Source organism: Dioscorea cayenensis, chromosome 7 (genome assembly GCF_009730915.1).
Source record: "Dioscorea cayenensis subsp. rotundata cultivar TDr96_F1 chromosome 7, TDr96_F1_v2_PseudoChromosome.rev07_lg8_w22 25.fasta, whole genome shotgun sequence".
NCBI classification, from domain to species: domain Eukaryota; kingdom Viridiplantae; phylum Streptophyta; class Magnoliopsida; order Dioscoreales; family Dioscoreaceae; genus Dioscorea; species Dioscorea cayenensis.
In genome coordinates this window covers 24,306,451-24,357,795 of record NC_052477.1, presented here as the reverse complement: position 1 = coordinate 24,357,795, position 51,345 = coordinate 24,306,451, and the positions used below count along the sequence as shown (strand labels likewise).

General features: G+C 34.9%; 3 protein-coding genes and 1 long non-coding RNA gene across 6 annotated transcripts; 2 read left to right on the top strand and 2 right to left on the bottom strand.

Moving 5' to 3' along the window:
• Positions 1-12,815: 12,815 nt before the first annotated feature.
• LOC120265194 (uncharacterized mitochondrial protein AtMg00820-like) lies at positions 12,816-13,538 on the bottom strand. Its single transcript, XM_039273083.1, has 2 exons — positions 13,295-13,538; positions 12,816-12,967 (listed from the first exon to the last, which is right to left on the bottom strand). The coding sequence occupies exons 1-2, from the start codon at positions 13,536-13,538 to the stop codon at positions 12,816-12,818; spliced, it is 396 nt and encodes a 131-aa protein (XP_039129017.1).
• Positions 13,539-23,037: 9,499 nt separating this feature from the next.
• Positions 23,038-26,975, top strand: LOC120265480 (Holliday junction resolvase MOC1, chloroplastic-like). 2 transcript variants are annotated; one of them, XM_039273409.1, is made up of 7 exons: positions 23,038-23,566; positions 24,145-24,250; positions 24,825-25,031; positions 25,149-25,201; positions 25,572-25,703; positions 26,350-26,422; positions 26,524-26,975. In XM_039273409.1, the coding sequence occupies exons 1-7, from the start codon at positions 23,276-23,278 to the stop codon at positions 26,655-26,657; spliced, it is 996 nt and encodes a 331-aa protein (XP_039129343.1). In that variant the 5' UTR covers positions 23,038-23,275; the 3' UTR covers positions 26,658-26,975. The 2 variants fall into 2 exon arrangements, with proteins under 2 accessions (XP_039129343.1, XP_039129344.1); XM_039273410.1 differs by lacking the exon at positions 24,825-25,031.
• Positions 26,976-30,030: 3,055 nt separating this feature from the next.
• On the top strand, positions 30,031-34,292 carry LOC120265686. 2 transcript variants are annotated; one of them, XR_005537717.1, is made up of 6 exons: positions 30,031-30,786; positions 30,851-31,215; positions 31,756-31,865; positions 32,226-33,240; positions 33,780-33,911; positions 34,000-34,292. It is a non-coding gene; the product is annotated as an uncharacterized LOC120265686 (long non-coding RNA). The 2 variants fall into 2 exon arrangements; XR_005537716.1 differs by having other exon boundaries at positions 30,035-31,215.
• A 9,946-nt stretch (positions 34,293-44,238) lies between these two features.
• LOC120264375 (probable auxin efflux carrier component 1d) lies at positions 44,239-46,619 on the bottom strand. Its single transcript, XM_039272192.1, has 6 exons — positions 45,438-46,619; positions 45,095-45,347; positions 44,935-45,020; positions 44,684-44,841; positions 44,519-44,595; positions 44,239-44,436 (listed from the first exon to the last, which is right to left on the bottom strand). Exons 1-6 carry the CDS (start codon positions 46,378-46,380, stop codon positions 44,370-44,372), a joined length of 1,584 nt encoding a protein of 527 aa, XP_039128126.1. The 5' UTR covers positions 46,381-46,619; the 3' UTR covers positions 44,239-44,369.
• Positions 46,620-51,345: the final 4,726 nt, after the last annotated feature.

Here is a 51,345-nt window from a genome sequence, read left to right as displayed (position 1 = left end):
TCCAATGACCCTCCCCCCCCCAACCGCACCTAGCTCGGCCGACCAAGACGATAGCATAACCTTGCAAGGTCCACCCTTTGTCATCACCGTGAAATTCCCTAGCTTATAAAGGTCCTTCACCTCATCACGACTCTTCAGAGGAAGAAGGAAGTTGCATTTATTAACTGGCATAATGTGACCGGCTAACTCCTTGTTGATGACCGAGGGTATGACGGCTAACAAATTTGATTCGTTAACGAATCCCTCTTCGAGTGACAAAACTGCCACCTTCGCCAGATCTTCACGCAGCTCCGCAGCCTCAGGATATAAAGGGATCGAGAGTGACGCTCGACTAAGTTGTTGGGCCCGCAAGATCACTCGAGACGCTCATGATCCTTCAATCACTGGCAATTCCTGCGACTCCACTTGCACCCCGAATCGCTTAGACCTAACGTGCACCTTCTTCCGATGTGGGCTTCTCCTCGGCTCCACCGGGCATCAAGCAGCCATATGGCCAACACAAGAACACCGCAAACAGATAATCTGATGATGACACTCCGCCGTTTTGTGGGTGGTCCTGAAGCAACGCCCACAGGGGGTCTCCACCGGAGACCTGGGCCTTTTCGCACCGGCGAGCGGAGGTTGAATGAGAGACCCACCGCCCCGGGCCTCCAAGCGCTTAGAAGGAAGATCCTCATCCGACGACGAAGAGGTGGCCACCTGAGCATACGACATCCCCGTCTTCATGCATTGAGCGTCCCCCACCGAGGCCGGCTCAGGAAAACCTGACGATACTACTGCTGCCTTGCCTCCACCGCCGCCATCACCACCGGCGTTCCCCCAGAGGTTCTTTAGGAGACTCATGACCTCCGGCTCATCGTATAAGTACGTAGTTGCCTCTCTTTCCATTTGTTTTTCTTTCACTTTGTTTTCTTTAATTTTAATAAATAAATATGATTTATCCATTTTTTTAGAAAAAAAATCCTAAAAGTAAATATTACTACTTATCTAATCAATCACAAATATTTATCCTTTTGTGATTGTGAGGTTTAATAAGAGCCATGTTCTCATCTTTTATCTCCCGCATGAATTGTTTGGCCTTCTGATACATGTGTAGTTTTAGTGATGCTTGTGTTATATATATATATATATATATCTTATCATTTGAATCTATCTTAGTTCATATGAACACAAACAATTGTGTTCTATGAGAATCAAAACACTTGGTGAAAATTATCAAACTACTTAACAGTTCCTGCTTTAGCAATTATTAATAATTATATTGATTTAAAAAATCCACTTCACATGGTTTAGTTTTGTTCAATGTCTTGACAAATTTTATTTTGATCAATTATTCTGATTACGCCATTGTCCATAGTCTGTGGGAGACCTGTGGACCACTTGAATGTTCCCTTAGGCCTTCCATCAAAGAGACCGGGATCTCCTAGCACATGCTATTACTTGGAATATCTTGTTAGTTTGAATTCTATGCTAAATTAATTTCGTGATGATATTAATTCAATCTGAATTAAAACTGAATAAAGTGGTCTATAACATCATGAAAGCATAAATAGTAAGCCATGTTCCTAGTTAAAGTAGTAGTACTCTCATGTCAAGTTATGAACAAATGCATTGCAACAAATTCTGTCCTTTTGGTGTCAAATTTCATCAATTGTTTTGCTTGCTTGCTTGATACATTTTATATCTTTTGATGCCACCTTCTAACTATTATTATTTAAATTTCTCTTTTATTTCTTCGTTCGTCGAAAATATAATGAACAAAACATTTCTTTTATTAAATACCCATTGTCTTTGTCAAAGAATTTTACCTGAGACTTAAAGTTTATATGCATTCTTTTATTTTTTTTATTTTTTTTATTTTTGACAAAGTGGATAAACTACATGTATTAAAAAGGGGGGAAACGGATATGGATCATCCACTAGATGTGGACCAAAACAACAAAACCTCCAAAGGAGACAACATAAAACTAACAAGGACAAGGATGATGACGCAAGACAGATCCCATCGAATGGATCAAAAGGAGAGACAAGGCTAGCCTTTCACTTGATTCATCTCCTCTCCGTTGATCGAACTCCCACTGGTAATATCTACCAAACGCTAGAGATTGGATTCTCTAACTTCCTTTAGCTTTAGGGGCTGCGGAGAACCAAGACAGAAGCACGTGATTAATCTTCAGGATAAGGATACGCGGAGAAGAAGTAGAGGCATTAAAAATATGAGCCATTCGTTCAAGCCAAATAATCCAAACACCAGCTTTAAACACTAGATCCACAATATCACTTTTAGAGGGAGATATCCTAGACCTCCATGAACACTAAACCTCATCAAGTGAGTTTGGTAAAACCGGTAGCTGGAAAAGATGCAGAAAAATAATCCAGATCTGACGCACAAAGGAGCAGTGAATAAACAAGTGATTCACTGACTCGCACTCCGCATGACATAAAACACAAGTGGTAGTAGGGAGCTTGTTGCAGGTAGTGGTGGTAGTGGTAGTAGGGAGCTAGTTGTAGGTAGTGGTGGTAGTGGTAGTAGGGAGCTTATGCATTCTTTTAGCAGAAGGATTTATTTATTTATTCACCTTTTTTTTCTTTTTTTTTTCTTTTTTTTTCTTTGAGGATGAATTCATGTAAAAGAAACGAAACAAACAATATAAGGAACATAAATGGCATCTCTTGCAGTATGTCATTAGTACTGTCTTTTCCCTTGTGTGTTTGTGATTAGAACAGTTGCTTTATTTTTATTTTTTTCAATAATTTCCCAGTATCTTATTTTCTCAATGGTTTATTAACAATCTATTTTGATGAATGAGCAAGAGTTTTATGGGAGAAGAGACCCATGGTTATTAGATCATGCACGTGACACTAACAAAAAGGCTCCTGAAGTTTGGAATAAGAATGAATGAAAAGACTTTCACTATTGAAAGTTAATTAGTTCAGTTTAGCAAGTGTGAATATGTTCTTTATTATTATTGTCTCAATATCACAATCAAAATTGTTAGGTATTCTTAATTAATAACATCTAGTTCAATTTGTCCTTCTTTCAAGCTTGATGTGTGCTTTTGTTTTATCTATGCGTGTTCATTGTGCTTCCTGTGGTTAATTAACACTTGTTGTTGTTATCATTTCTTGGCACAGGAAAACAGAGGAAAAAATGCATCTTTCCCAGTAATCTCATGTCTTTCAATGTACATAACTCTCGAGGTGTACTCTTGCTAGTTCTCATTTATTCAGCTTTCTTGAATTGATCTCATTTTCCAAACTTGCTTTCAGTCATTTTATCAGTTATTACATTGCACCAAGTGGTAATGTATTAACTCCAATAGTTCATGTGACTCGGTTATGGATTCAGGAGGTGGAGGAAATTTTGATATTAGTGAATTGTTCTGTGCAGGGACCGCAGTTCATAGTCAAGAGGATGAGATGCCCAGCTGATTCATGTCTTGTTTTACACAAGAATTTCAGGCTTTTCTCTTCAAAGAATTGGACTTGTCTTAGCTTGAATCTACAATATGCTTGTGGCATAGTTGATGCTATATGTGACTAATCAAATCTCGAAATGATAAAGACTCAACATGTAAAGATAAAATCCCCCAGGAGAAATCAACAAATTGGCTTGTTTTTCCTGATCGAACTTCTTAGGAAGGATTTGGAGTTGTTGGTGGTTATTTCTTGGCAACAAGCAGAAAGTTCATTTCATTGTAGATGGATCCTCAGGTGCTGTTATTTGTCATTAGTGATCAGCAGAAGCTCATTGCTTGGAGAATCAAAGCCATTGTTGCATGTTTTACCAATACAATGAGTTTGGGAATGACAAGAATTCCTCTTCTAAATTCAGAATCGATTGCAAAAATTGTGTATTGTTGATTCTGCAAGACTTATTTTCATTCATTTAATGAAAATTTGATTCCAGCTCCTATATGAGAAATATAGACAATAAATCAATAATGCCAATAATGAATATGCCTATCCAAATGAAGGGTTGATGTTCTCACCATTTTCTTAGAGCCCATTGTCCACTTTCTTTGGTACTGTGCAAATTCAGTTATCTTTTATTTATTAATTGTTTTCTGTTTATCATCTTATGTTTGTCTGTTTGTCCTTATAATTTGTTTGGGTCAGTTTGGTTAGGTTATTTTTTTGTTGTGTTTTGCCTTTTTCCCCCATAATTAGTATGGTCACATGTTGTTAGTAATTTTTCCATAATTACTACATTTGTTTATCTACTTTAACGGGTAAATTTTTTAGTAGGCCACTAAACTTTGGCTCATTTTCACTTTGATTACCGAACTTCAATTTATATCAATTTAGTCACTCAACTTTAATTTGATTTCAACTAGCAATAAATCAAGGATTTCAATCTCCAATTGATAACCCAAAAAAAATAAAGGATTATCTTATAATCATAAACATCTTATATTAGTTACAATAGAGAAAGAATGTTAAACAAGTTTATTTGGATCATTAACCTCAGTTGCAGGCCTAATCTTAGAGTAAATGAGATCATAGTCAAAGTTATACAAAAAAATTTAAATAATTTTTAATAAATTATATAATAAAATAAAAATATAGATTATATGATAAATCAAAGTTTTATATTATGAGAATGATGAACGGGTTGACCCAAGGTCGAATCTCTTGTCGAAAATTAAATAATACTGTTTTAGTATAGATTATATTCATGGGTTTCCTATGGGAAGATGTCTTTTCTCTTCCCTTCGGAGTTGCATGGCAGAGGATATATGAACTCGCTTTGATTTTGTAAATATTTTTTAGGCGTGTACATGGTAAGACTTTAATCGCTCCCATGTAACATTTGACCTAATTAATAAATCACTATGGGGTCATTAAGCTATCATACCTGACTATCACCACTTTGCTGGTGGTGTTTGTCTCTTTTGTCAAAAAAAAAAACAATTTTATATTTATGATAATAATAATAATAATAATAATAATAATAATAAATAAATAAATAAATAAACATTTTAAATATAATTTTTTTAAAAAAAAATCATGAATTACGAGGCAAAAAAATAAAAAAATCAGGGCCCTTGATATAATTTATCTTATCATAAATTATATTTGAAAAAAATAATTAAGATTTTTAAAAATACGGTTGTGCAAATATAATAATAATAATAATAATAATAATAATAATAATAATAATAATTCCTCTACATCTTCCCTGCTGGTTTCTACTTTTCTACTTTTAGATCTATATAAAGTAGGAAAAACAATAACCATTAATTACAAGTATTATGAAAAGTTTCTTCTACTTATCTGCCAAAAAATTATCTATGCCTTTTATATGTTTTACATGAACTCTAAAACCATTTCCTATACTACCATATGCTCATCGAATGCTATTGTAGGTCCTGTTTCTGTTAGAGTATTTACCTCATTTCCTCCAAAAATACTACATATATCACTATTGTTTTCACTATCATTATTATCCACAATAACTTTTTTTTTTCTTTTTTTTTATGAAAAGGTGGATAAACCACATTCATTGAAAGCAAATAACACCAAAAGGAGCCAAGGCTCTACAAAAGCAACCACCAGGAGTGGTAAGAGAAGAAAAATAGACGGACCAAAAGAAAAAGACAAAAAAAGAGAAACCTAAAGGAGGGGAAGTTCCTTTAGAGATACATGACAACTAAGAACTAGACCTCGCCTGGGGAAGGAGGTCTCGATAGCAGGGCAACCTGCACCGAATCTCTGGGGCTTAAGAACTCCAGGCTCCTCTTCAGATTCAGGAGCTGCATTGAACTAAGAAATTAACATGCAGTCAATCCTCAAGATAATGGAAATAGACGAGAGACAATTGGAATTGAAAATACGTGCATTTCTTTCATGCCAGATATTCCAATTAATAGCTCTCACAAGCATATCCCAAAACAGGATTAAGGATTTGGACATCTTGCTCCTCCAATCCCCCCAAAGGTCCTTGAGAAACGTAGGTTATTGACAAACCCCGAAGAGTTGTCCAAAGTAGATCTAGATGTGCAAGCCAAATGGGCAATGGAGGAGGAGATAATCAGTAGTTTCGACCGCCGCATGACACAACACACAAGCAGTTGGTTGAAAGAGGTTACATCTACGCAGAGCTAAATTCTCAAGGATCAAGATTTTGTTACTCCTAACCAAGCTCTCAACAGGTTGTATTTCATAACACAATGGCTTGGTAAGAATATCGGCCTGCTGCTCATCTGTGCTGCAGTGCTTCAATGTAACGATTCCCTCACTGATCTAGCTACGGATGAAGTAAAACTTGATGTCAATATGTTAAGTTCTCCCATGGTGCATAGGGCTCTTAGCTATGGCAATAGCAGAATTATTGTCAACCCAAATTTCAGTTTCTTTCTTGCATCCTATGCCACAATCATCCATCAATTTTCTGAGCCATAAATATTGGCATGCTGCAGCTAAAACAACAATGTACTCTACTTCAGTTGTTAAAAGTGCAATTACTTCTTGTTTCTTCGACATCCATGATATGGCAGCTGATCTAAGATTGAAAACTACTCCTATAGTGCTCCTTCTATCTGGCAAACTCCCGGCCCAGTCACTATCAGAGAACCCCTCCAATTTACACTCATTTTCATGAGCAAACCACAATAAACATATTCCTCTAGGTCACGCCGAAAAATCAAGAAGATGATTTTCAATGATAAGCACGACGAGATGATATCAAGAACCACGAGGAGAAATTCCAAGAGAATGCGGTCACTAGTCTGGCTAGAGATAATATCAAGAACCACGATTTTAGCCAGCTCTTTACAAAGCTTAGAAGTCTCTTGAGTTAGCGAAATAGAGAGGTGTGAGCATTACCATCTGGGTTTCGAAGAGGAATCTTCATTCGTTTTTGTGTTATCATGCATTGTGTCCAAAATAGAGGAGGAGCTCTCCTTAGCCTTGGAATGAACACGGTGATGCTGCGGCGGTAAGGAAAGTTTCACCGTACAGTTCACTGCCAAATGACCCGCACCTCTGCAACATTTACAGGAGAGACGATGCCGGCATTCTAAAGTTTTATGGGTGGAGTGAAGGCAGTGATTACAGCTCGGTGGTGATCGAGGTTGTTTAGAATCAATCACCGAGAGGGAACCTTCCAGAGGAGAACGAACAACACTCGGCCTATCGGAGGTAGGACTGTGCCTGTGTTTGCGTGAGCTAACAGTTTCCTAGCCAATTTGGGGATCCGCCGAATCTTTCTCCAAAGTCTTCTGAGCCCCTTCAGTCGACACTTACTCGCTAGTAGGGCTTACCATTGCGGCAAAGGAGGTGCCCTCCCTAATCAAGCTACTCCGAGGAGGGCACCGTCCACTTCTTAAAGGCCGGTAGGAGCCCGGTTGCCAGATGCGGGTATAGTTCTTGCGGGACCACCCTCCTCTGCCTCCTTCAGCTTCGATGTGCTAGCCGCCGTCGCAAGTTCCACCAAGGAGATTGTTGTGGAGCGAGTCGCCCATCGCCTTTCTTCTTTTCCCTTCTTTCATTTTCATCCACAATAACTATATCAATTTTTTTTTGGCTGATTTTAATTCTTATTACAAATTTAATCTTTCCATTTTAACCTTATCACTGTACATTCTTCAACATAATGACATTCTGCTCCACATATATAACATTTACATTTTCCTAGTGGTTTATGTTATATTATTATTATTAAAATTTTAAATATATATTTTTTTTAAATCATGAATTATAGGGCCCTATTAGATCAGGGAGCCTGAGATGCACCTTAGTAGCCTATGCCTAATTTTTGGAAAGACCCTTAGATTTTTTATATTCCTCTTGCTTTTAAGCCCCTTCATAAACATAGATTTTCCTTTGGATGACTTGGGTGTTTTGGATTTTTTGTACAATAATTGTATTGATCATAATTTCTTGATGGTATTTCTAAGACCTCATTGGATTGGGAAAGATTAAGATTTATGGTACTTATTAATTCCACTCCTAACCAATGGGTCTGGCTTCCTATGGTTGTTTCAAATAAAATCTCCATGGTTGTCTACAATCATGTTAATCAGAATCGTTTGGATGAAGGTGAGATTTGGAAAGGATGGCATAATTTGTGGAGGTTTCCTGTAGCTCCTAGAGTTAAAGTGTTTATTTGGAGGATGCTACATGGTCTTATTCCAACTTATAAATTTTTATATAGCCTCAATATTGACCCTCAGCTTCCTTGCTCGTTGTGTGGAATAGGAAGGGAATGGGTGCAACATCTTTTTTGGCAATGCAGGACAAGTTGGCAATGCCTGCTCTTGGTTGAGCACATAACTGGAATGTATCTTCGAAGCATCAGGGACTTTCATAAAGGAACATGGCTCAAGTATAATCAGGATGTTGGTGGGGCAAATAGGCCCATGGCTGCTTTGCTTGCCACCATGGCTTGGGAAATTTGGAAAGCAAGATGTGATCAAATCTTTAGAAAGAGGAGTTTTAATACTCAGCAAACTGTTGCATATGTTGTGAAAGTAGTCACCAAATATGCCAGGAATTCAAGAGCCAATGTCAGGGAAGTTTCCTCTAGCTCTATATTTCTTTGGTCCACTATTTTGTTTTGTGATGCATCTTGGAGTCACTTTGTTGGGCCTTGTGGCCTTAGTTTTGTAGTTACAGCTTATAACAACACTATTCTGTTGGCAAGCGCTCTGACTTTGAATCTGAATACCAATTTTTGAGCGAAGTTGGTAGCCCTTGAGCATGGTTTAAATGGCTGCAAGGATATAAATGTGAAGATAGACCGTGTTGTTTGCAATTGTCTTGGAATTGTGGAGACGGTGAACCAAGATGGCAGCTGCACTAGCTAGAGATATGAGGAGGAACTTCGCAGAATTCAGCATATATTGGACAATAACAACAATTTTACTCTGGAGTATATCCCTAGAGATCTCAATGGAGTTGTCAATGTTCTTGCTAATCAAGCTCGCCTTAACTCGGGTGTTTCCTTGTTCCATCAAGGATGCGATCTTCCGCGGTGGTTGCTGAGGGCAGCCACTGCTTATGGGCTTAGCTTCTAAGCAGTGTCTTGTGTGTTTGGTTTTTCTTTTTATTTCCTTTTTAGCTGTCTAGCTCTCTTTCAAAAAAAAAAATCTTTATGTTCAGATATGAGACACCTCACTTCATTATCCTGATTAGTGTTATTTGAATGTCCCGTGCTGGAGTCTCTGCCCAGAAGAAATGCAAGGCCTCACTTCGCTTCAATATCTATACATTAAAGGTTGTCCAGTATTGAAGTCATTTCTAGAAGGCCTCCAACAGTGACTTCCTACTCTTAAATGGCTTAACATTAATAAATGCCCTAAGCTAGAGAGGCAATGAAGCACAAGAGGAGACGATTTCCACCTTGTCTCTAACATCTCAGAAAGAGATATAAAAAGCGTCCCCAGGAGGACATGATTAGCACCTTGTCTTTAACATCATAAAAACATAAATAGTAAGTAAGTACTATTACTGCTTAAAGTAGCACTATTCCCGTGTAAGTTATGAACAACTATATTACCACACATTCTTTACTTTTGGTAGCAATTTTCATTAGTGGTATTGCTTGCTTCATACAATTTTTTTTAATAATATGGACAAGGTACACCACACTCTCTTTTATTATTAGATCTCAAACATTCATTAAAAGAGACTCAAACTTTTGACCTCCTGTTAACAAATCAAGTTTCTTATTGTTTAGCTATTGCGGTAGTGACACTTCATATATTAATATTTCAACAAACATGTTTTATAAGGTGCCTCATTTTTTTAGTTTATTTTTATGTTCAAATTTCTCTTCTACTTCACTTAGTTTATTTATAATTATTGTCACTTTCCTATTTTTGCTTTACTTTCTCTCCATTGTGGAGTACACGAACAATATTTTCCGCTTCCTTAACTAATTTTGAAACTAGAAATATTAGCACCACATTTATCACCTAGGAGATATCATTGTGATTTTGAGTCCTCTAGATGTAAAGAATATGGTTAGCACAAAAATGTAAACAAGATAATATTCTATATATTATTTCTTTTCTGTTTTTGTTTTTGTTTTGTTTTTTTTACTTTACTATTTTTTTTCTTCAAATTGTAAACGCTCTAAAAATTTTTAATGAAAAAACACACTAATTTCATTTTTTTTAATTAAAAAACACTCTAATTTAAAAAAAAAGTAACAAAGCATTTCTTTTATTAAATGCCCATTGTCTTTGTCAAACAAGTTTACCTTGGAAGTTTATTTGCATTCCTCACCATTGTTTTCTTTGGATGGGAAAATTAAGAGCTTTTCTTTTCTTTCAATCTGCTATCTATACTTGTATCATGATGAGTTGAATTGTATAAACATACTACTAGTGTAAAAAACCATAATTGGAATGTCTTGGAGTATGTCATTACTACTGCCTTCCCTTCTGTGTTCATAATTACTACACTAGCTGTATTTTTTTTTAATAATTTCCCAATGTCTTATATTCTCAGTGATTTATTTATTAACAGTTTTGAAGAATGAGCAAGTGTTTTGAAGGAGAAGAGAAGCATATGGTTATTAGATCATGCACCTAGCATTACCAAAAAGGCCAGGAGGTCTACAATCAGAACGCATCAAAATAGTTTCACTACCAAATATTAATTAGTTCAATAAGAAAGTGTGATGTTCGGTGGCATACATGTGAATATGTTCTTTATTATTATTGCCTCAAGATCACAATCACACAATTACAAGGTACTCTTAATAAATCGACTTCTATTTGTCCTTCTTTCAAGCTTGATGTGTGCCTTTTTCTGTCCATGCTTATTATGCTTCCTATGGTTAATAAACACTTGCTCTTGTTATCATAACTTGGCATAGGAAAATAGAGGAAAAGATGCATCTATCCCAGTGATCTCGTATCTTTCAATGCACATAATTCTTGAGGTATACTCTTTCTAGTTCTCAATTATGCTACTTCCCTGGATTGATCTCATTGGCCAAACCAGCTTCCAGTCATTTATCAGTAATTACACTGCAAAAAGAGGTGATGTATTAATCGTAATAGTTCACATGACTAGGTTATGGATTCAGCAGATGGAGGAGCTTTTGATATTATTGAGTCTTTCTGTGCAGGGACCAAAGTTCAATCTCAAGAGGGTGACGCTCAGCAAATTCATGTATTGTTTTCCACAAGAATTAGGAGTTTTTTTCCTTATAAGATTTGGACTTGTATTTGCTTGAATTTATTATATGCTTGTCTCATAGTTGACACTATTTATTACTAAGCAAATATCCAAAGGATGCATACTCAACATGTTGAAGATAAAATCCCCTTGGAGAAATCAATCAATTGGCTTGTTTTCCTGATTGAACTTTTTAGGAAGGATTTGGAGTTACGTGTTTATTTCTTGGCAACAAGAAGAAAGATCATTTCATTATAGATGAATCCTTAGCTGCTATTATGTATCATCAGCAAACATCAGAATCTCATTCAATGGAGAATGTAAGCCATTGTTACATGTTTCTGTTAAGGACTAGACAACAACTAGACATCAAGAGGAACAAGTTTTCTATTCAACTCCAACTGTAAAAACTCTTCTACAAGTCTTGAAAATTCATACAAGAGAGAAGACTTCAAAGAAAAAACAAAAAAAAAATTAAGAACAACAACTCTCTGAACTAATACATCAGTTATATATACAAACAAAAAGTTTGGTCACCAAAATGAAACTAACTAGTTGACTAAGCTAGCCACATGCAGCAACCTGGTGCATCAAACCGCTTATCAACCTTGCCTCGAACTTGACCGCGCCTCTTTGATTGATCAATTCTGGACCACACGATCATAATCCAACCCCAATGCTAGACTTTCTCTTCTACCTCGAACTTACTCCTTTTTTCTAATCAAATGCATCACAGCCATTGATTAATTCCCAGCCAAAGACCAACAAACTTACCTACTATTCAAACACATGAAAAGACTCTACTACCCTTCCAATCCAAACTAATGACACCAGGACATTCACAGCAACAGCACACTTGCTTCTTTACTCCAATTCATCTTCAATTCTCATCTGCTTCAATCACAACTAACAAAATCCCCCCTTGATTCAAGCTGACACACTCCCATCTCTCCTGTGAACTGCTCATGCTTCTGAATACTCAAGTATTTTGTAAATATATCAGCCACCTGCACATTTGTACTGCAAAAATTTAACTGAATCTTCTTCTTTGCTATCAACTCTCTTATATGATGAAATTTGACATCCATGTGTTTTGTTCTGCCATGGAGAGTAGGATTTCTTGCAATTGCAATGCATGATTTGTTGTCACACCACATTTGAATTGCTACAACATAATCTACTTCACAATCTCCTAATATCTTTTCCATCCACATACTATGGCAGCACGCTACACTTAAAGCCACATACTTAGCTTCTATAGATGATAAGGCTACAATTTCTTGTTTTTTTGAAGCCCAACATATAGAACCAGAACTCATATTAAACACAAAACCAGTTGTGCTCTTTCTATCTTGAGTATCACTACTCCAATCACTATCAGAATATCCTTCAAGTATACATGGAACATTTCTATTGTATTGAATTCCAAAGTTATAGGTTCTAGCAACATACCCTAACACATGTTTTACAGCTCCCAGATGAATTTTAGTGGGCTGAGCCATATGCCTAGAAAACATATTCACAGCATAAACTAGATCAGGTCTTGTGTGTGTCAAATACAAGAGCTTACCAACCAAGCTTCTATAACAGGTTGAATTAGCACTCTCAGCTTCATCATTTAACTGCAATTTGGTACACTGACTCGTAGGAACACCAACTGCTTTACATCCTTGCATGTTGAACTACTTCAATAAGTCTTTTGCATATTTTTTCTGAGACACATGCACACCCTTTTCACTTTGATTCACTTCCAAACCCAAAAAATACTTCATCAGACCTAAGTCTGTCATATCAAATTCCTTCTTAATAGCTGATTTGAACTTCTCAATCATTTCTGTTGATGAACTCAAACAAAGCAAATCATCAACATAAACACAAACCAATAACACTTCAGCATGATTCCCCAATTTCTTGTATAAAGTGTGTTCTGTCAAACTTTTATAAAATCCTTGTGAAACAAACCAAGCATCTAGCCTTTCATACCATGCTCTTGGGGCTTGCCTCAAACCATACATGGCTTTAAACAATCTATACACCTGACCTTCCTTACCTTGAACTTCAAAACCTTTGGGTTGAGAGACTTACACTTCCTCTTCAATTCTACTACTTAAGAATGCAGATTTTCTATCCACCTGATAGTTTGGCCAATTCCTCTAAGCACCTAGTACCAAAATAATCCTGACTGTGTCTATTCTAGCCACTGGAGCAAACACATCCTCGTAATCAACTCCATACTCTTGAGAAACCCCTTTAGCTACAAGTCTTGCATTATGCCTCTCAATTTCTCCATTTGGCTTCAATTTTGTTTTATATACCAACTTGACACCTATTTCCTTCTTTCCTTCTGGTAATTCATACAATTTCCAAGTTTCATTCTTCTGAATTGAGTCAATTTCCTCTGCCATAGCTCTCCTCCAATGCTCAAATTTTTTAGCCTCCTCAAAGCTACTAGGATCGGAAACATTAAGAGCATAAGAACAGCTTTCATATAATTCCTTTTAAAGTCCTCACCTTTGGTGTTGGAGAATCATCATCACTAGAATCACTTGCTTGTTCAGTTTGAGTTTGTGAAGAATTGCTGTCACTGCTACTGGCTGCTGCTGCATCTGAACCATTCTGATCACTTGTTCTAGAATTCCCTGCAATGATCATTCTCCTCTCCTGTAAAGTAATTATACCATATGTGTCTTCCTTCATTTTAGACCACTGCCAAAACTCAGTTTCAATAAATTTTACGTCTCTGCTCACCAAAATTTTCACAGTATCAGGCACAAAAATTTTATATGCCTTAGCATCGATACAGCAACCAAGAAAAAGTCCTTTTACTGTTCTATTGTCCAATTTCTGTAAATTTTGAGTAGGAATATGGACAAAACCTATACACCTAAATATCCTCAAGTGTGACACAATTGGTTTCACCCCAAACCATGCTTCATGTGGAGTTTTTCCTTGAACTGCATAGGTTAGTGAAATGTTAGATATATATACAACAGTAGCAATTGCCTTAGCCCAAAATCTTTTTGGCATATCAGCAGCCTTTAACATGCTTCTTGCTTTCTCCACCAAAGTTCTATTCTTTCTTTCTACTACCCCATTTTGTTGGGGAGTGTAGGGGGTTGTTAATTCATCCTTAATGCCTTTCTGTACACAGAAATCCTGAATTTCTCTTGACATAAACTCACATCCTCTATCTATTCTGAGTATCCATAATTTCTGTCCTGATTGCCTCTCAACAAAAGCCATAAACTTCTGGAAATAATTGAAGACCTAATGCTTAAATTTTAACACATAGATCCAGCACATTCTTAAGAAGTCATCAACAAAGAGCAAGAAATATTTACCTCCTTCAATTGACTCAGATTGCATTGGCCCACACACATTAGCATGAACTAACTGAAGTTTATGCCTTGCTCTCTAGGATTTTCTAGAATTAAATGGGAATCTTGCCAATTTTCCATAGACACATTTTTCACAATAATTCACTTTCTTAACTTCAGGCAAAGCATTTACTAAATTCTGCTGTGATAACACCTGCAGCCCTTGAAAGTTTAAGTGCCCTTATCTCCTGTGCCATAACATCCCCAATTCTTCATCCTTTATTACCACATTCATCTGAATTTCATTAGAAAATTCAATTGGATAGAGATTGTTGCCACTTCTATGAATATGAAATAAAATCTTTCCAGAATCAGCTGCCTGAATTACACACCCAGTCTTGCTAAACACCACATCATAACCTCCTTCAACTAATTGGCCAACCTTTAATAAATTGTGAGCCAAAGAAGGAAAAAACTAAACTCCATGAATTAACTTAGTTTCACCACCACATACCTGAATTGCCACTGATCCTTTGCTAAGAACATCAACTTCTTTGTCATCACCCAATCTCACTTTATGTCTCAATTTCTCATCAAGACTGTGAAATAACTTTCTCCTACCAGTCATGTGACAAGAAGTCCCACTACCCAGTAACCAAATAGAAGAATTATGCAATTCCTCTCCATTATGCACCGTGAATAAGTTTCCATAATCACTGGAACTAATATTGATAGATGAACTTGAACCTTCATATAAATTTCTGTTTTGAGTAGACCAACAATAAGATTGGTAATGGCCATAGTTCTTGTACTTAAAACATTGTATATTTTGTAAACCTCCTCTTGCACCTCTCTGACCATATTGTCTTTGAACTCTATTGAATCTTCCAAAAGGTCTTGGACCTCCTCTTCCACCTTCATTTATATATTATTGTCCTTGTTGTTGTATAACCTGTCTTTGATCACCTCCTCTAGGATTAATTTCAGCTCTTTCTCTACCTCTGAAATTCCTACCTCTTCCTCTCATTCTTCCACCTCTGAAATTCCCTTGCATAACAAAAGCTTCATGCCTCTCAGAAAATTGATTGAATATTGCCTCATGAGCCTATAAAAATCCACTCAATTCATTTAGAGACAATGTAGACATGTCCCTTGCCTCTTCTATTAAAGTTATAGCATGTACAAACCTGGAAGATAAACTCCTCAACACCTTCAAAACTACCTCGACATCCTTCAATTCACCTTCCATACCTCTAATTTGATTCACCACTGCTAGAACCCTTGTAATATAGTGTTGTATGGTTTCATCTTCTCTCATTTGAAATAAATCAAACCTCTGCCTCAATGTCTGTTGTCTTACTGACACCATCCTTGAAGTTCCTTGATTCTCTTTCTTCAAATGATCCCAGGCTTCCTTTGCTATATCAAACCTGACAATTCTATGAAGAATTGTCTCATCCACAGCTTGTTGAAGCAGAAATAAGCCCTTGGCATCATCTTCCAAGTCCTTCTCTGATGGCTTCTCCTTGCTAATCCCTTCTTCAATAATTTCCCACAACCTCTGGGATCTAAAGAAAATCCTCATCCTAAAACTCCAATGTTCATACTCATCTCCTTTAAAAATTGGCAACAGAGAACGAGAAATTTCTGGTGTTGGTGCAAATGCTGATGTAGATGCTGGTGTAGATGCAGATGAAGAACTAGAAGCCATTACTATTTATCTTGACACTACCTTCACACAATTAACACTCCACACACCTTAAAAAAACCTCACAATTCTAGGCAAGACTTACCAGAATAAATTCACCACAAACCCTCAACAATCACTCCCAAAAACTTCACAACCCAACAACTCACAATAGAAACAACTCACCTGCAAACTAACACCAACAACACTCACCTCATAGATCTGATACCACTGTTAAGGACTAGACAACAACTAGACATCAAGAGGAACAAGTTTTTTATTCAACTCCAACTGTAAAAACTCTTCTACAAGTCTTGAAAATTCATACAAGAGAGAAGACTTCAAAGGAAAACAAAAAAAAAAAAAACATTAAGAACAACAACTCACTGAACTAATACATCAGTTATATATATAAACAGAAAGTTTGGTCACCAAAATAAAACTAACTAGGTGACTAAGCTAGCCACGTGCAGCAACCCAGTGCATCAAACAGCTTATCAACCTTGCCTCGAACTTAAGCACACCTCTTTGATTGATCAATTTTGGACCACACGATCATAATCCAACCCCGATGCTTGACTTTAACCCTGATGCTAGACTTTCTCTTCTGCCTCGAACTTACTCCTTTTCTCTGATCAAATGGACCATAACCATTGACTAATTCCAAGCCAAAGAACAACGAACTTACCTACTATTTAAACACATGAAAAGACTCTACTGCTCTTCCAATCTAAACTAATGACACTAGGACATTCACAGCAACAACAGACTTGCTTCTCTACTCTAATTCTTCTTCAATTCTCATTTGCTTCAATCACAACTAACAGTTTCCACCTATAGAATGAGTTTGAGAATATGAAAATTAACCCTTTTTTATTGCTCTTCTGATTTCAGAATCAGTTATAAATATAATAATAGGACTCTTATAATAATGAATGTGATTTATCTATTTTTTTCACATTAAAAAAAACTACAATGAAGGGTTTATTGCTCTCACCATACCCTTAGAGCTGAGTGTCCACTTTCTTTGTTTTTTTTTGTTTTTTAGCACAAATACCTTGAAAATTTTAAGCATAGAAACAAACATAAGCAAGTATTGTTTATTCTTCGCACATAAACAAAATACAAAAACTAAAAACAAAGTTTAAAAATCAAAACCTACTTTCTCATCCCAAACAAAGTCGCTAGCGGTTCAAGCAAGACAAGATTGATCCCAAATGAAGCCGCAAATTATAATCAGTTATCTAGAACTCCAGTAGAGTAACCCTTGAAATAGAAGAAGCGTGTGATGACATAGAGCAACCCAAGCCCAGCGGCGATAAGAGGATGCTAGATCCCTCCCAACACCGTCATCAAGAAGAAGACCTGTTAGAGAAAACAGAGATTGAAGAAGAATTTAGTGGATTTTGAGGCGTGTAGAACACTGTCTTTTAGGAATTTATCGCCCTCAGGTCTGCACCAGGTTTTGCAACAATTCCCTCAGGATATAACAAAATCCCAAGATCAAACTTTGCAGAAAAGTAATGATCTTCTTTGAGAACTTTTCTATATTTAAAGAAGGTGAAGAGGTGTGAACAACGGTTGAATTTTTTTTTTCTGTTAGAGAAAACAACTGGCATCTCTTCGTTAAAAAAAAATAATAATAAGTCATAATTCAACCCAAGATGCCCCAAGTGCCAAGTGCCCATTCATAGATTAAATAAATAAATATATAATTATAATAATAAATATATATAAATATATGTATATATTGGAGGGCCTACTTGCACTTTTCTCAAATTCAATTATTTAATTTCTTTATTATCTTGTATTATATAAATATATGCCCGTTCTTCTTTTTAACCGATGTGGGACTAAACTATTCACACATACTATATTAACAAGACCAACATTAATTCCAGTGAGTTGATCTGGTGTCTCCTCTGGACACAGTTAAAGAAAACTTTGTACTTACTGCAGGACTTGACGAGCTGGAATCCCATCTAGAAATTGAGAATGGCATAGAGAACTACTACGAGAACCACATACCCAATATTCCTTTTGGATCTTCAGAAAAACAGCCATGACTACCGATCAACAGCTTCAAGCTCTCACTTTCTTTGGTTTTGGGCAAACTCAACTATCTTTAATTTTAATCTTCTTATGTTCGTCTTTACAATGTTTTAGTGTTAGCTTTATTAAATTCTGTTTCCATTCTATTTTAGTTTTATTTGTCACCTCTTTTTTCATCAATATGATCATGTTTTGTTTGTTCTTGACAAAAATGAAGACTCGTCTTGTAATAAAATACCTTATGTAAAGTAATAAAACACGAGAAACCAAAGGAGGTGGCCAAGTAGCCCCAGAATGATGAGTAATAGCACATGCCCAGTCTGATAAGAGATCTCAATTTGACAGAGCCCTCCTAGAGGATCCTTTCCCTCTAGGAGTTGTTTGGTTACTTTTTTTAAAGTTTAGTTGTTGTTCAATCTTTTGCTTTCGCTCCATGATCCTTTTATTAGGGTTGACTGTTCACTCCATGTTTAGTGGATCTCTATATTTTTCTGTATTTTGTTTTTAGTCTTATATTTCTGATTTTTTTGTGCTTTCTCATTCATAATAAATGTGGTTTATTTTAAAAAAATTACAATTTTATTTCAACCTTAATTAGGTTTATTCGTACCATAATTTGGTAGGTGACAACCAAAATTTGTTAATTTGTGTGAAGAGAGTTTTCAAATAAGTTCATAGAGTGTAAACCTCCATTCATGTTACCAAATTGCGAAGTAGAATTATTATTAAAACTAAAAGAAGATCATGTGTTCTACAAAATTCTAAACATAGGTTTCACTACCTATGCGAACATTGGACTAGCTTAATGATTAAAGCACTTCATTTGGTCACGGGTTCAGATTTCACCACTCATTTGGTGAGCAAAGGTCCCTTGTGTATCAGTGTATGTGTGGTGGGTGTCCTTCCATGCACATGGTGCCAAAAAGGATCTTTGCAATGGGAACAAGTTTGTTTGTAGTGTGGGTAATGACGCATGGCAGGACAATCAACTCTCAGCTTTGCGCATGCCCTTGACTTTTGTGCTTCTAGTATTTGTGCAAAAAAAGAAAATAACATTACCTATTCCTAATTCATATGTAATTTTAGTGTTGCACGTGATGTAGACAGTTCTTTTAAAAAATAATACTAATTCCTTTTGGATCCATCCTAGTTAGATGAACATAGAAGGCAAACAATTGTTATTATTATTATTAACCTGAGAATTATTATAGTGAGAATTATTTCAAATTATTTTATTAACATTTTGATTTTTATTAGAGTGGAAATTATTTAAGTATGAATTATTTAAATTATTATTATTACTATTAAAATATTATTATAATAGTGGGAATTTGTTTAGATTGGGCACTGTGATTGACTTTTAGTCTGAATGGGTTTATGGGTGGGAGCAATGTAAAAGTTATTTCGGGCATTTGGACCATCTATCGTTGATTTAACTTTTGTAATCCTATTCTTTAAGTAGATGGGACATTTTAAATAGTAATATTTTAATGATAATGATAACAATAATAATAATTTTAAATAATCATTACTTCAATAATTTTCACTCTAATAAAAATCAAAATATTAATAAAATAAGTTAAAATAATTCTTGCTTTAATAACTCCCAGGTTAATAATAATAATTTTAATTTTAAATAATATTTTCTATTTTAATAACAACTTTTTAAAAAAATAATTGGGTTAAAAAATGTCGCAAATAAGCTATTTCAATAAGTATAAAAGAAAGAAATGATTAAAATGTAAAAAAGGTGTGATTTCACTTTTAAAATACTAGTTAGTAATCTAGTCAGCACCCATATGCTGATTGGGCATTGATGTAATGGCATTAGGGTCATTTCGGCAATAAAAAAATATTTCTAGGGTCAATAGGGCAAAAGACCCTATTAATTCCAAAAGGAAAGTTCAATTTCATATAATTGAGTTTTCTTCAAAACCCGAAATATTTTTTCATAAATACATAATTTTTTTAAGAAATTGTAGGTTAGATAAATATTTCATTTCCATGTACATGTAGAAAACATCATAATTTGCATATATACCCTAGGGCTGAATAGCATAACATATCTTTAATAAATAAAACACTGAAATGCCTTTATTTTCAACTTTTTCAAAACATTCCACAAAGTCTTTACTCATGAATTAAAAGAAACGATGGAGACAAAAAAGATAGAGAGGGGAAGAGGGATAAAAAAAAAAAAAGACAGATAGCAATGGAAAGCCTGATAGGTTAGCCCGAACTTATGAAGAAATGCCTTCAATATTCAAGAGAAACAATGACAATCACAGTGTGTTTAGTTGAAGGATAAAGGTGGAATTTTTTAAGTTTCAATTTGGAGGGAAAAATTTATGGGTAAACTACATGTTTAGTCACTAAATTATTCATGTTTTCCTAATCTGATCACTGAACTAAAAAAAAAAATTCAATTGGGTCACTAACGTTAGTATTTCCTTCTAATTAAGTCACTCACCTCAACTTCGTCACCTTGATGCTAAGCTGGCGTGCCACCTCACCTGACACATGTCGGACTTTCTCTTGGGTTGTTGACGTTGCTTTAATGGCCTGGTTCGTCAGAAGAGCTAAATTGGTTTCGGATCCATTAGCCAAGAAAGTCCACGCCCGAATCCAAGGAGATGAAGGCATGCAACAACATGAAGCCGCACCCCACCCCTCCTACTTCTCCAGCTCATCCATGCATTCATAGACATCGATGATGCCCAGCCAAAGGAAAATTCCTTCTCCGGTGGTGATGACAACTCCGGTAAGGTAGTCATGCACGACGCAAGTGGTGGGGATTCCGGTGAACTCATCTGATAGCCGGCAGAGGGTGTTCTTTAACGTGTGCGATGTCACAAAGGTGTTTGATGGAATGCCTCTTGCGTTGTATAGGAGAGCGGTGGTGGGGAGGTTGAGGGAGTGGGGGTACAATGCCGGGGTTTGCATGACAAGGTGGGAGAGCTCCGGTGGGCTAGCTCATGGGCGGGAGCTATGAATATGTAGATGTGGTGGGGGAGAAGCTAAGGTACATAGTGGATATGGATTTTAAGCCAGAATTTGAGATTGTGAGGGCGATGGTGGAGTATGAGAAGGTGGTGAGGGAATTGCATGTGCCGTTGGACGATAAAGTACTTTAGGTCAAGTAGATTGGGGCGTATAGCTGGACGGTGAACGCTGGCGGTGGGCCGGTGCGCTGCAAGGGTGGAATGGATTGCTGAAGTGGAATGCCACATCAACAAGCCAAGAGAAAGTCCAACATGTGTCAGGTGAGGTGGTGCGCCAACTCAGCATCAGGAAAACAGAGTTGAGGCGAGTGACTTAATTGGAAGGAAATGCTAATGCTAGTGACCCATTGAAAATTTTTTTAGTTTAATAACCAGATTAGAAAAAACGCAAATAGTTTAGTGACTAAACATGTAGTTTACCCAAAATTTATTATATAAGGCGACTAAAGACTTAATTAATATAAATAAAAATTGAAAATTTTAAATTAGAATTTTGCTTTTTAAAATAATAATTAATATTGATTAATAGTAATAATTTTGAAAATTAATTATAAAACATATACATTTTAAAAATAAAAGATAAAAAATATTTTTTATACAAAAGCTAATGCTAAGATTTAGCGCACTTTTGTGCATTGATAATAATAATAATAATAATCTTACTTTCTCAAACATGTCTAACATGTCTAATCTTTTTCTTCCATTAGTCTATTATGTGAAATGACCTTGCAAAGCTCTATGAGGACTTTTACAATGATGGTGCCAATTTAGAAGGAATTAACTAAACAAGCGCCACCATTATTCCTAAGGTGAAAACTCTTGAGCTTACTTCTGATTACATTAGAGAAACTAATATTCAATATTTAGAAGCCTTTGATAAGGTAGATTGAGATTTCGTAATTGAGCAATTTTCTTATGAGGAATCAAAATGCGATAGGTTGGCTAGATCAAAACCATCTTATCCTCCACTAAAGCTTCTATCCTTATCAATGGTTCATAAAGTGGATATGTTTGGTACCTCCATGGTCTACTGGAGGTAACATTGAGATAGTGAATCTTTATTTTGTACTTCTTAATTTACGTCAAATGTTGAACATGTCTCCTTCTTTTATAGCCTTCTCTCCTCTTTACTCATACAGTTTTCAAAGCCTTGCCCTCCCCGGCTAATGAGTAGTCTCCCCTTCACTAGAATGAAAAAAACTCATTTGTTCCTCTCTCTCTCCATTTGCCTTTTTCATTCCCTGTAATGAAGAAGAAGATGATGGCTCTCTCAAGAAAATGGGGGTAAATTGACACATGTGTGTTGACTTGGACAACTACAGGTGATGTGGCATCTATGGTGACGTGGATGAGCCAATTGGGCTCATGACTTGTTATGGAGGTGCTAATAAACTTTTTTTGGAGTCCACATCATCAAATAAAGCCCAGAATCCTTTGGGTGACCTCCCTTTGAAACAAAATTAAAAATAATGTATCCATTTTGATACAAATTAAAGTTTAAATACCAAAATAAAAAATCCGTATATTTTAGTGTCGTATCAAAAAATTTACCCTACTAAGTTCCTATCCGTTCCACATCTTTTTTATTAATACATGCTTATGGTCTATCTACTTTATTAATAAACACTTTAAATTCAAAATAAAGATAAACAAATAATGAGTTCAACCATGTCTATCATCTTTGAATGCAACTTGATAAACCAAATAATGTTGGATAATGTATTAACGTTTAGCACATAGCATTGTTGGATAATTGGTAATCAAATTTTTTTATATTTATAAATAATTTATAAATTATAAACCCCAAATCCTAATAAATAATAAACTGCAAATCAATTTACAATTTTTAGGGCTCGGCACTAGTATCCCATCCAAAACCTAGTCACTGGCTAGGTATCCGTCTTGCTCCCGCCGCGCCGACGCGCTCCGCCACACTACGCCATGCTCCGTCGCGGCACATCGCTCTTGATTTCTTCTCATGAGGAGCCTTTTACGGGCGGAGACAAGCCGAACTCCAGCACTGCTCGTTTGGCTTGCTCGCCTTGTTTAAACCCCTACTCACAGTTCAAGTGCCAAACTCTCCAATGAATTCCATCTCTTCCAAACTCTTCCACTCCCATCTCCACCTCCACCTCCTCTGCACCGCAAAATCGGCACCTTTATCGACATCTAAGTTTAGGGTTTCGCCTAAGGCTACAAAGATTTCCAATTTGCAGCTCAAGGAGAAGTGGTTGGATTCCCTCTCCGTGAGCCCACTGGGAGGAGACGAGGGAGTGATTTGTGCTTCGGAGCCTCAATGGGTTCTTGGAGTGGATCCCGATGTCTCTGGCGCCGTTGCACTCTTGAAACCCGATGGTTCTGTCTCTTCGGCTCAGGTGGAACACTGTTCTTTGGTTTACCTTTTGAATCGCAATGTTCTTTTAACTAATCGTGATTGAGGTAACAATGTAACTCAATAACATCCAGTTTTACAATCAATCATCACTTCTTAATAAAGAAAATAAATTTGTTTTTATCTGCGATTCAATGTAGAAATGTCTGGTAATAATTTTAGAAAATTTTTAATCTGAGCAGTAATTTAATTTTTACACGCTTAAACTTTCAAGTTTCTCATATTCAATTTTATTGTTGATTTTTTTTAACAACTTGTTGATGTGAAGTTGTTAGTGAATGCATTTACTTTGAATCACAATGAAATTGACACACCACATCTTCAATGGTCTTGTTGTTTGGTGACAATAGTTACTTATCCTATTTATACTTGCATTTCCTGGTTGAATTGAATTGCATCTTTATTTTCAGCTTTAACTTCTGACTTGGAAGTATTACTAATGCTGAGAATGTGATTCAAAGTTTCCTGCTTATTACTTTCTTGGGTAGCTAAGGGCCATTATTATTTCTATTTCTCTTTGGCAAGCTCTTGTAACAATCATGTACGGATCCCATACTGTAGGTCTTTGATACCCCAAATGTAAAAGTACTGGTTGGGAAAAGAGTTCGAAATCGTTTGGATGCGAGGTCTATTGTTCAGTTGCTTCAGACCTTTGATGCACCACATGGTATGAAGTTCGAATCTGTGTAATTGTTAGTGTGGTCCTATCATTCTCTATTTTTCTTGACTTGTATATGTGTTTAAGGTTTCTAGAATCTGTGTAAATGTTAGTTGTGGTCCTATCATTCTCCGTTTTCCTTGACTTGTATATGTGTTTTTAAGGTTTGTAACATGCTTGATGTTCATAACCATGGTTTATCTGCTGGTAGGTAGTTGCTATTGGTTCTACAATTATTTAAAGCATCCATATTTTTCATTCTGGATTTCCTAAAGTCACTAATCTCAGAATATTTTCTTGATTAATCTTCCCTTCCAAATAGTCTTGATAGAATTCGTTTAGGAAACAAAAAGGAAGCAGAAGGAATCCTTATAATGGCCCCTTTCTGAATCATAAATGGACTGAAATTTAATGTTTGTGATCTAACCCTTGCCTTAGTTTGATGCCCTTTCAACACCTTGAATGACTTGGGGTCTTAAGTTTTGTATTTTCTGATTCTATTGATCAGGAACTGCAAGATGCTTATTTTTCATGGTTCAAAATGCTTACTGTGTTAACTAAATCAATTTATCTGTGGTAACAGAAGGGTGCCAGATGCACAGTGGAAATTCCTGGGATCCTGTCCATGTGCAGACTATTGCGCATTATGTTTTGTTAGACTTTGGAAAACAGTTGCAAGGAAATTGTAAATTTGAAAACAGTCGCAAAGCAATTGCTTACATTGTATGCCGTTTGGTCTTTAACTTTTTGATAAGAAAAAGTACCCATGACATTTCACTTCGTTATCGTGGTATGCTTAATGTTGTCTTTTTTTAGATTAACCTGTATTTCATGTGTAAGGGGAACATATGTAAGTATTTTTCTGAACTTAGAGGTTTAATTGTTCTAATTAACTAATCTATCTCAGGGACAAGAGCATATATCGAACAGTCAAATCCCTTCCCGCAAGATGGAAAACAGGTTTTTGCTAAACCTTTTATCTGACAGAACACAACTTGCACTTGTTGGTCTTTACAGAGATCTCTATTATTCAAGTCAAATAGATGTTAAATTTTGTTTGTAAGGTTAAGAAAAAGTAATCATGTGATGTTTTTGAAACTAGTTTTAAGAAAGCTATCATGGATGTGCATGACATGATTTTATTATGATCTTCATTGAGATGTATCTTTTAGAAACTTAGCCCATTGGTGGATCTGTAGCTTACATCAAGTAACGTTGCCCTTGTTAGCCTTATTTAGCTGGATGTCATTAATCTATAATGGGATCTCTCTTTGCAAATGCTCTCTCTTGCAGCTGTGTTTATTGCGGTCTTTTTCACTGTTTTATGCAGGGATGGTGGAGTGGAGGATATACATACGGATTGTGGATTGGTGTTCTAGTTGCATCAGGATTTTCAGTTGTGCCAGTGACATCACATGAATGGAAAAATCATTATGAACTCTCTCGAAGCTCTTCTAGTAAGGTTTGTGCGAGTGCAACTGTTTTATCACATTTATGTACAATGATGTATTGTTGAATCATGGTTTTGCGGTAGCTAATGTCTCATAGTTATGTCTATATCAGATTATGCTGGCTATCTTCTGGCTATCTTCTGTGACTGGTAGTTCTTGAAATGATGAACCATGATCGATCCATTCTGTTTATGGAGAAATCATTTTAGAATTATGGCATCTGCCCATCTTTAGAAGATGTTGCCAATTGCTTCCATTGTAGTGTTGAAGTTTACCATAATCCATTGCTTTGGTGTTGAAGTCATTCAAGTATGCTCGCTTTTCTGGATTTTGCCGGAGTATTTGCCATGAAAATGCCATTCACCGGTGTATGTATAAAAAAATGAATGCTGATAAGAGCTGTTGTTCTTTTTATTTGGAGGCATAGTTCAAGAAGTTCATATTTTCTTTTTATTTGGAGGCATAGCTGAAGAAGTTCATTTTGTCTTTTCATTTGGAGGTGTTGTTTCTTGTATTTAGTTGATTATGATCATAATCTTTAGTCTGTTATCTCTGACTTATTAATCCGTTCCTTACTTCTGCTTTACTTCAAGAGTTAACTTACTAACCCTAGATGATAGCTGGAGATTTCTTTTAATTGTAAAGAACTTTTGGCAGGATGATAGCAGGGAAGTTGCTTCTGCTCTATTCCCATCTTTGAGCCATCAATTAAAGAGGAAGAAAGATCATGGTATGTATTGTCAACAAATTCCCCCAAAACTGGTTTACATTGTATACATTGTAACAAACATGCTTCTTCATGGAGTATTACCTGCATCTTTGCTTCCATAGGTCGAGCTGAAGCTCTTCTTATTGCGGCATATGGAAGAGGCCTTATAGAACAAATGGACCAAGTTGATTCTAATGGTTCTCATGTATCTTCTGATCTGTTCAATTCACTGATCACAGAAAAGAAGGCAGTTTAAAACTTCTGAGAAAGCATTTACTAGTTTGGCAAAAGTTTTTCTCGTTTTTCACTTCAACCAGTTCATTTGATTTGCTTTTTCTGCCACTTGGCTGGAAACCAAAGAGGACTGCCTGAAGATTCTCAAGATTAGATTTACAACAGGCCTCTTGTAAATGTCATTTGAAGATACATTATCCCTGTAATTGCAGCCATAGAAATTTCAGGTCTCCAGATTATTGTCTATATAACTTGCATTCAGCACAGATATCATTTCTTTTCATTGTGTTGTTTTGCCTCTAAAATTATTGCTGAAAGCCAATTTGCTGTGGAATATGAATCAATTCTCTCAATTTATGAGAAATGGCTGATTTGGTGTGCGTTATCATGATCTTTCCCATAAGCTTGGTTCATTTGGGTGTTTCCACGCATGTGAGGATTCCTTCGCAATGGCAAATGAAAGCAAAGGAGATGAAGTGCCTTAGTGGTATGCATCAGTCAACTCTGCTTAAAGTTGCTAATGATACTCTAACCATAAAGAATGTATTTTTAATAATAAATTAGCCAATATATTTGAGTAATTTGAGATGTAATTTGCCTTCTGTTTCACTCTACAGTCCCATGGAGACAGGCAAAGCATTTGTCTCAAGGTCAGCCTGTCTGGTGGAAGTCTGTGTGCTGATTATTTTGAATGTTAAGGAGTACTGAAGCTTTGTTTAAAGCAGAGAACCAGATCTCAGAGCTTCCAGTTCAGGCTCTCGGAAAACACAATGGCCATGGGAGCAGATCTTTCTTCTACCTTGTACTGATTGTCAAGTTGTTAGCACCTTGTGTTCCTGTGATGTCTTGGCTCTATTTACTGTGATGCAGAGAACATATTGGGCAAGGCCAACACATGTTATAGTGGTCCAATGTAAGTTAGAGCTCTGGGTTCGCCACTTCTGCAAGGTGTGCAGCTTCTCTCTTTTTAACCTACTCTTCTTTCTACTGATGCTTGAGAACAAGCTTGAGATGCACAAGTTTGATCTCAAGGTCCGTAATCTCCCTCGGGCTCAGAAAACCGGACCACAGAATCACTCGTATGGAGTCAAACCAGATGTGATTGGCAAAGGTGAAGATAAATTGAAAATAGTGGAATGCTCTTTAGTCATCATTTTGCTGAATTAATGATGATGTTTTTAAATTGTTGATATTGCGGCTTAGCAACGCTACCCTCTCCCCAGCTATTCTTCAAGCTTTTTCTTTTTCCTTATTGTGTAACTTCTGAGCATCCTTTTTCCTGAGGCCTGCTTAGTTTGGAGGCTGAGCTCAGGTTTGTTTGTATCCTAACAATCGTAGTGATGCTGAAACTCATTATATAGAGTGCAAATTCAATTATAAAGAATTGGTTAAAACGCCCTAAACCCAGGCTTGACAAATTCTCTTTGTTGATCTTAATTATTGTTTGATTTATGTTAATTACATGTTTTGAGGCTCACTAGCATATTTAGTTTCAAACAAAAGTATTAAGAAACTTAGGAAACTTTTTACAGAGTCAGAGATACGTAAATGAAAGGACATGGGTATCTGTTTACAAGTGTAAAGTCAGCTTTGCTAGTTCTATGACTGGAAATGATTCCATATGTTATTTTGCAATATTGGCTTAATATCAATGAGGGGAATGAAAGTGCCATATAGATCACAATGAGTGAATGGGATATGTTTTTGATGACCATAGTACTTACCCATATTCAGTTTCATCATTGCTATTATTTGAAGCACTTGATGATGTTAAGTTGTTGACACACATTTATTTTAATGCACTGATATGAAAAAATTGTAATCTATTTCCAGTACCCTTCTTGCTTGGTGATAGGTTGATTATTAGTGGAGTAATTATCATATTTTTATCTTCTGTCTTCTAGCTTGAGTTAAAGTTTTAGTTATTTCTTTTCATCTTTAACTTCTAAATTGGCAATTTTACTAATATCAAGAATGTGATGCAAACTTTTGATTACTTACTATTTTTTTTGGGAAGAGTTTTATTGTGGTTGTCTTATTTCTCGTTGTTAAGCTCGTGTAACCATCTCATGGACATTTTAGGCCTTTTGATTCTTCTACCGTAAAATATTGCATAGTGATTTCTTTGTTTCATGCCACATTAAAAATTATAAATGGATTGATTGTTAATGTTTGTGATCCATTGTTTGTTTTCCCCTGTTTGATGCCACCTCACTTCCTTGGTTGGGCTTGGCTTGACCCTTATTTGAATTTTCTTGAGTTGTTGATAAGAAATAGAGCTATTGTCATTGTTCCCTTTTCAAAATAACTAGATGTTTTTTTTCAAATGTGATAACATTGCTCATTTTTGACAAAAAACCATATATCATATGCATAAGCCCTAATTCCTTCCCAATTGCAAATTATTTAAGGTGTTGAGTGTTGATAAGAGCTGCTGTGTTAGCTTTTAGAGAAGCAGAGAGTCACCAATATTTTCCTTGGACTCACTTGATTGCGATCATATATTTGAGTTGTTGTCTTTGGAATAGTAATCTATTCCTTACCTGAGTGATAGCTGGAGGGCTGTTTCTCATTCCAACGAATTTTTTGGCAGGATGATAGCAGGGAAGCTACCTTTTGTTATTCCCACCGTTGTATTTTCAACTTAAGAGGAAGGAAGTCATGGTATCTGTCTTCAACTTCTTAGCCTGTATTTAGTTCTTGTCCACCCAATTACCATTTCAGTGTTACATTGTATACTTTGACTAGTACCTGCATTAGATGCTACAAATTGATCTAAGCTTCTCCTTACTGTGCACACTGAAGTGGTCTTCCAAAACATTTTTTGAAAGTGTCTGACCTGTTTAGTTCACTGAGCAAAGAAGGCAGTTCAAAGCTTTCCAGAAGGCAAGTAATCAGCTGACGATTATTAGATTTACAATAGGCCTCTTGTAAATGCTATTTGAAGATCCATTGTTCAATGAATTTTACTGTCCTTAATGATTTCAGGTCTTTCATATTTATGTCTATAATATTTGCATTCAATACTAATCACATAATTTTTCCCTTGATTGTATTGGTTTTGCTTCCTTTCCTCAAATTCATAGTGGGTTTAGGACATGAATATATATATATATATATATATATGTAATTCATGAGAATTGTGTACTTCGGGACAGAGACATACTTTCATGGCTGAGATTTAACTTCTGTTACCAAATCCTCGGTCTTGATAAGCTTTGTTAATTTTTTGAAATTAAAGAGTTATTTTTCAAGTTTCTAATTCAAGTGTTATATTTTGGGACAGAGACATGCTTTCATGGCTGAGATTTAACTTCTGTTTCCAAATCCTCAGTCTTGATAAGCTTGGTTAATTATTGAAATTTAAGAGTTATGTTTCAACTTTCAGATTCAAGAGTTATGGCCAGTATGCGCAGAAGAAATTTAGCTGCTAATGTTATTCTATCGCAAGTTAGAAACACACTAAAACTAACTTTTAAGAAATGGTTGAGATGAAATTGGTCTAGCAGTTTCACTTGGTCCACTTGATAGTAACAGGTAAGAACTGTTGTATCTCTAAGTTCAGCTGTAGTTTTCTGTGGAAACTTCAACCTTCTATCATGATTGGTGTTGACAAATATCTATCAATCGGAAAGAAGAGTCTACTACTGTGTCCTTCAAAATACACAACCAGTTTTGAGGCTTTTAGCTTCAGGTTCAGGGGAGAATCAACCATGGCCGTGGTAGCAATTCTTTCTTCCACCTTGTCACGGATTATCAAGTTATCAGCGTTGCATGTCCTTGAATGTCAAAGCCCTGTATGGGGTGGTATTGATGAGGAACTTCAGAAGCTCCGCAGAGCCTTGCTTGGTGTCCACGCTATTATGGGAGATGCAGAAGAGAGGCAGCTCAAGGACAAGGCTGTCCAGGAATGGTTGAATGAGCTCAAACATGTTATGTATGATGCGGAGGACCTATTGGACGAGGCCAATTCACATGTCATACTTATCCAGCTTAAGTCAGAACGTCAAGGTCACAGGATGAGCAAGGTGCGCAACTTCTTCTCTCTTGATAACCCATCCTTTTTTCTGCTGAAGCTTGGGAACAAGCTTAAAAGCATCACCCGGCGAATAGATGGTATCATGGAGGAGATGCACAAGTTCAATTTCAAGGTTGATGCTCTGCCTTTGGCTCAAAGGACCAGACCATAGACTCACTCTTTTGTAATTGAATCAGAGGTGATTGGCAGACATGAAGATAAGGAGAAAATAGTAGAGATGCTCATTAGTCACCATTTTGATGAGAAAGTGGCAGTGTTTGCTATCACCACATCTTTTCATTCCTGCTGCGGCTGATTTTCATTTGTACAACAATTGCATTATCTCTCTGCTTCTCTGTTTCCAATGCAAACCAGTACCACTCTGCTCTACTATCTCTGTTTTTAACATTCTTTCTGCTTTCTTACTCAATTGCAAGTTTCTTACGATCCTTCATCCATAAATAGTTTTGTTATATTTAGGCTTGATGTCTTGAAGGAGAATTTCATTTTCAGACCAAAGAATTCTACAACAGACGTGTAATGGGAAGGAAGCTCCTACCATGTATGAAAATAGAATGATTATGTTATATATCCAACTAGGGTTGGTGCAAATTTGGAAGGAACAAAGATGAATAACAAAAGATGTGTTTAAATTTCATATTGTAGACACTAATCAAAATCTTTTTATGAAGCAAATGCTTTAAATATGAGTGATTGCAAGACAACTTATTATTAAAATTTTCTCTTTCATGATTTGTTTATTTTATTTGAAACACATGCATAAACATCACAACATTCAGATTATGTTTTCAATTAATATAATTTCAAAAGTTATTACCAATTGGGAAGTATTTTTTGCAATCAAGTTCATTCTATGCAGAGATCATTACTCTAGGAAGATTCTACTTCTTCAGTAATCCTTTTGATTAGAAAAGGGTAGTCATTCTCTTTCCCTTCATTTGTCTTTCAATGTTTATAAAATGTTGAATTCAAAAATTTATTTGAAGCTTGAGTTTAGAAGTAAAGGTGGATAGCGTTGGTAACTATCATTATGGATTTTGTGATAATTAATATGAATTTGTTTTGTTTAAATTATGAGCAGGTGTCTTTGAAGGGCTAGATAAATCAATTTACTACACAAGTTGCAAGAGACATGAAGAGAAGGGGTAGTGCAGAGTCAGAAATCAATAATTGAATGGAAGTGCATTTGCTGTAAGTGTCAATTCATTTTGGCTAGTAATATGCTGAACCAAATTGATTGGATATGTTATTATGCAATATGCAAGCTTGGCATAATATAAATGAGCTGGGAAGTGTTTCTGATGGCCATAGTAGTTAACCGTATTCAATTTTGTTATTCCATAGTTTTGATGCCCTGATGATATTAAGTTGTTAGTGTATGCATTTATTTCTTTGCATTTCTAAGAAAATATCTTGCCACATTGCCAATGCATTTTGTGTTATTTGATATTGGCTATCATAATAGTGGTTATCATATTTGTACCTTTTGTTTCCAGATTTATTAGTTTTTTGGAAAGTTTATTTTATGATTATTTTGTTTGTCTCTCCAAGTCCCTGTGAGAAAGCAGTGAACAAGGTAGGAGAGCCAAAGCATTTGAACATTGGTGGCAAACTTGTGTTGTATGAACTCCGCAATGTGAAGAATGCTGATGAGGGGAAAGAAACTGATATGAGCTGCAAACAAAATATTAACTCATTGTTCTTGTTTTGAGGAGCATCAAAGCATCATGAGGCGGAAAATGCACAGCAAATGTTGGAAGCCTTGAAACCTCACACTGCGTTAAAACTGGTCAGTCTGCATGATTATCTGTGCACACAGTTTCCAATGTGGATGAGAGACCAATAACTTGAAAATCTGGTTCAAATCTCCTCTGAAATTGCATCAAGGCAGATGTGAGGAATTGACTTTGTTGCTGGAAGACAAGGAGACGAGACTTATGATCCCATCACTTCACTTATTTGATGATTGCAAGCAGTTCTCATTAGAAGCAGCTTTGCAGAACCTTACAACTCTCAAAGATACCAAGATTTATAATTTAGAAAAGCTGGTGCCCTGGCCAGATGAGACGTTGCGAGATCTTAAGTCCCTTAAACTTCTGGATAATTTTCTTGTAAGAGTTTAATTTGTCTGTCATCGCAAGGAGACTGTGGCTCACTGTTTCTAGAGCATCTTGTGGTTTCTTCTGATTGTGATCATTTGAAAGAATTTCCAGTGCCCCACATTACTCCAAATCTTGGTTGTTAACAATTGTCCAAGCATCAAGTCTTTGTGGCCAGAGATGGGACAGCTTCACTAATTCTTTTAGGGTTACATTAATGTCCCAAATTGGTATCTCTACCAGAAGGGATGCAAGACATCACTTCCCTTCAGTATCTATCTATTAATAATTGTCCTGAGCTGAAATCATTCCTAGAAGGCATCCAACAATGGCTTCCTGCTCTTAGAAAGCTGGAAATCAAAGAAGGGCCTAAGCTGGAGAGGCGATGCAAACGAGGAGACTATGGGCACCTTGTCCATAACATCACAGAAAGATCCATAGGAAACAGTCCCAAGAGGTTTCTATTGGTGCGTTGTTTTTAACATCTCAATAACATACATATGAAGCACTGTTGCTGATAAAAGTACTGCTACTCTCGTACCAAGTTATGAACAAACGCATTGCCATGAATTTTTTCTTTTTGTTGCCATTTTTCATATGCTGTGCTGCTTGCTTCACACATTTTTATCTCAACAAACCCATGATTATGACTTATGAGGTGCTGCTTTCTCCCTTTTTTGTGAAGTTATAATCTTTTTTGCTGTAGCTATCTTTTGTTTCTTTTGTTTGTGAAAATATAATCCATGAGAGGTCTTCTAGCACATGGCTGTTGCCTTTGTGAAACAGTTTCACCTAGGACCTAAGTTTATATGTTTCCTGCATCATTATTATGTGCTTTAGATAAGATGACTAGTGGGATTCATTTCTTAATTTCAATCTGTTATCGATGCTTTTATTATCATGATGAATGCGTAAATTTGTTTTAATAATCTGAATCATGTAGACAAACTTGAAGGCAGACTGCCTTTTTATTATTATTAAATACTCTTTTTCTGTGTTCTAATAGAGCAAGAAACATGAATGGGACGTCCTGAAGCAAGTCATTGTTGCTGCCTTTTCCTTAATGCGCTAGAAACAAGACCACTGGCTTTGTTGGTTTCAGTAATTTCACAATGTCTTGGATTTTGTTGAGGTTATTGTAAGTTCTCCACTAACATTATTGTCTTCTTCCAATATCTTATATTTATTTATTTAATTAATTTTCTTTTCAATTGGTTTTGTTGAAGCTTGAGCAAGATTTTTGTGGGAGAAAAGCATGCTTATCAAATTGTGTTGGTATCCACCTTACATAAGAAAAAACAAGGACCTGAATGTCTGGAATCCATATGATAAGGAAGATCATTTTTCTTATTTTCAAGTAGCAAGCTTGATGCTGGCTGTCCACCTGTGAATATGATTTTCTATATTATTGCCTCAATATATATTGCTAGGACACCGAAAGACATGCAGGATCAGTGATCACAATTAAAGATGGAATGGTGTTCTTAATTAATAGCTCATAATCATCTGATTTTCTTGATTTTCTATTCTAATATTAATCTGAGTTACTTTTATCCATTGAATCTGCTATTAATAAACCTTCCTTCTTGTTATCACCATGCATCTTCATACAGGAAAGTGCCCATCTTTATGATCAATATATTGAACTCTTGTGGTGTATAAAGCTGTTGGTTTTCGTTTGTAGAACTTCTCACAATTGATCCAACTGTTCAAGTGCTCTAATCATTTTGTCAGTGATTAAACGACAAGAGAACAAAAATGCATAATATGGCATCCTTGATAAAATTAAACGACAAAAACGCAGCTTTCTATCATCTGACAAGTCCCAAAACATGTTTAATTGCTCTTCATCTTTTTGTAAAACTTGCATTATGGCTGATGCCTCATTGATGTGTTTACCGCAAGTGCACAGGTCGCACATAAGTAATATAATGGTACCCCGTGAGGGGTAGGGTTGTCGAACTACAGGGACTGGACTAAAAGTACTTGCTCAACACTGATCTCTAGTAAAAATTGAAAAGGTGATAAGATCAAATCAAAAGGAAAAGAAAGTACAGAGATAAAGCAAAAAGGGAATAGATGAAGATAATAGGCAACTGGGTTGAGTGTCAACAACAAGAGAACAATGCCCCGGGATGTTTTCTAAGCACTTAGTGATGCTCACTGACCCTCAAGGTTTACTAGGTACATTCTTAGGTTCTAGTATGTGCTCAAAAGTAATATTGCAACTAAGGCTCTCAATTATGTCGAGTTTTGCAAAGGTAACTATTGTTTCAAGCTCACCAAGTTATGCCATTGCCTAGGGCAACAACAGCTGTGGCAATCCACCAACAGGTTTTACCCAAACAACTATGCGAATTAAGCACAATAAGTTTTGCAATACAAGATGTAACACAAGAACCAAAAGAACTTCATAAATCAAGAGAAGTACAAGTGTTTAAAGCATACAAAGTGACAAAGTTCCCACCCCGGGGCACCGTGGCCGGCTAGCCCCTCATGGGTGAGTACAACATGGAGGAGATAACACTAGGCCTAAAGAAAGAAGGCATGACTCCCCTCTCTTTGAGATTTGCCTCCAATGTCGAGCTCCGTGTGCTAGCACCATCTTCCTTATGCCTCAAACTCGCTCCTTGATGCCTTAGAAGATGTGGATAAGCTTGATTTTCGCTCTCATCAATGTCCTCTTGGTGGAGAAGAAAATCCCCGAACAAAAGATGAAGAGGAAACCTTAAAAATTAGAGTTAAAAAGAGAGGATTTGGGCTCGACACGGTCTGCGCATGAGCGCATCCAGACCATGTCATGTTGGGTAAAAACTGAGTGAAATGGAATGCCTCTGCCTGGAAGATTCAGTAGAAGGGGCACGGTTGTGTCTTAACCGTGCAATGATGTGACACGAGCGTGTCAGGAGCACCCAGCGCGTGTTGCCTATTCTTCAATAAAATTGCTTTCGCCTGGTTTTTTCAGTGGCATGGACATGATCGTGTCTTGACCGTGTCGAGCTTGGGATTGCCTTTCTAAGTAGATTTCTTGCTGGATCAACATCAGGCTGAGATATTCAGTGGGTATGACACAAGTGTGCCCAGCCTGTGTCCATCTTGAGTACTTGAACTCTTTTTGAATATTCTCTCGTTTTCTTCCCGATTTCACTCCAAATTACATCGAGCCCCCTATTCCTACAACTATAACAAAAATACTCATCATAGCACTGCTCATGCATAAAAGTAAACTTGAGAACAAGTAAAATGATAGATTTAGGGCATGAAAATATGTATACAAAGTGCACTCATCACTCATCTTCCAAAAGCCCATCTATGTTGAAAATTACTTCATTTAGAAATTTCTTCCTTTCTTCAACTTCTCTACGTGCTACTTCTTTACAAACGTTAACTTTAGCATTGTGAGCATTGGTTTAAGCATTATGAACTGCACATTCAGTTATTATCTGTAATCCTGGGCCAACCATTTTCATAAATTGGCGAAGATTTTCAGAAATTACCTCCATGTTCTTTTCACTAGCAAGAGTTTTCCTTTTACGACCTCCAGATGCTCTAAATTGCCTTACAGACATTGACTCAACTTCATACTCTATCGAGCTATTTTGTTCTCTAATAGCACATATAGCAATGGTAATGTTTATAATGTAAAAAATGCACGTGTACATTATGTAATATAGTTGCTCTTCGTCAACGTTGTCCATATTTTCATTAGGCATATCTAGAATAACAATGAAACCTACATTAATTTGATTAAGTTTATGACAATGCAATCATGATCATAATTAACTTCATATAATAAATTTATCTTCCATGGAGCATGGACTAAATAATAAACCTTCATTAAGGCATTGAGAAGATATTATCATAGTAATAACTTTTGGATTTTAATTAATAACCAAATAATAATTAAAATTTTTTAAAACCAAACCTTTACAAATCATGAAAACCACTTTGCTTTTTTTGCTTTATAGTAAAACAGTAACACAATTACCATAAAAAAGTTCTCTAATTATTCTAGTAGCTATCACAAAGTTTTCTAATGATTTGTTTAATTCGCCTTGATTTGTGTCCATACTTTTATGGATTCTTTGACATCAAACTAGGACTAAAGATTGGTAACACCATTGGGGCATGCATACAATCTGGTCAATCATTCATTAATGCAAGTCATTGTGCCACCTTCTCAACATTAATATTTTGAAGATTTGATAGAAATGAAGCAACCATTAATAAAATTTTAGGATGCCATTCCATAAACAACAATGCTTATAGAATGACATCTACATGTTTCTCATTAAAACCTACTCTGTTCACATTGTTCTGGTACATTTTGATTATTATGGGCTCAAGTGTCATATTTATTTTTCTCTTTGGATTAAAAAAATACAACTGTTCTCCTGATGCAATTCTAATGAGGCTTTAGTATGACATTGTTCTTACCATCTAGCTTGTTTTTCATTTCATTTGTTTCTCTGAATTCTGCCCAGATAAAGAACTTTATATATATATATTCTTTAACTTATATTTATCAGAAGATTTTCTCATCCTGAATTTCCCATTCATAGACTCTGTGCAATTTTCACTATGGTGGAGCTTTTGGTTTAAATGATATGGATATACTTGAGAATACAAAGGATGCAATATTGAGAATGTCATATTACTGGTAAACAAATGTTAATCTAATTTTCATCATATTATATATGCCATCATAAAGATAATGTTATTGATAAATACATTGTCTCCTAGTGTTTCACTTATCCAATAAAAATAATAACCAACCTTTGAAAAATCCAAAGCGGTTAGCTCACCATTCATGACCTTAAACTTGTTGTCACCCTCTAATGCCAAGATTATAAAAGTAAGAAGTCGGGTTTAATTAATAAATCTAACCCAAATCATCATCACAATGATTATAATCATCATTATTATAAAGATTCATTTACATTTTTAACTGACAAAGTCCATGGGAATGAATATGTGGGAATGAACCTATGAACATATATATATATATACATGAAAGATTCTCTTGTTGAGTTTGTTTTAACCAGGAAATATAATTACAACTTTGAACAAAGCAAATGGAGAGGAGATTTAAGAAAGTTTAAGAAATAGCTAAACATTTCTTTCTTTGCATAACTAATTATCAAGAGAAAAACAAAATAAGTAATGCACATCAAGAAAATAAAAAATGAGATTATTAACAATGTCAAATTTAAATACCTTTTAACAAGCTTCTTTCTTGTTGCTTTTTTTTTTAATCAAATATGTGAAGTGATAAAAAAAATTTGTTGAAAGTGTTGAAATGGGAGAGAAGAGATGCAGATGGGAAAGAAGAGATGTAGATGGGAGAGATGAGATGTAGGAAGTGGAAAGTGTTGAAAAGAGAGTGAAAGAAAGAGAGAAGTAGAGGGTTAAAACTGTCATTTCAATTTCAAAGAATAAGATTCCTCTCAAAATGGGGAGGGATGAGATGCAGGCAACATTAGAAATTATAATCCTTCACATGAATACTGTAGCATCCTTTACTTGATAACGAACAAGGTGTAACAGTGGGAAGGAAAGATATTACCTCGCTAACAGTTCATATGCCCATCATCCAAACATACCCTAAGAGCCACCTTTGATTTCCAAATTATAGCAAGGAAAATGTGATGACCGACAAATCTCGTCTGGGACTAAGCCAAGGACTCAATAGGAGGGTAATTTCATGGGAAAAGCCTAAAGATGCTCTAAAGGGAAATTTCGGCTAAGTTATTTTCCTCAACATTACAAGGCAAAAAGGTCATTCTGGATGAACTGATTTGATCCACAAAATGGTTTGCTATTAAAAGTGAATAACATAACAAACATGGATGACCTAAGAATAAGTAGATAAACAAAAATAAAAAAAATTAACAAAGGAAATAAAACATAGTGGGAGAGTTGTCTAATCTTCATCGAAAGATGTTGAATATTAATCCTCAAAACAAGAGTTAAGTGCACATGTAGATCCTTACTGCAGTTTTCTTAATTATCTAATCAACATAAGTTTTGTTTTAATATAAGCTCATCAACAAGATAGTTCCATTGCTCACTTAACTATAACTAGGGATGAAACCAGGACATATTGATTAAGGGAGGGGGGAGGGATCCTTACTGCAGTTTTCTTAATTATCTAATCAACATAAGTTTTGTTTTAATATAAGCTCATCAACCAGACAATTCCATTGCTCACTTAACTATAACCAGGGATGAAACCAAGACTCATTGATTAAGGGGGGACTATAACCAGGGATGAAACCAGGACTTATTGATTAAGGGAAGGGAGGGCTGAAGGCTAAATGTAGAAAAAATTTCATTCATTGTAACAATTGTGTATATTTGGTCTTTCTTTCCTTTTCCTTTTCATAGACTCATAGTTACAAGTATGCTTGGTATGTATTTATGGTGTTTCCTCCATTCTAGCAAGTCATTAAAATATTGACAATTGTGTATAACTTAAAACCCAAAATTTGAATACACTCCTCCATGTCTCTCCCTAAAAGAAATACCACTACTACTAAAGCCTGAAGCCATGAAGCATTGCATTATTGCTTGAGGAGGAAGAGGATGAAGAAGTCCTACAGCTCGATCTTATTAAGACTAGGAGCTCATCAAAGATACGATTGAGCTTCTCAGTCCGGTTCTCAGCACTGGAGGAGCTAGCGCCGGAGAGGGAGTAGTGATGAGCGGTAGAAAGGAGGGGGAGAAAGAAGTGAGAGGGAATTTTAATGTTTGCGAGGGCATTTTGGGCTTTTGAAGAGTGAGGTTTTGAGGGGTTTTAAGGCTTTTATTCTGCTGATAAGCAATGATGTACTTTTTCAATTTAATTCTTAAAATAACTAAAATTATATTTAACAAATATACAAGCCAGAATATACAAGTTATTTACAAATATTTTGACGGTGAATATGTAAATTATATTTAAATTATGGCCGAGGCTAGCGAAAGGTGGCTTAGTCATGCCAAAATTCCTTGTCTCAGGGGACAGTAGGAAGTCCCCTCACTCTCGTCAGCTGTATATACGTTACCTTCCATTGTCTTAGCGAAGATTTCAACGTACTCCTATGTGCCGGGAAGTTCCTTCCTTAGCCTAAAAAGCCAGTCTTCTTCGTAGTGTATTTAGATGAATAAATCTTAACAGTGTATATTTTTGGTTAGTCTAATGCATCGGAAAGATGATTGCTTCAAGGAGTTCTTGGTGTGGTCCTAGGTTGTTACTGTACAAGTTGGGTGTTTTATATGATTTGCTTTCTCATTTATGCACTACTCTGTTCACAAAATAGAAGCAATAGCAACAAATTATGCACCTAACCTTGAAATTATGGGCATCAAGTTGTTAAAAAAATATATAAAAATAATGTTTATGGTAAGTAATTTAATTTCAAACTCAGATGTTTATGGTAAATAATCCGTCAGATGTTAACACTTTGAACATGCCTCGGGATTTGAATTCTGCTGATTTAATTTCAAACTCGGATGTTAACACTTTAAATTTAACTCGGGATTTGAATTGTGCTAATTTAATTTCAAATTCAGATGTTAACTCATTGAACTTTCCTCGGGATTTGAATTCTGCTGATTTTATCAGTAACTGCACTGAAACAAGAGGTGATGTATTAATCTTAATATTTCACATGGCTCGGTTTTGGATTCAGGAGATGGAGGAGGTTTTGATATTAGTCAATCTTTGTGTGCAGGGACCAAAGTTCATTCTCGAGAAGGTGATGCCCAGGAGATTCATCTATTGTTTTCTACAAGAATTTGGAGTTTTTTTCCTCTAAAGAATTGTATTTGCTTGAATTTATGATATGCTTGTCTCATAGTTGATGCTATCTATTACTAAGCAAATCTCCAAAGGATACATACTCAGCATGTTGAAGATAAAATCCCTCGGAGAAATCAATCAATTGACTTGTTTTTCCTGATTTAACTATTTAGGAAGGATTTGGAGATACGTAGGTGGTTATTTCTTGGAAACAGGTAGAAAGATCACATTATAGCTGAATCCTCAGTTGCTGTTATCTATCATCAACAAATAACATAAGCTCATTGCGTGGAGAATCTAAGTCATTGTTACATGTTTCGACATATAGAATGAGTTTGAGAATGTGAAAATTAACCCTTTCTTATTGCTCTTCTGATTTCATAATCAATTATAATGATGGGACTCTTCTAATGCAGGTTTATCTATTTTTTAAAAAAAAAAATACAATGAAGGGTTTGCTGCTCTCACCTTACCCTTAGAGCCCAGTGTCTATTTTCCTTGATTTTGGGAAAACTCAACTATATTTTATTTTTATCTGCTTATGTTTGTCCTTAACTTTTTAGTGTTAGTTTTATTAATTTATGTTTGGGAAAATTGCTTGTATACTCCTACAAAACCATGAAATTGTTTAAATACCCTCATAAACTAACTTTTTATCTTATATATCCTTGTCGTTAGTTACCATTAGGGTTCATGGAATTAACCATAGTTCCCACTTAACCCAACTTAACAAAATTACCAATTACCCTTAACATTATCCAACCTAAGCCATTTGAGAAAAATTCTCAAACTTCTCAACCACTTAGCAACCATCTTTGGAGGTTCTCTTCTCACCAATCCCTTTAAGCCACTCCATCTCACTCGCTGGCTCTTTCAAATCGTCGTAAGAGACGTCTACGTCGTCCCTGAAGGTTTCAACCTAACCCTACTGTACCATCTCAACACTGGCTACGCTCGACGCCGTGGCATCTGCGCATGAGCCGTTACCTTCACCGTTAGAGCTCTCAGCGTAATCAACGCCGTCACCAGAGCTTACTCAGAGAATCTCCCAATCACTTACGAGCCAAACACTTACGAGGAACTTGTTTGTTCAAAAAATTTGATGTTCTTTAGAAACTTGACGGTAAAAAACTTGATATTGGATGGATATTCAAAAAAAATTATTGGACTTCTTTCTTATAAAGTTCATATGTGATTATATTTTGAGTAGGTGTGTGAAATTATTTATTATATATTGTTACATGTCGTAATTTTTACCTATTTTTATGTTGTGTTTGTAAAGAGCATGTGATAATGTAAAATTTTTTAAAGATTTTTGTAAAAACCTTAAAAATATGAATTTACTCAAAATTCATGATTTTTAATAAATTTTAAAAATAATTAAAGCGTATATAAAAAAAATTACATTGGTTATCTATAATTTAAATAATTTAAAGTCTATAAAATATAATAAAAAAAATTGATGGGTATATTAACAAATCCATAATGGTCATTTGTTGAATGAAATGAGTACTGTCTACAAAATAAAGAAAAAACAATTAGAGGGGTATATAAGCAAACCCATTTTGGTAATTTACCCTTATTCCATCCATTGATTTAACACCATTAAAATTCAATTTAATCATTGGGGCTTTTAAGCAAATATAATTGATTTGTAGGGGTATACAAGCAAATATCATTTTTATGAGGATATTTAAGCAAATTCATTAGTTTACAGGGGTATGCAAGTAAAAAACCTTTCATGTTTCCATTCTATTTAAGTTTTATTTGCCCCTCTTTTTGCATTACTATGGTTGTGTTTTGTTTGTTCTCTTATCGTTTTGTCGTCTATTTGAGACATTGTCCTTAACTTAGTTTGTTCTTCCCCTCAGTTTATTTTAGTCCACAAAAAATGAAAGCTTGTCTTAAAATCAAAAGCATCTTATGTTAAGTAATAAAACACCCGAAACTAAAAAAAGCTGCCAACACAATGAAGAGAAGTCGAGAGCTCATCGATCCTATAGAGAGGGGATGAGCCCAGTACGCCCAAAGTGATGAGTGATAGCACCAGCCCAATTTGACAGAGCCCTCCTACAGGATCCTTTCACTCCATGAGTGGTTTGGTTCTTTTTTAGAATGCAGTTATTATTTAATCTTTTTCTTTCACTCCAAGATCTTTTTCTTAGAGTTGACTGTGCAATCAACCTTTAGTTGATGTCTATGTTTTTTTGTGTTTTATTTTTTAAGTCTTATGCTTAAGAACTTTTTGTACTTCCTCTTTCATAATAAATGTGGTTCATTCAAAAGAAAAAAAAAACACAACTTTATTTGAACCTTAAGCAGGTTTATTCGTACCATAATCAGCTGGCAACCAAAATTTGAGAATTTATGAATAAGTTCATAGTGTAAACTTCCATTCATGTTACCAAATTGCTGTGAAATTGAATTATTATTAAAACTAAAAGATCATATGTTCTACAAAATTCTAAAGTAGGTTTCACTGCCTATGCAAACATTGGGTTAACTCAATGGTTAAAGCACTTCATTCGGTCACATGTTCAAATCCCACCAAACATTTGGTGAGCAAAGGTCACTTGTGTTTCAGTATATGTGTGGTGGGTGTCCTTCCATTCACATAGTGCAAAAAAAAATTCTGAGAATGGGAGTAAGTTTGCAGTCTAATTCTTATAATAGAGGGTAAATACATATGACTGAATGATCAATTCTCACTTGTGCACATACCCCTGACTTTTGTGTTACTTGCATATATCCAAGAAAACCACTATTTATTCATTATTCTTAAGTAATTTTAGTGATGCCTGTGCTGTAGATAGTTGTTTTAATAATAATAATAATAATAAGATATTTCTCTCGTGCATATTAATAGACTAAGAAACATGAACGGTATTAGTTTGTGTTTTAAGTAGATCAATTCTTTCATTGATTTTTCAATGCCTTGTATTCGTAACATTTTTTTTATATATTGTTTGGAAGAATGGCTATGGAGTTATTAGATTAGGGCAAGTATTAGTTCATGATCAATTCTGATACAAGTTGTGCTACCTGTGAAATGTTTATCATTATAGCACCTAAATGAATCAGAAAACCAATGACACATAAAAATGTAGTTCTATTTGTTCCCCTTTCAATCTTCAAATGGGCTGTAGTTTTTCTCTTCATGTGCATTGTGCATTCTGTATTCACTTCTTGACAAAGGAAAACAGAGCAATGGATTCATCGTCTGTTGTGGTGCACTGTTGGTGGTTCTCGTTGTTAATTGACTGAATTGATGTAATTTACCAAAACCTTTTTTTTTAGTTCATTAGTGAGTATGCTGCACTAAGTGCCATTATAGTAACACCTTGGTTCATAACTCGGTTAAGGATTCAAGACGTGCAGGAGCTTCAAGTGTTTTTCACTTATTATACCAGTTCGAGAATGTCAAAATCAAGTGTTAGTTCAGAATCAATTACATCAACCGTGAATTATTGATTGCTAGTAACTACTGGACTCATCAATATATTTAATAACAGATGCAGATTTGAGCTCCTTTGTATGAAAATACAGAGAATAACTCTCAAACAGCAATAGCAACAATAACTATCCGGTTGAAGTGTGTTATTCTACAATCAGAATGTTCTCGAATTAATGTAAAAGGTAGGAATGTAAAAAAAACGCAGGTATATGTAAGACCATAGCCAGGTAATAAACAAAATTTGCTGATTTATGTTAAGAGAGTTTCCAAACAAGATCACAAGGCTTATCAAAAGAACCACAAAATCATGTCTCCTCTATTGTTTTGGTCGTTAGCCACTTGACCCTATTGATGCTGCTTCAAAGGCCGAGTAAGATGTAGTAGACTAGTGTGATAGGGAGTGCTATCAGCATGCCAAAAATAACTCTGCAACAGTTACACAACTTACTATTAGACATCACTGACTATATTCCACATTCATCAAAAATATGTGATAAAGAATTGGTACCCTGTGCTTAAAATCTTTGGATGCACATTGTATTCCTTAGCAAACACAAATGGAACAATTCCTTGAGGCAGAGCCGCCTGCATTTTAAGTCATAAGAATACCATAAATTAGCGACCAAAAGTGGGGCAACATGCATCATGACAATTTATGTTTGAATTTTTATACCTGAACAATGGCAACATGGAGAAGCACACCTCGCAATCCAACAACATAAGAAGCCACAGCCATCACAACAGGACCAACTATAAATCTCACAGCCATTGAAAAGGCTGCAACAGAGTTGCCACAAGCAATCATCTTGGGTTGCAATGCCATGAATAACCCTGTGCATATATCACCAAATTGTATACTTGAATCACTACTCAAAATAAAACCACAATACCAATCTGCTCAAAATATTTAAGTGTATATCATACCAAGACTAAACATAGCCATTCCAAGCCCAGCATCAGATAGTATGGATATAGAACGAGCTATTATTGCAGGCATTTCAGTCCCCCACCTTCTCAAACACAATCAAGTTATCATCAAGATCTAGACTAAAACAACAAATCAAATATAAAAGTAAATGTATACCTGAAGGAGACCAAAGACCAAATAAGACCAATAAGACTAGAATAAGTGTTTGGATTCCTAATAAGCTTCCTCCAAACCATAATAAGAATGAGCCTGGTCATGACACTTGCAGCCGGCATTGCCACAGCCTTAACATCCTTCACACCATCTTTCACATTATGCTCAGCCATGGTATCAGACCCCTGTTTCTCCCCATGCCCACCATCCCTCTCCTGATTCCTGAAGCTAAACTCATTGCAAACATCACGCACTCCTAAAAATTCAACAAAAGCACAAACACATTAACACTAAAAACAAACACAATAACAATTCTATAAACATTGGTGTAGTAAAGATCTTTCACCTGCTGTAGTATTCTCTGACACAGGTGAAGCACTAGAGCTCCAAACAAACATATGCAAGTCCTTAGTAGCACCATCACTACCATTCACCTTCTTCTTCCCCACCATTGGAGACAACAAACCATTAAGCTTTGTACCACCATGGCCTCCACTCTCCTCATCATTACTAACTAAAGAGAAGAAGTCATTGTGATTAAAGCTAGACTCTCTTGGAGTTGGATTTCTAGAAGATTGCAACGAATAAATCTCCACATTGGTTAAGTTTGACGCGCGTGGAGTCAGAGACTTGCGAGAGAAAATCTCCGACCTCGAGCTCGCTGACTTGCGAACAATCACATGGAGTTTGCCATCTTCTCCGACCTCAGCCTCGGCCTGGAGTGGTTCTCGCCCGTCCAACGATGCTATATCAGAATCAACTTTGAAGGAAACAATGGACGCAGCGTTGTCCGGGAACTGCTCACTAATGAGAAGCCGAGCTCCACGGTACTCAAACAAGAAGAGCAAAAGAGTATACCAAATGATGCATTGGAGTACAACTATTTGGACCATTAAACTACCAGAGAAAGCACCATACATGCCTTTCAAAAGAGGAATACCCATGACCAGAGTGTTGGGGAGAGTTGAGAGGGAGAAGAGAGTGATAGTCCATTCTAAAGAGCCTTTGGAGCTTGTTTTGGCCCAGATAGAGAGAACGGTGAGAAGTATGAGTTTCTGAAGAGTGTCAGCAGCTATGAAGTGGAAGTTCATGGAGTAAGGGTCATTGGTAGAGATGAAGTGGAAGGAGAGGAGTGGAACAGCAAAGAGTGCAACAAACCGGTTGATACCGGAGCACTGGTCCGGTGTGAAAATCTGCCACCATTTCACTGATGCATAGGCAAGTCCCATGGCCACGTATAGTGGCACAACTGCTGTGAGAACATGGTACAAGTCTAAAACAGTTATCATCTTCTTCTTCTTGGTCTTCTTCTTCTTCTCAAGGAGTACCTACAGTATGGTTTGGAGTAAGGTTTTAGTTAGAAGGTGGTGAGATATGTAGGGAAAAGGATGAATGGTGTCGGAGAAGGGTGTGATTTATGGATGAATTTATGGTCATTCATGGCTTGTCAAAGAGTGTTTGTAACCAATGGGAAGAAGCACTAGTGCTAGTGCTATGGGGAGGAGAGAAAGCAAGCAGGAAAGGTTCTCTTTCATTGTGCACCAGCATGATATTCCATTGTTTTTGTGAATCTTTGTACTATTTTTAGCAAAAACAAATCTCATGCATTTATGTATTATATCTAAATACCATTTAATCAATACTTTTGGTTTGATTATTCAATATTATGGTAGAGTGAGAAGTTGTGGACTTTCAATATAACATATTCAGTGAAGTACATGGGCACATCAAGCATTAACAAAACCTGAAACCATTGTCATGATGGCTTCTAGCATAGATAGCATCCTTGTAGGGTGCCTATCCATGTGGCCTACGCCGAGCTAAGTTCAGAGAATAAGTACTGGCTATATTATACTACCTTGAGATGAGGTTTTATCATAAAATCAAATCTATTTAATGAGCTGAAGTTATATCAGAATATCAAATCTATTAAATTTGTGTCATGGGTTTTGTATCTGAACCGTCTTGGAACTATTACATTGGTTTGGGTCAAAACTTGTCTTCAATGCCAAATATATAAAGAGTGGCTTCGAAATCTTTTGCACTTAAATGAAATATATTTTTATGAATAAAAATAAGATTAATAAACAGATAAGTTAAGCATCAGTAGGTGCATCATAGCCTAAGTGATATAATAACTTATTGATGCCAATTGACTTTTGCCAAAAGCCACAAAATATGGTCATTTGTGGTGGGGGCAGTGATTTCTTTCTTTTGCGGTTGAGGTGATATATCATGTGTTATAGTTTGAGATATTTGACAATTAATTTTACTTGTTTTCTTATTTATTTATTTTTTTACATAGATAACTTTTGGTATAGTAATAAAAAGAGGTAAATTTTTTTTATAAGTCACCGAAAACTATTTTTCATTCTAGAAACGAGACTTTAATTTGAATCAAAATAATTATTCAATTTTAATTTTATTTTATTGGATAGTTATATGAGATATTTAGTTTATTTTTAATAATCTCATGTTAGAAATTTTCTATTAACAAATGAGATAAATTGACAGTTAAATAAACAGTGTGTTATATATGTTTTAATAGAAAACTTTCAATACTACATTATTAAAAAAAAGACGGATCTCTTAAGTAATCACTTGGTAAAATAAAAATGATATTAAGTAACCATTTTTATTCAAATTAAAATATGACCTTCGAAACGAGAATAGATTATAATTTAATGATCTTCTAAAAATTTATCCAATTTGAGAAAAAAGTGGATGGAAGAGACACCAACATATAGCATGTAAAAAAAAAAATTTGTGACTTGATTGTTGCACTTTTTTTTTTTTAATCAATTATGATTAGTTATTCTTTTAAGAAAATGATACATTACCGATGTAACAAAAAGATTTTGTATTTTTTCTTATATTAAAATCAAGGCTAGACTAAAGAATCTATGTACTTTTAATAGCATAATTAATATATTTTTAGTATAAAATTAAATAAAATAATTTAAAAATAATAATTAGCTTTATAAATAATATATTTAACTAATTATTAGTGCAAACAATGAAAAACCGACTAAGAAAAATCTCTAGTTGTGATAGCTTTTATATATATATATATATATTACTTTTTTATGAGTATAAGATAAATGATAGAATACTATTATCAATAATAATGTGTTTTCTTATTGTACTCGTCTGTTTATCTAGTTGTTTTTATATGTTTATTTTAATAAATCTTTGATTCATCCATTTTATTCAAAATATATATAAATTTACACACAAATAATACAAACTTCACAAACTAGTTTTCTCTAACAAAAGACAATCCTAAGTTTACAAGTGCGCATATACATATATAAAACGTAAAATCCAAAGTATTTTCTTATGCAAATTGTTTTTTTAACATAAATACATCACTTTACATTAAAATAAAATTAATATATATATAAAATGATGAGGCCATTTGGATAACTATAAGCACAAAACACACCAAAAACACTACCAACCTTAGGTGCAAGTGAGAAAATGATATACAGTGAGACTCGAGACTGCCTCACAGAATTAGATACTTCATCAATGCATGGTGTTAAGTTCCATGAACCCCAAACTTCTTTTGACATATCATTAGCAATTTGTTTAGAAGAATAAATAAACAAGTAATGCTAACAAAATAAAATGACCATTATTTGACAAGTATATATAAAACTAATGCTTAGCTTTTCACTGTTTCCACTGTTGAATGTGACTGCAGGCGGCGCCGATCTCAAAGAATAAGTAGAATGGAAAGCCAAAAACATAGGTCATTTATGAGCTTTCTTTTATCACATTTGTCAAAAATAATTAGAGAATCGCATCATTCACTGCACAAAGTAAAGATCCCTCCACTTATTGTCATAAAAAGACAAATCTGAGAACTCTCAAGTAAAAGGAACATTTCCTTTCAAGTTTTCTCAGCCTTTTTTTAATCTGATGCATATGCATGTGTGCTTTAGTCTAGTTGTTATATGTTTTAATAGTCTTCAATGAGTTTTTATTTAGAAGATATGGTTTTAGAAAATGGAGAGGTGAATATAGTATGAGAAATAATGGTAAAGTATGAATGAGAACAAAAAGTGAGTCATAATATAATTATTGCATGTTTAATAACAAGAGATGATGGTTAACATTCATCAAGATGACCCGACCATGCACACTTGTCTTGCCTGTATTACCATGTTTTTGAGACTTGTGTTCAAGATTTGTCTCTTAAAAACATTATGGCCTTGTTTGGATTGACTTATCAAAAAGTGTTTTTTTTTTTAATTTAGTAGAAGTGTTTTTGGAAAAAAAAAGTGCTTTTTCAGAATAAGTTAAGCATTTTTTTACATTTTATGTTTGGATTAGCTTTTCTGTAGAAGCAAGCTGTAAAAATAAACTAACAAAATTTTTTCTCAAAAGCTGTTCATGACTAGTTTTTGAAAAAAAACTTTTTTTCAACTTTTTTTTTTACACATGCTTTTGCTAAAAAATCAATACAAACAATTTTTTTTGAACCCAGAAGTACTTAATTTATAAAAAAAAACACTTCTTGGCTTTAAAAAAGTCAATCCAAACACCCCTATACCTTGGCCACCTTTTAAAATTACAGCAAATCATTAAAAATGAAAATTTTACTCTTGCACCAGACCTAAAAATTAACAGGAGATAACAGAATAATAAAAAAATATATAAATAAATAAAGTAATTAGATGCATTTGATCTACCTACATAAAGAAAGCAATTTTTTTAAAGAATTAAAATAGCTTTCAAAAACAAGCAAAATTACTATTGGATCATTTCACACAATAATTCAATGCATATTAGTGTTCAATATTATTTTGATATTAAAAGAATAGGAATAATTCTTAACCGAATGAAAGGTTAAGAGAGATAAAAACAAAAACACAGTGGTTTATCTATTTTTAAAAAAACAAAAATCTACATAAAAACGTATTATAATGATGTGATATATTATATATATATCACAGGATCCAGAAAGAGAGTTACCAAACTTTCTTCTTTATGCTTACAATTTTACTCCCAAATTATTATATTTAAATAACAATAAATAAATAAAAAGGAGAAGCAATGGAAAACCTAGAAAACGGGTTTTGTTTCCTGTTTTCCTTTCACTGTTTCCTATGTTCTGACAGCTTCTGAAGACTAGACATAATTTGTCTGCCAAGTAGCAAACAACATGTCTCAAAGCCGACATAATATTTATATATACATATCTATATATATTTGTATATATATCTTCTGCTTTTCTGTCAGTCTCTTTCCAGCTGTTTTTTTTTCATGAAAGAAATACAAAAAAGACATTTTGTGTGAAAAAAAAAGAGCTTATAAAACAACATGAAAAGTGAAAAGGCACAAACTATTATGAATTTTATATATCAATAATGAACTTGTTTTCTTTTTTAGGTGGTTTACAGAGAATTATATTATTTTAAAAATAAAAAGTTTCCAGGATATCCGAAGAAGCAAACCTTTGGCTAGATGTAAAAAATACTCATATCATGAAATTAAATTTTTAATTAACAAGCATGAAGGATAAAAATATATGCAAATTAGTTTTTTTTTACTAAAGTATTCCTAATGGAGTGATAAGTCCATCAATAATTTCAGCCGCACAATCAGATTATAAACCCAATTTGCTTATAAAGATATAATATAGAGATCTAGCTACTCTCTCAATTCCTAAATATATGTCGTTTAAAGATATTACATAAAAATTAAAAATAGTATTAAATTATCTAAAATTAAATATAAAAATCAATCAAATTACTAAACTATTTCTCTCTTAAAACTATGTATTTTTTTGGAACTATAAATATTACTCTCTTCATTTATATAACTTAAGAAATTAAAAAGATGTAAATTAGAAAAACAAAATAAATATTACTTTGATATTGTAAAACAATAACTATTTTGGAATAAATTTTTTTTAAAACGACATGTATTTTAGAATGGAGGAAGTATATATTATTTAGGCTTTCTAATGAAAATGCAATTTTCATATATATAGATAGATTGATTCAAGGCTTTTGATTTATAATAAAGCTAAATTTGTAAATTACATAACATACATTTAAACCAAATAAATAAATAAATCATTTAAAATATATTAAAAGAAGCAAATCCAAATACCTAAAAGCAGTGACACATTTAGTGATGTAAAAAATAAAAATAAAATGCACACTAAATACAAAAGGTGATCAAACAATTTTATAAACATCGAGAGCAGTTACTTTAAAAAATAACTATTAAAGAATCTTTCA

Excerpts from the sequence above, each read along its gene's own strand:
- LOC120265480 (XM_039273409.1), top strand. The coding sequence starts at position 23,276 with ATGAATTCCATCTCTTCCAAACTCTTCCACTCCCATCTCCACCTCCAC. Across the intron at positions 23,567-24,144 it reads GTTCTGTCTCTTCGGCTCAG|GTCTTTGATACCCCAAATGT; the intron begins GTGGAACACTGT and ends CCCATACTGTAG. Across the intron at positions 25,704-26,349 it reads CTCGAAGCTCTTCTAGTAAG|GATGATAGCAGGGAAGTTGC; the intron begins GTTTGTGCGAGT and ends AACTTTTGGCAG.
- LOC120265194 (XM_039273083.1), bottom strand. The coding sequence starts at position 13,538 with ATGGCAGAGGAAATTGACTCAATTCAGAAGAATGAAACTTGGAAATTG. Across the intron at positions 12,968-13,294 it reads CAGGATTATTTTGGTACTAG|AAATGATTGAGAAGTTCAAA; the intron begins GTGCTTAGAGGA and ends GTTCATCAACAG.
- LOC120264375 (XM_039272192.1), bottom strand. The coding sequence starts at position 46,380 with ATGATAACTGTTTTAGACTTGTACCATGTTCTCACAGCAGTTGTGCCA. Across the intron at positions 45,348-45,437 it reads GTCAGAGAATACTACAGCAG|GAGTGCGTGATGTTTGCAAT; the intron begins GTGAAAGATCTT and ends TTGAATTTTTAG. Across the intron at positions 45,021-45,094 it reads TGGTCTTTGGTCTCCTTCAG|GTGGGGGACTGAAATGCCTG; the intron begins GTATACATTTAC and ends GTGTTTGAGAAG.